Genomic DNA, 72089 nt, shown 5'->3' with positions numbered 1-72089 from the left:
TCATATACCTGTTGGGCATTTGTTTCTCTGTGACCTTTAAAGATGGAGGAAAGTGACCATGAGCCAAGAAAAGCAGGTGGCCTCTAGAAGTTAGAAACATATTAAAGAACCAGGTTCACTCCTCAAATTACCAAAAAAGAAACTCAGCCTTACTAATAATTTGATGTTAGCTTAGTGAGACTCATGTAGAATTTCTGACCTAGAGAACTGTAAGGTAACAAATTTGTTTTAAGCCACCAAGTTTGTGTTAATTTGTTAAAGAAGTAATAGAAAACTTACTCAGGAATGCATTATGATAATAATTATAAATATCTGACAAGAAGAGTTGAGTCTGACTCATAGAGAAGGATGCAGTGCACAGTTCATTGTGATTCTTCATGGGGGCCATCTGCTGGGAGGTAGTTCCCATTCAGTAGTGTCACTCAGTTGGAGGGAGTTAATAGTTCTGTTGCCTATGTTTTCATCTAAGAGTTTTATAGTGTCCGGTCTTACATTCAGGTCTTTAATCCATTTTGAGTTTATTTTTGTGTATGGTGTTAGGGAGAGTTCTAATTTCATTCTTTTACATGTAGCTGTCCAGTTTTCCCAGCACTACTTATTGAAGAGACTGTCTTTTCTCCATTGTATATTCTTGCCTCCTTTGTCATAGATTAGGTGACCATAGGTGTGTGGGTTTATCTCTGGACTTTCTATCCTGTTCCATTGATCTATATTTCTGTTTTTGTGCCAGTACCATACTGTCTTGATTACTGTAGCTTTGTAGTATAGTCTGAAGTCAGGGAGCCTGATTCCTCCAGCTCCATTTTTCATTCTCAGGATTGCTTTGGCTATTCAGGGTCTTTTGTGTTTCCATACAAACTGTAAAATTTTTTGTTCTAATTCCATGAAAAATGCTGTTTTTAATTTGATAGGGATTGCATTAAATATGTAGATTACTTTGGGTAGGATAGCAATTTTGACAATATTGATTCTCCCAATCCACGAACATGGTATATCTCTCCATCTGTATGTGTCATCTTTGATTTCTTTCATCAGTATCTTATAGTTTTCTGAGTATAGGTTTTTTGCCTCCTTAGGTGAGTTTATGTCTAGGTATTTTATTCTTTTTGATGCGATGGTAAATGAGATTGTTTCCTTGATTTCTCTTTCTGATCTATTGTTAGTGTATAGGAATGCAAGTGATTTCTGTGCACTAATTTTGTATCCTGCAATTTTAACAAATTCATTGATGAGCTCTAGTAGTTTTCTGGTAGCATCTTTAGGATTTTCTATATACAGTATCACTCTCTGACATAAATCACAGTAAGATCTTTTTTGATCCACCTCCTAGAGTAATAAATATAAAAATAAAAGTAAACAAATAGTACCTAATTAAACTTAAAAACTTTTGCACAGCAAAGGAAACCATAAACAAAATGAAAAGACAACCCACAGAATGGGAGAAAATATTTGCAAATGAAGCAATGGACAAGGGATTAATGTCCAAAATATACAAATAGCTCATGAAGCTCAATATCAAAAAAAAAAACAAACACCCCAATCAAAAAATGGGTGAAAGATCTAAACAGACATTTCTCCAAAGAAGACATACAGATGGCCAAAAAACACATGAAAAGATGCTTAACATCACTAATTATTAGAGAAATGCAAATCAAAACTATGATGAGACATCACCTCACACCGGTCAGAATGGCCATCATCAAAAAATCTACAAACAATAAATGCTGGAGAGGGTGTGGAGGAAAGGGAACCCTCCTACACTGTTGGTGGGAATGTAAATTGATACAGCCACCATGGAGAACAGTATGGAATTCCTTAAAAAACTAAAAATTGAGCTCCAATACAATCCAGCAATCCCACTCCTGGGTATATATCCAGAGAAAACTGTAATTCGAGAAGATATATGCACACCGATGTTCACTGTAGCACTATTTACAATAGTCAGGACATGGAAGCAATGTAAATGCCCATCGACAGATGAATGGATAAAGAAGATGTGGTACATATATACAATGGAATATTACTCAGCCATAAAAAAGAATGAAATAATGCTATTTGCAGCAACATGGATGGACCTAAAGATTGTCTTACACAGAAAGACAAACATCATACAATATCACTTGTATGTGGGATCTTAAAAAAGGGTACAAATGAACTTATCTACAAAACAGAAATAGAGTTACAGATGTAGAAAACAAACTTATGGTTACCAGGAGGTAAGGGATGGGGGTAAATTGGGAGATTGGGATTGACATATACACACTACCATATATAAAATAGATAATAAGAACCTCCTGTATAGCACAGGGAACTGTACTCAATACTCTGTAATTGCCTATATGGGAAAAGAATCTAAAAAGAGTGGATATATGTATAACTGATTCACTTTGTTGTACACCTGAAACTAATACAATATTGTAAATCAACTATACTCCAATAAAAGTTGTTTAAAAATATAAAGCTCATAGAAGCAAAGAGTAAAATGGTGGTTTCCAGAGGCTGAAGGATTGAGGAAATGAACAAATGTTGGTCAAAGAGTGCAAGCTTTTAGTTATAGGATGAATAAGCTCTGGGGATCTAATGTACAGCATGGTTAATAATAATTTAATTAATAATACTGTATTATACACTTGAAATTTACCAAAACAGTAAATTTTTAGAGTTCTCATCACCAAAAAGCAAAGGTAACTATGTAAGGTGATGGATGTGCTAATTAACCTGAGTGTGGTAATCATTTCACAATGTATATATATTAAATCATCACTTTATACATCTTTAAAAACTTAAAGGTATATAATTTTTATTTTTCACTCATACTTCAATAAAGCTGGGGAAGGGAATTATAAAAAAAATTTAATTAATATTATAAATCACAAAATGTAGCATCTCTCTGACCTTGCTTCTTTGGTCACATCTCTTTCTCTAACCACAGCCAGATATGGTTCTCTGCTCTTAAGAATTTATGTGATCAGATTGGACCCATCTGAATAATCTGGGATAACTTCCCATCTCAATGTCTCTGCCTTTATTCATATCTGTGAAATCCCTATTCCCATGTGAGCTAATATATCCATAGCTCTGAGCGTTCAGATATAAGCATCTTTCAGGGCCATTTTATAACAATGAGGATATACATCTCCACGCAATGCCTGCTCTGAGGATGCTTCTCCCTACATCCATCTCATAGAGTGCTCTGATCTCAAACCCAAAACCTAGTCCAAATAAGCCTTGGTTTAAGTCATATTCTTCCATTACCGAGCCAAAACTTATTGTCATTACCCAGGTCAATTTTTACAGACTCCTACATCACAGATTGACAGATTTAATTTCCAATGTGCCTTTTACTCTTTTCTGGAAAATGGTAGCAAAAGGCATAAAACTTTTTTAGAAGCTGTATTAAACTTTGGGAAAGCTGACAAGGTAGAGAAGAAAGACAATACATTAAAATAGTTGAAAATAATACCACAGAACTGGTAATTAATAAATATTATTACTTATACTGTGAAGAGCTTACTGTGCCTTTGCAAAAAAAAAAAAAATCTTAATAGACTCTTCTGATGCTCCAGTGACCCTGGGTCTATAGTTTTGCATTTGCACATCTGGAGCCAATACTCACCCCTATACTCCCAAGGCGACGAGCAGCTCACTTCCTCCTACAGTAGAGGTGACATTTGTTTCTACAGTATCTTCAAGAGCATGCATCTCACAGTGTTGTACTGTATCACATCCTGATATAATAGAAGCAACATTGTATTATCTTTCTTAATTAAAAAAACCTCACTCTCAAGAGATGAACAAAGAAAACTGATAACACAGGTAAGAAAACTGTAAAATGTCTTAAGAGTTCCTTGCTGTTCTAGAGCATCAGCTCATATACCATGCAGGTGTTAATAAGCCATTTGCTGGAAAAACATTTGACTTCCAAAAATAGGATCTGGTTTACTGAGTTCATTTTCTTTTCTATTGGTGTTTTGAATGTCCTTCTCAAAGGCAAGAGCTGAACTGACTTTCCTCCTGATGTTCCCTTCTAGTCTTATAATTCTATGCATCTGGATTTTCCTCCCTGTATAGTGGACAAATGATTGTTGCCTCTGCACAAATCCTTTTTTTTAATTTATTTAATTTTTTTTATTTTTTATACAATGTTTTAAAGTTACTTTCTATTTACAGTTATTACAAAATATTGGCTATATTCTCCATGTTGTACAACACATCCTTGAGCCTATCTTACACCCAATAGCTTGTGCATCCCACTTTCCCACCCCTTTATTGCCCCTCCCCACCTCTCTGGTAACCACTAGTTTATTACCTATATCTGTGAATCAGCTTCTCTTTTTTTATATTCACTAGTTTGTTGTAATTTTTAGATTTCACATATAAGTGATATCATACAGTATTTGTCTTTCTCTGTCTGACTTATTTCACTTAGCATGATGCCCGCCAAGTCCATTTATGTTGCTGCAAATGGCAACATTTTTTTCTTTTTTATGTCTGAGTAGTATTCCATTGTATATACATACCACATCTTCTTTATCCACTCATCTGCTAATGGACACTTAGGTTGCTTCCATATCTTGGCAGTTATAAATAATGCTGCTATGAACATTGAGGTGCATGTATCTTTTCAAATTAGTGTTTTTGCTTTTTTCGAATATATACCCAGGAATGGAATTGCTGGGTCATTAAGTCCTTTTATAGTAACCTCTGACCTTTACTAGATTCCAGTTGACTATCTCAGGTTGTCCTTTTATATGTCAGCATTCATTAATAACTGGGACTCCTGGTCTCACACTGCCAAACTAGAGGACGGCTCTAGCAAACCCTCACTCCAAGCCTATAAGGTAGGCTTATACTGAAATCAAAGACTAACGCAAGATTCTCTTCTAGTTATCTGGTTAAACTCTCACTTTACCAGAAGAAGGCTGAGGATGTTTGTGGAGGTACTATTGCTTTGCTGCTAGGACTCCTGGAACAGTAGAGAGTCTCAGCAGGGTTCTGGAAATGAAGGATGCAATCTCTTTCTCTCTCTTTCTCTCTCTTTCTCTCTCTCTCTCTCTCTTTCTCTCTCTCTCTCTCTCTCTCTCTTTCTAGCACCACTGCTCTTCTCCCTGGCATTACAAAAACACCCAGGACTGTGCCCCTGCTGGTTAAAGAAAGAGGTATTACTCTTAAACATATATTTTCTGTGTAGTACAGGCCAGAAATTAAATACAGTTTAGATGTTTTTGCTACTTACACTCTTAACATGCCACTACTTACTCTAAATTCATGCAGAAAAAAATCCAAATTTAAGAACCTTTTTCTATTTTGCAAAATAAATAAATGAATATATTCCACACTTTTATGTCTATCTCCCTCACAATGCTGTAAACCCCTTTCAGATCAGGAGCAATGACTTAGTCATCTTCCAATACCAGTGCTCATCACAATGCCTGGCACATAGTAGGGACTCAGGAAAGAATGGTTGAATAAATAAGCAACAAATATTAGTAAACAGCCATTACTTACTTTTTATTAATTCACCAGTAACTATAACCTATTTATAAATAAATGAGTTTGTTCAAAAATATTAAACAGGGGCTTCCCTGGTGGCCCAGTGGTTGAGAGTCCGCCTGCCGATGCAGGGGACACGGGTTCGTGCCCCGGTCCGGGAAGATCCCACATGCCGCCGAGCGGCTGGGCCCATGAGCCATGGCCACTGAGCCTGCACGTCCAGAGCCTGTGCTCCGCAACGGGAGAGGCCACAACAGTGAGAGGCCCGCATACTGAAAAAAAAAAAAATTAAACAAACGCTATGTGTCTGAACTGTGTTAGTTCTGGGGGTAAAAACATGACATAGGCACACCCCTTGCCCCAGAAGAGCTGCAATCTGCCAGGAGTGGAAGAGGTAAATACAAAGAATTGTATTAAGGCAGGCATGCTCCAAAAAAATACATGGTAGCAGAGTTGAAAAAACTCTTAGTTCTGCACAACAGAGAGATGGTCAAAGAAGGATTCTGAGAGGAGGCTACATTTGTGCTGATACTTACAGGCCAAAGAAATAGAGAAAGGGAACTTAATGGAAAAGAAGAAAGCATGAACACGAGCAAAGGTAGGAAAGAACAGGGCTTGCTTAGAGCTTGACAAGTTGTCTGAAGAGTCCAGACGCTGGAGGGTAGGGGTGAGGTGCTGGCCCGGCACGAGTGGCAGGAAATGAGGCTGGAAAATGGAGCTGGAGACAGAGAGAGTAAGCTTTTGAAGGCAAAAACTCTTGAATGTTAAGACTGTCAACTGTGTAGTGCTCATCAAAAGTGTGTAGTCAGGGAAGAGCCACCAGCTCTGTGTGGTAGAGAGGTGATCAGTACAGCAGTGAGGCATTGGACTGAGGGCAAGACAGTGGGAGGTGATCACAGTAAAGACCTGAACTTGGGCAATGGGTGTGAGGAAGAGTTCCTGCCTCCAAAGACCCTCATGTTGCACACAGGATTCCCAGGTTCACAGATCTGTGTGAATGTGTGAAGGCGGGTATTCAATGGACCCATTCGTCCAATCCCTAATGCATCCCACAGAACCAAACTTAAAATGAATTTCTCTATGCAAAAAGGCAAACATATGACTTTTGCCAGTTAAAATCCTGGCATCTCCTTGCACACAGATTTAACAAAAAAGACATATTCTTTCCTTGTTTGCTCTGCCCTTAATCCTAGCATCTGTGTGACATCATAGACTGAATGTTTCTGCTTTATGAGAACAGAGTTTAGCACCGCAGGACACTGTATGACATTCTTCAACCATTTGTCACCACCCTGCCATGGATGGTGTCATGTGGAGGTGAGGAAATAGTACAATTTTTCCTCCCATCCTATTTTCTGCCTTGCAGGCAGAAAAGCCAGCTGGAGGTTTTATATTTGACTGAGGAAAGTAAACTAGTGCTTTTGGATAAAAAACAGCATTTATCCTTCATATTATACAATACATTGTAACTTACTGCAAATATGGAACTTACAAGCATGGAGTTACACCCAATTTATTTGGTTCCTTCAATTTTCCACTGCATGATCCAATTTATAAAAAGTAAAACAAATTGTCAAAACTTTATGGAAGCAAGATGCACTAAAGAGTCATATGCTAACACATATATATGGAATCTGCGGAAAAAAAAAAAGGTCATGAAGAACCTAGGGGTAAGACGGGAATAAAGACACAGACCTACTAGAGAATGGACTTGAGGATATGGGGAGGGGGAAGGGTAAGCTGTGACAAAGTGAGAGAGTGGCATGGACATATATACACTACCAAATGTGAAATAGATAGCTAGTGGGAAGCAGCCGCATAGCACAGGGAGATCAGCTTTGTGCTTTGTGACCACATTAAAGGGGTGGGATACGGAGGGTGGGAGGGAGGGAGACGCAAGAGGGAAGAGTTATGGGAACATATGTATATGTATAACTGATTCACTTTGTTATAAAGCAGAAACTAACACACCATTGTAAAGCACTTATACTCCAATAAAGATGTTTTAAAAAATGGCAAAATACAATGATATTGGCATGGAAGTAAGAATATGAGTGATCTTTATCTCTTTTTTTTCTTGTCTTTGATATTAAATGATATTAAATGATATTTTAAAGCCACTATCTGCCTGTGGTAAATGCATTAACATTTTCCCAATAGAACCTGTGAATGAGCTGCACCAATTAAATTCTTCCTGTTTAACTTTCAGAGGCAAGGTATCTTCTGGGAAAGTCCAGTTGCCCAAGTTGGACATGCCTCTAGGATGACCCCTCACAATTCCAGGAGGACCAGGGCCTCTTACCTTTTCGATGGTCCCTGAAGAACCTTTTAGGAACAGCTCCTGACAGTCTTCTACTTCCACAGACTCCCTGGACAGAGTTATATCATTTTCGCATGGACCCTCTGGCCACACTACCACAGCCAACCCAGCTCAGCCACGGGCAACCTCCAGTTGGAGGCACCTCTTAAATTAGGTTATTTTAAACACACGAATTATGTTGCTGATTTTTGTTTTGGTTGGGGTTTTGTTTGATTTTTGTTGTTGTTGTTTTGTTTTTTAAAGCTGTTACTTTTGGGTTGTGGGCAAACTGCATGTGTGCTCACATTGCCATTGGCAGTGTAAATTGTAAATTGCCTTAGACAGGGCTGCTTGGCAATGCTGCCTAAAACGCTTATAAACATCCATGCCCTGTGGGCCTAAATCAACTCTTGGAAATTTAAAGTAAGGAAACAAAAGCAAAATCATGTAAATGTTTACTGTTTACTGTTTAAAAAATTAAAACAATTAAAAGGAAAAAAATTACAGGAAAAAAAGAGATGCTCTTAGGAGTATTATTTATAACAATAAAAAAAAACAGAACTAACCTAAATGTTCAATAGAAGAATTATAAATTATGATGTATTTTAAAAGGAAAAAATAAAACAAAAGGAAAAAATTTTAAAGATGCCCTTAGCAATATTATTTATAAAAATAATAAATGGAACTAACTTAAATGTTCAATAGAGGAATTATAAGTTATGATTTAGTTAGTGATATTTAAACTTGGTTTAGCAGCGGAAACCTGTCCTCACTGAAACATTATACATAGGCTAAATATGCAAGTTGATGTAAAATATTTTATTTTTAAAGAGCAACTCCTCTAAGTGAAGCAGGGGATAGTGGCTAGACCTGAGGCCTTCCTGTTTGTGTTCCCATCCACCCTCCATGGGGCCCCAAACCACCACTGAGACCACCGTAGAGCACCATGAAGCACCACTGTATACCATTTCTGTTGTCACGAAAAATAAGTGTATAGCCACACAAAATATTTCTGAGACAATGCTATAGAGTGATAATAAATGAAGAGGGTGGAACACAGGCACACTATACATACATATATACATACAACTGTATAAAATGTACATAATTAAGAAGTATGGAAAGATGGTGGATAGATGAACATAATTGGTCTTATCTTACGAGGTTGTTTTAGAAACATATGCCTTGACTTAATGGAAATGTATTTTAGCAACATCACTGCTTAGCCCCAATGCTTTAGACAATTAACCTGATCTTCCTCAGCATTCTCATCTGTAAAATGGCAATAATTATAGTACCGGTGTCATGGGGTTACTGTGAGCCTTGAATGGATTTATTTTTGTACAGAGTTTAAAGCAATGCCTCAACAGATATTAGCCATCATTAGTAATATTATCAGTCCCTTACACTCAGTTGTAACATTTTTGAGGTAAAGTGTGATAGCAAAAGAGAAAAGTTCAGATTTAGCCAGATGCCCATCTCCTTCCTCTTTTGCTAAACCCAGTAAATGCCTGCCCATGCTGACTATGGAGGGCCACCCCTGAGCTAAGACTCTGCTGCTGTAGAGGAACCCCAGGAAACAATGTTTATGAGGCTTCTAGACTCTCACCCAACCCCTTTTTAATATTGTTCTTGATAAAAATAGTATTTCCCTCTCAGACCTCTAATGCGATTAACATAATCAGCACAACAACTTGAAACTCCATTCTTCTTGGGTGTATACTGAATTCAGGAATTTTTACTTTAGAATATTTTCACTTAATCTGATATTCTATACACATACAGATCAAAGAAGTTACTTGAAATAAGGCTACAGTATTTAAGTACATTGACTAAATATTTAATGGGAAGAAAAAGACCTATGTTTATATGACGTCACCTGTCATACAAATACAGGGTCAGTACGATGCTTTATGTCTTATTGTTTTTCTTCCTTCTGTTATTCATCTGTTTGCTAACATTCCCCTTCCATCTTCTCATCCAAGCCTCTAATTTCTGAGGCTGATTTCGTTGCTTTAGGCTTACATCAGAAGCAGCAGCATCTTAAATATAGTATCAGTATATATTTTTTACCAACTTGAATCTGTTAATCAGCAAACCATAGCTGGCTTACTTGATGTCTAAATATGTTGATTAAAGCCTTATGACTTTTCTAAAGTTGACTCACTTTTATTATGATATTTAAAGGAATGCTTCCGGGCTCATGTTCTTAAGAAAGCAATCCCCCTACCCCCCATCCCTTTTTTTCCTTTGGAATGTTTTTTTAACCTTCATTTGGAAAGTACCAAACATTGGCAGTGACATTGAGTGCCTAAATCTAAAAGGAATCTGGAACTACTGGATTGTTGTTGTATCTCCCTCATTGACAGACTGTGTTCATTCAAAGCATGAGACTTCTTTTTTTTTTTTTTTTTTTTTTTTTTAGCATGAGACTTCTTGGAGTTTCCCTTTGATGATTCCTTTAAGTGCCTCTGCTTGTCTAAGATGCAGAACCAACTTATTATGTTGAAACTCTTCTCCGTTTTTTTGTGGATTAGCAAAGTGAGACCCGAAGAAGTTAAGAAACTTGCCCATGCTCACAAGCCATTACACTTTATCCTCCCTCCTTCTGATTAGAATCAGTACTCCTAGGCGGCCACTGTCCTTAACCTCAAATCTAATAATGTGCAGGATGAAGTGCTCAGATTGGTCCCAGGTGATTCAGTGTGGCAGGGAAGGGCCAGAAACCCTGAAGACTTTTCAAAAGCCTTTATCTTTTTGAGAAAAGATTTTTTTTTAAATTGCTTTTAAATGAGAAAGCAGTAACCTGATTTCTCTAGAATTTTATGGCTAGAAAAATCCTAGTTATGCTCCCCTTCTTGTGAATATTTTTGTGAATATTTTGTTTTTTAATTCCGCTAATTGTAAGAATGGCCTGGGAGGAGAAGAGGTGTGTGTATGGTGGATAGATGTATGGAGATCTGAGGGAGAAAGCTAAGCTGAGCAAGGCAGTAGACTGCCTTTAATGAAATCTCTGAGCCTTGAAGGCAGGGGTGAGGTTTTTTGTTTGTTTGTTTGTTTTGAATTTTATTTTATTTATTATTTTATACAGCAGGTTCTTATTAGTTTTTGACCTAACAGAGAATGAGGATTGAAGAAAGAATACCAGCTGGTCTCCTAACACCACCATGAATCTCAACAAGACTGAGATGGTGCTAAAGAGAAAGACTATGTGGTAAAAATGACACAGATGCCTTTGTAAGTAAGCCTCTGATAAGAAAGCTTTTAATAAGTAAGTCTCTTATATCTGCTGATAAATCCTGAGCACTGCTTGAAGACCCCTGACTTAGTCCATACCTTTTACATAGAAAGAGAACAACAGTCACAGATGAGACTCTATGCCATTCATAAAAAAATAAATAAATAAATAAAATCACACAGGAAAGGATGACATTTTTATAGAAGTACAAGTGAAGCATTAAAGCAGCCTTGACTCCAGGAAAATTTCATGCAAACTTGCTTCCACCTGAGGCCGCTTCCCCTTATTACTTGCTAGTAAAAGTAGACCGCAGAGAGTAGGTACATCAAATATTTACTGTTAACGAGTACTTCCTCAGCTTTCTCTCCCTTGGCAGGGGCAGAGACACTGTGCAGTGGGATCTGCACAGTGCTCAAAGGATTAAAAGATACCCAGAGCAGGTGACAGAGATGTGCCCAGAGGGAATGGTAGCCTGGAGATGCACCTGGGGGAGAAGGGAGAAAAGGAGTTAAGAACAAAAGAGAAGGAATTACAGGACACCAAGTATGAGCTGACTTGACTTATTCATGAGCACAAATTAGACACTCTCTGTCTCGTACTAAAGAGTAAAGGAGAGGAAGCCTTTGGCAGGGACTGGAATCCAACACCAGCCAATGGAAATAAAGCATGGGGTTCTATGTTAAAGCCCCATGGTGTGCAGTCTCCCTGCGGTCTGTCCACTCCCAGGAGAGCAGATTAGCTTTTCTTCTCCAACAGCACCATCTGGAGGTTAACAATCACTGCTGTCTTATACCTTCATTTTTCAAACTTCCCCCCCCCCCCCCCCCCCCCCCCGCTGCGGTATGCGGACCTCTCACTGCTGTGGCCTCTCCCATTGCGGAGCACAGGCTCCGGACGCGCAGGCTCAGCGGCCATGGCTCACGGGCCCAGCCCTCCGCGGCATGTGGGATCTTCCCGGACCGGGGCACGAACCCGTGTCCCCTGCATCGGCAGGTGGACTCCCAACCACTGTGCCACCAGGGAAGCCCATGTAAAAGTTTTTTTAAGGAACACTGCACACTCTATATGTTACCAAAGCTGACAAATAATTATAAGTCTACACTCAATCTTCTACAGAAGCACAAAACTACTGCAGAAAATTAAAGATTATCTTGTGAATCTCTGTGTTATTTTACTTGTTTTTCATTGAGATATAACTGACATACCACATCGTGTACTTTTAAGGTGTACAATGGGTTGATTTGATACCTTTGTATATTGCATTAGCTAACTCCTCTCTCATGCCACATAATTATCATTTCTTTTTTTATGGTGAGAGCATTTAAGGTCTAGTCTGTCAGCAACTTTGAAATATATAACACAGTATCGTTGGCTATAATCACTATGCTGTGCATTACATCTTCAGAATTACATCTTCTAGTTGTAAGTTTGTACCATTTGACCAACTATGTTTATTTTAAATATGCATGAAAAAATATTCATTTGTTCATTAAATAAATATTTATTGATTTCTATCATGTGCCAAGGAATATTTCAACTCTCAAAACACTGGTTAACAAAATAAAACCCCTGTTCTTAAGAAGGTTAACATTCTTGTAGGAGAAGGTGACATTAGAAATAAACAATATTATGTTATATTAAGTCCTATGAAGAAATAGTCAAGCAGAGTAAAGAGAGAGTAATGGTGCTACTTCAGAGAGCATGGTCAGGCCCTTTGACAGGGTGACCTTTGAACGAATGAAGGAGTGATCCATGTGAAGATCCAGGGAAGGGCTTTCCAGGTGAAGAGAATATCAGATGTAAAAGCTTGAAAAAGCCTGTTGGAGGAACCACAGGAGTGTGCGGGCAGTGAAGTGCAGTGGGGAAGGTAGTAGAGAGTGAGGACAGAGAGGCAGCCAGCACACAGGTCCCACAGAGCCCCACCAGCCCCCATAAGGACTTTGGATTTTATTCTGAGTAAGAGGAAGTCACTGAAGTGTGTAGCTCAATGGAAAGAAGCACTTTGATGTACTTTTTTTTAAAGATTCACTCTGGCTGCTTTGTGGAGAAGACAGTAGGAGGTGAGAATAGAGCTGGGAAACAAGTTAGGAGCTATCATTTAAGAGCAGAGTCCATAGGACTTGCTGACAGATTGACATGGTTTGAGAGAAAGAGAGTAATGTGAGATGACTGTGAGTCTAGAGATGAGTCTGGAGTGAGAAAGTGGCACCACCACTCCAGATGTGTGAGTGCCATTTACTGGGATGAGCCTCCTGGGAGAGCGAGAGGTTGCAGGGAAGAACACAGGGTCTCGTCTGGATGCATTATTGTGAGTGTCCATCAGAAATGCTATGGAGCTGTCCTACAGGTAGTTGGATGCATGGAATTGGAATCTCAGGGGCAAGGTTGGGTATCATCAGTATAATTAAATTTTGTTTAAAGTGATGGTGCTAGAAAAAATTCACCCAGAGAGAGAGTGAAGTAGAGAGAAGGGCACATGAGAAAAAAGCAGCTGGAAAGGAGGGAGGAATACAGGAGGTATGCCTCATAAAAGTGAAAAGATGCATTCACGTGTGTGTGTGTGTATATGCATGTGTGTGTAGGTGTGTGCATGTGTATATGCATGTGAATGTATATACATACATATGTGTGTATAGGTGTGTATATATGTGTATGTATATATGTATGTGTGCGTATGTATATCCATGTGTAGTAGTAAATAATTAAATTCATAATTAGGCACATAGTGTTTCTCTGATTCTCTGCCAAGACTAAAGGAGATTAAAGGAAGGTGAAGAAGGAGAATAGACCATTTTTGGCCTTTATGATTTATGACTTTGTTGCAGAGCCTTCATGTGTAAGCCTAGCTATATGAAATTATTACAGAACAATGGCATGTGATTAAGTTCTACCAAGTCATTTGCAACATACTATCTGACCTGATGATATATTGACACATCTACAATAAACAATAATCAGTTATAGGGACTAATTAAAGAATTAACTGTTGTTGAACATTAGCAGTTCAGAGATATATCTGAAATATTTATTTTATTAAAAATATTAAAATAGAATATGTCTTCATAACCTTTTCACTCTTACTAATTTTTAAAAAGGATACATCTTCATTAAATATGACAGGGATTTTTTGCTTGGGTAGGAATGAAGTGTATCCTCATAATAAAGAAAGTAATTAGAGCTCTTCACTTCCTCTCTTACTTAATACTGGTTGGAAAGCCAGATTTGGCTTTGTTTTTTCTAAATAGAATCCTTTATGTAAAAGAATAATTGGGGCTCAAATTTCAAACTCTTGTGATAAATAAGTAAACTGGGCCAAAAGTGTGCTTCTGGGTAGCTACAAAGCACCACAAAAGCTTCCATTGTTTAAGGAAGGAGCGCTTCAAGCTTGTGTTTGTCCAAGCTCCCGTTTCTAAAGGGAAAAACACAGAAAGTATATTGACTACACAGCAAATAAAAACAGCAAATAGATGTGGGTTTAGGAATTGTTGTTTCCCTGCTTGATCTCAGGACGTCTGGGTCGAGTGGTGGCTGGAAAGCCCACATAGCAGAGTCCCTGTACCAAGAGAAAAAGACACGGTGAGGTAAATGATATTTGGGAGACCCCTTGGGATCAGGGCTGCAGGAGTTTCCTGGGTCCCAAAGATTATTATATAACAACCCTGAAAATTGTCTTTAAAAGTCTTTATACAAGCACAATCTTTACTTAGCCACAGAATTGTGATTAGTCTGATTCATATTTACCACAGTCAATGCCCCCCATCTGTATCCCTGATTTTATCCTTTTGTTTCTCATCTCAGCTGGCTAAGAAAACAGTGCATCTACTTATAAAAAAATGTTAAGTTTTCCCAACCTAAATCCATCGACAGATGAATAGATAAAGAAGATGTGGTACATACATACAATGGAACACTACTAAGCCATAAAAAAGAATAAAATAATGTCATTTGCAGCAACATGGATGGACATAGAGGTTATCATACTAAGTGAAGTAAGTCAGAAAGAGAAAGACAAATACCATACGGTATCACTTATATGTGGAATCTAAAATATGACACAAATGAACTTATCTTCAAAACAGAAACAGACTCACACACATAAAAAACACACTTGTGGTTGCCAAGGGGGAGGAGGGGTGGGCGAGGGATAGATTGAGAGTTTGGGATTAGTAGGTGCAAACTATTATATATAGAATGGATAAACAATAAAGTCCTACTGTATAACACAGGGAACTATATTAAATATCCTGTAATAAACCATAATGGAAAAGAATATGAAAAAGAATATATACATATATGTATAACTGAATCACTTTGCTGTACAGTAGAAATCAATACATTGTAAATCAACTATACTTTAATAAAATAAAATTAAATTAAAAAGTTGTTTCCCTAGAGGAAAATTACCATAAAAATAAAACAGGATAAAATTAATAAACAGGCTATATTGAATTCTTTTAGGTATGCTGTCTCATTTTTTATTTTCTTTTTTATCCATTCAATAAATAGATTTAAATGACACCATTGTCAGGCTTTGGAAGATTTACTGAGACTTTCCGAAAAAAAAAAGAAAAACTTGAGAATAAGAAAAATAAGTTTAAAATTTACATATCAGCTAAACAGCTCTAAAGTTGGGCTTTATAATCTATGTATTATGAATAAGAGCTGACATTTGAAAACTCTCTTTAAAGGGCAGAGTAGCCTTCAGATTTGAAACTCTTACTTGGGTGAATGTCCAAAAAAAGGATGTGCCAACTAGGGAAAAGGTTGATTTGTCACAACAGAACAGAAAAATGAAAACCACGGAAGTATTAATAAAGTTTTTCCAAGCATGATCCAATGTTGAGAAAATATTAGCCAACAGACCATGTCCTTCTGCCAAAATTATCCATATTTTAGAGATAATGCTGTGGAGGTACAGCAAACAGAATTCTATCATCATAGTCTCATTGTTAAAAGCACCCTTTTAGTGAGTTGGATATACTCTTCCAGCTCTAATGCTTCTATTTATCTTCTTTGTTCTGAGTTCCATGCTCACCAAGCAAACTTTTGATTCAGTTTTCTGTGTATGGTAGCCTTCCTAGTGGAACTCAGTAAATGTTCCTTGAATGAATGCTCATGTTGACTTGGGTATTCCAGCTAAGGTAAGACTCGTATTACTCTTTCTAAATTAATAACTTGACTTTTGTTTTGTATTTCAGTCTTGTAAGCTCACTTATGTTGGGTCTGTGCCTCTTTTTGTATTGATCCCTTTATCACTATTTAATTCATTGTTGTGACAAATTAGGTTTCTGACCTTGCAGAAGGTCTCTAGACTTGGAGAGCTCTATCAAGGTATATCAGCTTGTGAGACTCCTTAGGAAAGTGGCGTGATGGCCAACATCTGACCACACATCCCCATTTTGTACTGCTTTGACATAGCAAGAAAGCTGAATTCTAACTAATCTGCCAAGATAGATTATTACTCTTTTTGAAGAGAAGAAGCAAGAACAAAAGTAGAAGCCTTAGCAAGATAATTCCCTAAGGGTGGACTAGAAGGAATGACGGAAAGGGGAAGGTCACAATAAATGTAAAAGATGAGGTTAGGAAAGGGTATGGGAAAGAAACTTGCAGTTCATGGTCAGAAACATTCAGAAACACACAATGAGAAAAAGAGAAAGATCTGAAAAGAAATTTTTCAAAACTGAGTGCTTAGAACAGGAGGAAGAGCAGTTTGCCAGGAGCAAAAAATAGGTGGGAAATTTCTGTTGACAGAACCCAGGGAACAGTTGGACCAGGACCTCAAGTGACTATAATAAGCAGTTCAGCCTTGAATTCAAGGAGTTAACCTAAACATAGAGAAAATTATAATATTAATTCAGCACCTAAACAGGAATTAATGCAAATTTCCTGGCCTTGAATTTGATGTTGGTAAGAGTAAATCTAGAAATACCTGTAATAGAGCACAATCCTGTGCCAAATACTGCATTCAATCTATTGTGATATGTTGTTTTGGTTGAGTATATGAAGAAAATCTATTCTTACAGGGACATGAACTTGGAAAAGGATAGAGTTTTCAGGTAATAGTGGGTATTCTTCTTTGATATTCCACCAAAATTTATAAGTAATAGTTCTTCAAGGTTATTTGTAATATGCAATATAGTTTCATTAGAACTATATCAAGAAACGTTTTGTACTCAGTTTCATTTAAAAAAACCCTATATCAAATAATGTGAGACTATGTGACTACAATTTACCTTTTTTATATGTGAGTTACATATATATATATGTATATATATATATGGTTTTATTACAGCATAACCCAGTCTGTTTATTAGAACTGATTACAGTTCTTGCAGAGGAAAAGAGTGCTTAGAAGAACAAGGGATGGGACACTGAATCATGGTATGGTCTACGGAGGGGTGGTTGGGTGTTTCTCAATCCTTTGATCTCAAGATATTTTACACTCTTAAAAGTCACTGAAGACCCCAAAGAGCTTTTGTTTATGTGGGTTACATCTTATTGATATTTACTGTACTAGAAATTAAAGCAGAAGTATTTATTAATTCATTTAAGGATAATAGATTCATATTATAAAGTAACAGCAGATTTTATAAAAATAACAATATTTTATAAAACAAAAAATGTAATTAAAAAGTTGCACTTACATTCTTTAAACCCCTTTAATATCTGCTTAAATAGAAGACACCTGGATTCTTATATCTGTTTCTGCATTCAGTCTGTTGTGATCAGCTGTTTTATTTGAACTACTTGAAGTAAATCCAGTCTCACACTGACGTGTAGCTAGAAAATGGAGGGGCATATTAACAGCCTTTTCAGTAACTGTGGATAGTATTCTCCTTCAGTACTACACCAAAGCTTAACAAGTGGTAGTTTCTTAAAATTTGTGCATAAATAAACCATATGAATGAACTTTCCATACTCTGTTCCATTAAAATCTATTGGTCTATCTCGTATTTCGAATAGATATTTTACTTGTGCATGATTTTGTACCATATACTGTCTCATTAGAAAATATTGATTCACTAAGTGACACATATGTTCAAAATGTTGACATGACTCATTATACAATATCAAAAAATCACATTTGTTAAACTTACTCCTGGTCTCATCAGAAATATCTTTAAGTATTGAGAAGTGGGCATGCTCACAGAGGCAGATAGAAATTTTCCAAAATCCTAATTTTCTCTTGAAAGTTCTAATTATATCTTTGCCAACAAACACTTTTCGTTGTCTTTGTTGAAGTGACAAACTCACTTTGTTCATTTGCAAGAAAATATTTGCCAGTTAGCCAAGTCTGAACATCTGTAGTTTGTCAGTTGCTCTTTCAAGTCAACATGATGCTTCATGAAAAAAGTGGTTAATTTAGTTTGCAACTCAAGCCATCATGTAAGTGCTTTCCCTAAAGAAAACCATCATGTTTAATGTGCATCAGGACTTATTGCAGACTTTCCACATATTTGATTTTACATCAAATATTAAAATAATATGTCCTCAGGGTACATGCCCAGTAGTGGAATTCCTGGGTCATAAGGTAGTTCTTTTTTTTTTTGCTTTCTTTAATATCTTTATTGGAGTATAATTATTTACAAGAATGTATTAGTTTCTGCTTTATAACAAAGTGAATCAGCTATACATATACATATATCCCCATATCTCCTCCCTCTTGCGTCTCCCTCCCACCCTCCCTATCCCACCCTTCTAGGTGGTCACAAAGCACCAAGCTGTTCTCCCTGTGCTATGCGGCTTCTTCCCACTATCTATATTACTTTTGGTAGTGTATATAAATCCATGCCACTCTCTCGCTTCGTCCCAGCTTACCCTTCCCCCATCCATGTCCTCAAGTCCATTCTCTACATCTGCATCTTTATTCCTGTCCTGCCCCTAGGTTCTTCAGAACCTTTTTTTCTAGATTGCATATATATATGTGTTAGCATACAGTATTTGTTTTTCTCTTTCTGACTTACTTCACTCTGTATGATAGACTCTAGGTCCATCCACCTCACTACAAATGACTGAATTTCATTTCTTTTTATGGCTGAGTAATATTCCATTGTATATATGTGCCACACCTTCTTTAACCATTCATCTGTCAATGGACACTTAGGGTGCTTCTGGGTCCTGGTTATTATAAATAGAGCTGCAATGAACACTGTGGTACATGACTCTTTTTGAATTATGGTTTTCTCAGGGTATATGTCCAGTAGTGGAATTGCTGGGTTGTATGGTAGTTCTATTTGTAGTTTTTTGTTTGTTTGTTTTGTTTTTTGTTTTTTTTCTTTGCGGTATGCGGGCCTCTCACTGTTGTAGCCTCTCCTGTTGCGGAGCACAGGCTCCGGATGCACAGGCTCAGCGGCCATGGCTCATGGGCCCAGCCGCTCCACGGCATGTGGGATCTTCCCGGACCGGGGCACAAACCCGTGTCCCCTGCATCGGCAGGCAGATTCTCAACCACTGCACCACCAGGGAAGCCACTCTTTTAGTTTTTGAAGGAACCTCCATAATGTTCTCTTTAGTGGCTGTATCAATGTACATTCCTACCAACAATGCAAGAGGGTTCCCTCTTCTCCACACCCTCTCCAGCATTTATTGTTTGTAGATTTTTTGATGATGGTCATTCCGACTAGTGTGAGGTATATCTCGTAGTTTTGATTCGCATTTCTCTAATGATTAGTGATGTTGAGCATTCTTTCATGTGTTTGTTGGCAATCTGTATATCTTCTTTGGATAAATGTCTATTTAGGTCTTCTGCTCATGTTTGGATTGCGTTGCTTGTTTTGTTGTTATTGAGCTGCATGAGCTGCTTGTAAATTTTGGAGATTAATCCTTTGTCAGTTGCTTCATGGGAAAATATTTTCTCCCATTCGGAGGGTTGTCTTTTCGTCTTGCTTATGGTTTCCTTTTCTGTGCAAAAGCTTTTAAGTTTGATTAGGTCCCCTTTGTTTTTTTTTTATTTCCATTTCTCTAGGCGGTGGGGCACAAAGGACCTTGCTGTGATTTATGTCATAGAGTCTTCTGCCTATGTTTTCCTCTAAGAGTTTGATAGTGTCTGGCCTTACATTTAGGTCTTTAATCCATTTTGAGTTTATTTTGTGTATGGTGTTCGAGAGTGTTCTAATTTCATTCTTTTACATATAGGTGTCCAGTTTTCCCAGCACCACTTATTGAAGAAGCTGATTTTCTCCATTGTATATTCTTGCCTCCTTTATCAAAAATTAGGTGACCATATGTGCGTGGGTTTATCTCTGGGCTTTCTATCCTCTTCCATTGATCTGTATTTCTGTTTTTGTGCCAGTACCATACTGTCTTGATTACTGTAGCTTTGTAGTATAGTTTGAAGTCAGGGAGCCTGATTCCTCCAGCTCCGTTTTTCTTTCTCAAGATTGTTTTGGCTATTCGGGGTCTTTTGGGTTTCCATGCAAATTGCGAAATTTTTTGTTCTAGTTCTGTGAAAAATGCCAGTGGTAGTTTGATAGGGATTGCATTGAATCTGTAGATAGCTCAGGTAGTATAGTCATTTTCACAATGTTCATTCTTCCAATCCAAGAACATGTTATATCTCTCCATCTGTTTGTATCATCTTTAATTTCTTTCATCATTGTCATATTTTTCTGCATCAGGTCTTTTGTCGCCTTAGGTAGGTTTATTCCTAGGTATTTTATTCTTTTTGTTGCAATGGTAAATGGCAGTATTTCCTTAACTTCTCTTTCAAATTTTTCATCATTAGTGTATAGGAAAGCAAGGGATTTCTGTGCAATAATTTTGTATTCTGCAACTTTACCAAAATCATGGATTAGCTCTAGTAGTTTTCTGGTAGCATCTTTAGGATTCTCTATGTACAGTATCATGTCATCTGCAAACAGTGACAGCTTTACTTCTTCTTTTCCAATTTGGATTCCTTTTATTTCTTTTTCTTCCCTGATTGCTGTGGTTAAAACTTCCCAAACTATGTTGAATAATAGTGGTGAGAATGGGCAACCTTGTCTTGTTCCTGATCTTAGTGGAAATTGTTTTAGTTTTTCACCATTGAGAACGATGTTGGCTGTGGGTATGTCATATATGGCCTTTATTATGTTGAGGAAAGTTCCCTCTATGCCTGTTTTCTGGAGGGTTTTTATCATAAATGGGTGTTGTATTTTGTTGAGAGCTTTTTCTGCATCTATTGAGATGATCGTATGGTTTTTCTCCTTCAATTTGTTAATATGGTGTATAACATTGATTGATTTGCATATATTGAAGAATCCTTGCATTCCTGTTATAAACCCCACTTGACCATGGTGTATGATCCTTTTAATGTGCTGTTGGATTCAATTTGTTAGTATTTTGTTGAGGATTTTTGCATCTATGTTCATCAGTGATATTGGTCTGTAGTTTTCTTTCTTTGTGACATCTTTGTCTGGTTTTGGTATCAGGGTGATGGTGGTCTCATAGAATGAGTTTGGAAGCGTTCCTCCCTCTGCTATATTTTGGAAGAGTTTGAGAAGGATAGGTGTTAGCTCTTCTCTAAATGTGATAGAAATTGCCTGTGAAGCCATCTGGTCCTGGGCTTTCATTTGTTGGAAGACTTTTAATCACAGTCTCAGTTTCAGTGCTTGTGATTGGTCTGTTTATATTTTCTATTTCTTCCTGGTTCAGTCTTGGAAGGTTGTGCTTTTCTAAGAATTTGTCCATTTCTTCCAGGTTGTCCATTTTAATGGCATATAGTTGCTTGTAGTAATCTCTCATGATCCCTTGTATTTCTGCAGTGTCAGTTGTTACTTCTCCTTTTTCACTTCTAATTTTGTTGATTTGAGTTTTCTCCCTTTTTTTTCTTGATGAGTCTGGCTAATGGTTTATCAATTTTGTTTATCTTCTCAAAGAACCAACTTTTAGTTTTATTGATCTTGGCTATTGTTTCCTTCATTTCTTTTTAATTTATTTCTGTTCTTATCCTTATGATTTCTTTCCTTCTGCTAACTTTGGGGTTCTTTTGTTCTTCTTTCTCTAATTGCTTTAGGTGTAAAGTTCGGTTGTTTATTTGAGATGTTTCTTGTTTCTTAGGCTAGGATTGTATTGCTATAAACTTCCCTCTTAGAACTGTTTTTGCTGCATCTCATAGCTTTTGGATCATCATGTTTTCATTGTCATTTGTTTCTAGGCATTTTTAAATTTCCTCTTTAATTTCTTCAGTGATCTCTTGGTTATTAAGTAGTGTACTGTTTAGCCTCCATGTATTTGTATTTTTACAGATTTTTTCCTGTAGTTAATATCTAGTCTCATAGCATTGTGGTTGGAAAAGAAACTTGATATTATTTCAATTTTTTAAAATTTACCAAGGCTTGATTTGTGACCCAAGATATGATCTATCCTGGAGAATGTTCCATGAGCACTTGAGAAGAAAGCATATTCTGTTATTTTTGGATGTAATGTCCTATAAATATCAATTAAGTCCAGCTTGTTTAATGTGTCATTTAAAGCTTGTGTTTCCTTATTTATATTCATTTTGGATGATCTGTTCATTTGTGAAAGTGTTGTGGTAAAGTCCCCTACTATGATTGTGTTACTGTCGATTTCCCCTTTTATGGCTTTTAGCATTTGCCTTATGTATTGAGGGGCTCCTCTGTTGGGCACATAAATATTACAACTGTTATATCTTCTTTTTGGATGATCCCTCATCATTATGTAGTGTCCTTCTTTGCCTCTTATAATAGTCTTTATTTTAAAGTTTATTTTTTCTGATATGAGAATTGCTACTCCAGCTTTCTTTTGATTTCCATTTGCATGGGATATCTTTTTTCCATCCCCTCACTTTCGGTCTGTATGTGTCCCTAGGTCTGAAGTGCGTCTCTTGTAGACAGCCTATATATGGGTCTTGTTTTGGCATCCACTCAGCCAGTCTATGTCTTTTGGTTGGAGCATTTAATCCACTTACATTTAAGGTAATTATCGATATGTATGTCCCTATTACCATTTTTTTAATTGTTTTCGGTTTGTTATTGTAGTTCTTTTCCTTGTCTTGTGTTTCCTGCCTAGAGAATTTCCTTTAGCATTTGTTGTAAAGTTGGTTTTGTGGTGCTGAATTCTCTTAGCTTTTCCTTGTCTGTAAAGGTTTTAATTTCTCCTTCGAATCTGAATGAGATCCTTGTTGGGTAGAGTAATCTTCGTTGTAGGTTTTTCCCTTTCATCACTTTAAATATGTCCTGCCACTCCCTTCTGGCTTGCAGAGTTTCTGCCTAAAGTTCAGCTGTTAACCTTATGGGGATTCCCTTGTATGTTATTTGTTGTTTTTCCCTTGCTGCTTTTAATATGTTTTCTTTGTGTTTAATTTTTGATAGTTTGATTAATATGTGTCTTGGCGTGTTTCTTCTTGGATTTATCCTATATGGGACTCTCTGTGCTTCTTGGGCATGATTAACTATTTCCTTTCCCACATTAGGGGAGTTTTCAACTATAATCTCTTCAAATATTTTCTCATTGCCTTTCTTTTTCTCTTCTTCTTCTGAGACCTCTATAATTTGAATGTTCATGCATTTAATGTTGTCCCAGAGGTCTCTGACACTGTCCTCAATTCTTTTCATTCTTTTTTCGTTATTCTGCTCTGCAGTAGTTATTTGCAGTATTTTATCTTCCAGGTCACTTATCCATTGTTCTACCTCAGTTATTCTAGGTCCTTGTTAAACGTTTCTTGTATTTTCTCATTCTATTTTCAAGGTTTTGGATCATCTTTACTATCATTACTCTGAATTCTTTTTCATGTAGACTGCCTATTTCCTATTAATTTGTTTGGTCTGGTGGGTTTTTACCTTGCTCCTTCATCTGCTGTGTGTTTCTCTGTCTTCTCATTTTGCTTAACTTACTGTGCTTGGGGTCTCCTTTTCACAGGCTGCAGGTTCATAGTTCCTGTTGTTTTTGGTGTCTGTGCCCAGTGGCTACAGTTGGTTCAGTGGGTTGTGTAGGTTTCCTGGTTGAGGGGACTGGTTCCTGTATTCTGGTGGTTGAGCCTGGATCTTGTCTTTCTGGTGGGCAGGACCATATCTGGTGGTGTGTTTTGGGGTGTCTGTGACCTTATTATTATCTTAGGCAGCTCTCTGCTAATGAGTGGTGTTGTGCTCCTTTCTTGCTAGTTGTTTGGCATAATGTGTCCAGCACTGTAGCTTGCTGGTTGTTGAGTGGAGCTGGGTTTAAGCATTGAGATGGAGATCTCTGGGAGAGCTTTTGCCGTTTGATATTACAATGAACCAGGAGGTCTCTGGTGTACCAATGTCCTGAAATTTGCTCTCCCACTTCTTATACACTGGCCTGACACCTGGCCAGAGCACCAAGACCCTGTCAGCCACATGGCACAGAAGAAAAGGGAGAAAAATAAATAATTAAATAAATAAAATAAAGTTAGTAAAATAAAAAATAATTATTAAAAAAATTTTAAAGTAATAAAAAGCAGAAAAAAAGAAATAAGAGAGCAACCAAACCAAAAAACAAATCCACCAATATTATCACAAGCAGTAAAAACAATACTAAAAATAAAACAAACAAAACAAAACAGGCAGCCAGAACCCTAGGACAAATGGTAAAAGCAAAGCTATACAGACAAAATCACACAAAGAAACATACATATACACACTCACAAAAAGGAAGAAAATATACATATCTTTGCTCCCAAAATCCACCACCTCAATTTTGGATGATTCTTTGTCTGTTCAGGTATTCCACAGATACAGGGGTCATCAAGTTGATTGTGGAGATTTAATCCACTGCTCCTGAGGCTGCTGGGAAAGATTTCCCTTTCTCTTCTTTGTTCACACAGCTCCTGGGGTTCAGCTTTAGATTTGGCCCCGTTTCTGCATGTAGGTCACCTGAGGACATTTGTTCCCCTCACAGAAAGGACAGGGTTAAAGTAGCAGCTGATTAGGGAGCTCTGGCTCACTCAGGCTGGGGCGGGGGTGGGGGGTGGTACGGATGTGGGGCAAGCCTGCAGCGTCAGAGGCCAGCATGACTTTGCAACAGCTTGAGGCGTGCCGTGTGTTCTCCTGGGGAAGTTGTCCATGGATCATGGGACCCTGGCAGTGGCGGACTGCACAGGCCCCCGGGAGGGGAGGTTTGGATAGTGACCTGGGCTTGCACACAGGCTTCTTGGTGGCTGCAGCAGCAGCCTTAGCGTTTCATGACTGTCTCTGGTGTCTGCACTGGTAGCCCTGGCTCACGCCCATCTCTGGATTTCATTTAGGCTGTGCTCTGAATCCCCTCTCCTGGCACACCCTGAAACAATGGTCTCTTGCCTCTTAGGCAGGTCCAGACCTTTTCCTGGCCTTCCTCCCGGCTAGCTGTGGTGCACTAGCCCCCTTCAGGCTGTGTTCACACAGTCAACCCCAATCTTCTCCCTGGGGTCTGAACTCTGAAGAAGCTGGAGCCTCAGGTCCCAGTCCCCAACCCTCCCGGCGTGCAGGTGAGCAGACAAGCCTCTCGGGCTGGTTAGTCCTGGTCAGCACCGATGCTCTGTACGGGAATCTCTCCACTTGGCCCACTGCACCCTTGTTGCTGTGCTCTACTCCATGGCTCTGAAGCTTCCCCCCTGCCACCCGCATCTCCACCAGTGAAGAAGCTTCCTCATATGTGGAAGATTTTCCTCATTCACAGCTCCCTCCCAGTGATGCAGGTCCTGTCCCTATTCTTTTGTCTCTGTGTTTTTCTTTTTTTCTTTTGCTCTACCCAGGTACATGGGGAGTTTCTTGCCTTTTTGGAAGTCTGAGGTCTTCTGCCAGCATTCAGTAAGTGTTCTGTAGGAGTTGTTCCACATGTAGATGTATTTCTGATGTATTTGTGGGGAGGAAGGTGATCTCCACGTCTTACTCTTCTACCATCTTGAAGGTCTCCCTCTGGTAGTTCTAGTTTTAGTTTTTTATGTAATCTCCATAGTGGCTGTATCAATTTACATTCCCACAAACAGGGCAAGAATGTTCCCTTTTCTCCACACTGTCTCCAGCATTTATTGTTTGTAGATTTTTTAATGATGGCCATTCTGACGGGTGTGAGGTGATACGTCATTGTAGTTTTGATTTGCATTTCTCTAAGAATTGTGATGTTGAGCATCTTTTCATGTGCTTTTTGACCATCTGTATGTCTTCTTTGGAGAAATGTCTGTTTAGATCTTTCACCCATTTTTTGATTGGTTTGTTTGCTTTTTCTGATATTGAGCTGCATGAGCTGTTTGTATATTTTGGAGATTAATCCTTTGTCAGTTGCTTCGTTTGCAAATATTTTCTACCATTCAAAAAGGCACATGCATCCCAATGTTCATTGCAGCACAATTTACAACAGCCAGGACATGGAAGCAACCTAAATGTCCATCAACAGAAGAATGGATAAAGAAGATGTGGTGTGTGTATATATATATATATATATATACATAATGCGCACGCACACACACACACACATACACACGCACACAATGGAATATTACTCAGCCATAAAAAGGAATGAAATTGGGTCATTTGTAGAGACATGGATGGACATAGAGACCCTCATACAGAGTGAAGTAAGTCAGAAAGAGAAAAACAGATATCGTATATTAACTCATATATGTGGAATCTAGAAAAATTGTATAGATGATCTTATTTGCAATGCAGAAATAGAGACACAGATGTAGAGAACAAACGTATTGACACCAAGAGGGGAAAGGGGGAGGGTGGGATGAATTGGAAGATTGGGATTAAGATATATACACTATTGATACTATGTATAAAATAGATAACAAATGAGAACCTACTATATAGCTCATGGAACTATAAACAGTGCTCTGTGGTGACCTAAATGGGAAGGAAATCAAAAAAAGAGGTGATATATGTATACATATAGCTGATTCACTTTGTTGTGCAGTGGAAACTAAGATAACATTGTAAAGCAACTATATTCCAATAAAAATTGATTAATTTTTAAAAAGGCCATAAAAAAAGAATATGTCCTCAGGAGTTGAGATTAATAATTAATCTCAAACTAATTTTTAATAATATGAACACAACTAATCATTTTTACTTAAGGACATGGACATTCTTAAGAGAAAATGGTTTTTTAAACTATGATTTCATGGTGATGAAGAAAAAATGACTACAAATACCATTTACAGTCACAGCCCTGATGCTAAGAAACCAACAATTTTAAACATCATCGCTTTTGCACCAGCATTCCAAATGTCCAATAGTGGAAAAGGCAAATAGCATCCTGGGACTATTAGAAAATAGTTTTGACTTCACTGACCCTTTGAAAGTGTCTCAGGACCCTCAGGGGTCTTCTGACCAGACTTTGAGAACCACTGGTCTCTGGTATGGGCTGTGGAAGAAAATTCCCTGATTGTCCAGATGATGGCAGTAGAACGTTTTAAGAGGAGAGATATGAGGACCTTGGCTTTTACAAGAAGGGCGATACTTGCCTGGAGGTGATCTTGGGGAGAGGGTGTTCCCATTTAGTTACAACACAACAGTGCAACCTATACCCGCCTCCCATTTATCTTGGATTAGTTTCACAACTGATACACTAACATTTCCTTAGGTAACAAGTTGCTTGGATTTTTAGGTCAATAACTTATGGGCAGTTGTTATTTTATTGAGAAAGAATAGATTTCAAGATGTGCTGATTTTACACAAAATCAGAGCACTTCTTATTCATTCTTGTGCTCATTCATTAATTCTTTCAACCAAAGCTTCTTGAGCCGCCTGTAAAGACAAAGCATTGTGAACAATAGGCATGATCAATCCACATTGGTTGCTAGACAAGTTCAAAGGAGGCTAAAAGAGGTGAGGACAAGTTCTAACAAAGACACCTCTGCCTCCTTGGAACCTGGGAGAGCCCAGCAGGAGACAAACCACAGTGGTCAGAATCCAGTGTGTGCACGTGAACCCTACATGGAAGACCCACTGATTGGGTCAGCAAGTAGTTCTGTCCCGCTGAAAGTGCCAGGTTCCCCAATTCCAGGTTGGGTACCTCACTCTGACAATCCCTGTGCTTCCTCATCACTGTAGGAAAGTATCAATTTATCACTTCATCAAAGCATTAGTAGAAAACTTTTAAATCTTGTGCCCTTCTTTTTTTTTTTTTTTTAACATCTTTATTGGGGTATAATTGCTTTACAATGGTGTGTTAGTTTCTGCTTTATAACAAAGTGAATCAGCTATACATATACATATGTTCCCATATGTCTTCCCTCTTGCGTCTCCCTCCCTCCCACTCTCCCCATCCCACCCTTCCAGGCTGTCACAAAGCACCGAGCTAATATCCCTGTGCCTTGCGGCTGCTTCCCCCCAGCTATCTACCTTACTACGTTTGTTAGTGTGTATATGTCCATGACTCTCTCTCGCCCTGTCAAAACTCACCCCTCCCCCTCCCCATACCCTCAAGTCCGTTCTCCAGTAGGTCTGCGTCTTTATTCCTATCTTACCCCTAGGTTCTTCATGACATTTTTTTCCCTTAAATTCCATATATATGTGTTAGCATACGGTATTTGTCTTTTTCTTTCTGACTTACTTCACTCTGTATGACAGACTCTAGGTCTATCCATCTCATTACAAATAGCTCAATTTCATTTCTTTTTAAGGCTGAGTAATATTCCATTGTGTATACGTGCCACATCTTCTTTATCCATTCATCCGATGATGGGCGCTTAGGTTGTTTCCATGTCCTGGCTATTGTAAATAGAGCTGCAATGAACATTTTGGTACATGACTCTTTTTGAATTTTGGTTTTCTCAGGGTATATGCCCAGTAGTGGGATTGCTGGGTCATATGGTAATTCTATTTGTAGTTTTTTAAGGAACCTCCATACTGTTCTCCACAGTGGCTGAACCAATTCACATTCCCACCAGCAGTGCAAGAGTGTCCCCTTTTCTCCACACCCTCTCCAGCATTTATTGTTTCTAGATTTTTTGATGATGGCCATTCTGACTGGTGTGAGATGATATCTCATTGTAGTTTTGATTTGCATTTCTCTAATGATTAATGATGTTGAGCATTCTTTCATGTGTTTGTTGGCATTCTGTATATCTTCTTTGGAGAAATGTCTATTTAGGTCTTCTGCCCATTTTTGGATGGGGTTGTTTGTTTTTTTGTTATTGAGCTGCATGAGCTGCTTGTAAATTTTGGAGATTAATCCTTTGTCAGTTGCTTCATTTCCAAATGTTTTCTCCCATTCTGAGGGTTGTCTTTTGGTCTTGGTTATGGTTTCCTTTGCTGTGCAAAAGCTTTGAAGTTTCATTAGGTCCCATTTGTTTATTTTTGTTTTTATTTCCATTACTCTAGGAGGTGGGTCAGAAAGGATCTTGCTGTGATTTATGTCATAGAGTGTTCTTCCTATGTTTTCTTCTAAGAGTTTGATAGTTTCTGGCCTTACATTTAGGTCTTTAATCCATTTTGAGCTTATTTTTGTGTATGGTGTTGGGAGTGATCTAATCTCATACTTTTACACGTACCTGTCCAGTTTTCCCAGCACCATTTATTGAAGAGGCTGTCCTTTCTCCACTGTACATTCCTGCCTCCTTTATCAAAGATAAGGTGTCCATATGTGCGTGGGTTTATCTCTGGGTTTTCTATCCTGTTCCACTGATCTATCTTTCTGTTTTTGTGCCAGTACCATACTGTCTTGATTACTGTTGCTTTGTAATATAGTCTGAAGTCAGGGAGCCTTATTCCTCCAGCTCCTTTTTTCGTTCTCAAGATTGCTTTGGCTATTCGGGGTCTTTTGTGTTTCCATACAAATTGCGAAATTTTTTGTTCTAGTTCTGTGAAAAATGCCAGTGGTAGTTTGATAGGGATTGCATTGAATCTGTAGATTGCTTTGGGTAGTAGAGTCATTTTCACAATGTTGATTCTTCCCATCCAAGAACATAGTATATCTCTCCATCTATTTGTATCATCTTTAATTTCTTTCATCAGTGTCTTATAATTTTCTGCATACAGGTCTTTCGTATACTTAGGTAGGTTTATTCCTAGATATTTAATTCTTTTTGTTGCAATGGTAAATGGGAGTGTTTTCTTGATTTCACTTTCAGATTTTTCATCATTAGTATATAGGAATGCCAGAGATTTCTGTGCATTAATTTTGTATCCTGCTACTTTACCAAATTCATTGATTAGCTCTAGTAGTTTTCTGGTAGCATCTTTAGGATTCTCTATGTATAGTATCATGTCATCTGCAAACAGTGACAGCTTTACTTCTTCTTTTCCGATTTGGATTCCTTTTATTTCCTTTTCTTCTCTGATTGCTGTGGCTAAAACTTCCAAAACTATGTTGAATAAGAGTGGTGAGAGTGGGCAACCTTGTCTTGTTCCTGATCTTAGTGGAAATGCTTTCAGTTTTTCACCATTGAGGATGATGTTTGCTGTGGGCTTGTCATATATGGCTTTTATTATGTTTAGGAAAGTTCCCTCTATGCCTACTTTCTGGAGGGTTTTTATCATAAATGGGTGTTGAATTTTGTCGAAAGCTTTCTCTGCATCTATTGAGATGATCATATGGTTTTTCTCCTTCAATTTGTTAATATGGTTTATCACATTGATAGATTTGCGTATATTGAAGAATCCTTGCATTCCTGGAATAAACCCCACTTGATCATGGTGTATGATCCTTTTAATGTGCTGTTGGATTCTGTTTGCTAGTATTTTGTTGAGGATTTTTGCATCTATGTTCATCAGTGATATTGGCCTGTAGTTTTCTTTCTTTGTGACATCCTTGTCTGGTTTTGGTATCAAGGTGATGGTGGCTTCGTAGAAGGAATTTGGGAGTGTTCCTCCCTCTGCTATATTTTGGAAGAGTTTGAGAAGGATAGGTGTTAGCTCTTCTCTAAACGTTTGATAGAATTCACCTGTGAAGCCATCTGGTCCTGGGCTTTTGTTTGTTGGAAGGTTTTTAATCACAGTTTCAATTTCAGTGCTTGTGATTGGTCTGTTCATATTTTCTATTTCTTCCTGATTCAGTCTTGGCAGGTTGTGCATTTCTAAGAATTTGTCCATTTCTTCCAGATTGTCCATTTTATTGGCATAGAGTTGCTTGTAGTAATCTCTCATGTTTTTTTTATTTCTGCAGTGTCAGTTGTTACTTCTCCTTTGTCATTTCTAATTCTATTGATTTGAGTCTTCTCCCTTTTTTTCTTGATGAGTCTGGCTAGTGGTTTATCTATTTTGTTTATCTTCTCAAAGAACCAGCTTTTAGTTTTATTGATCTTTGCTATTGTTTCCTTCATTTCTTTTTCATTTATTTCTGATCTGATTTTTATGATTTCTTTCCTTCTGCTAGCTTTGGGGTTTTTTTGTTCTTCTTTCTCTAATTGCTTGAGGTGCAAGGTTAGGTTGTTTATTCGAGATGTTTCCTGCTTCTTAAGGTGGGCTTGTATTGCTATAAACTTCCCCCTTAGAACTGCTTTTGCTGCATCCCATAGGTTTTGGGTCGTTGTGTCTCGATTGTCATTTGTTTCTAGGTATTTTTTGATTTCCCCTTTGATTTCTTCAGTGATCACTTCATTATTAAGTAGTGTATTGTTTAGCCTCCATGTGTTTGTATTTTTTAAAGATCTTTTCCTGTAATTGATATCTAGTCTCATGGCGTTGTGGTCGGAAAAGATACTTGATACAATTTCAGTTTTCTTAAATTTACCAAGGCTTGATTTGTGACCCAAGATATGATCTATCCTGGAGAATGTTCCATGAGCACTTGAGAAAAATGTGTATTCTGTTGTTTTTGGATGGAGTGTCCTATAAATATCAATTAAGTCCATCTTGTTTAATGTATCATTTAAAGCTTGTGTTTCCTTATTTATTTTCATTTTGGATGATCTGTCCATGGGTGAAAGTGGGGTGTTAAAGTCCCCTACTATGAATGTGTTACTGTTGAGCTCCCCTTTTATGGTTGTTAGTATTTGCCTTATGTATTGAGGTGCTCCTATGTTGGGTGCATAAATATTTACAATTGTTATATCTTCTTCTTGGATCGATCCCTTGATCATTATGTAGTGTCCTTCTTTATCCCTTTTAATAGTCCTTATTTTAAAGTCTATTTTGTCTGATATGAGAATTGCTACTCCAGCTTTCTTTTGGTTTCCATTTGCATGGAATATCTTTTTCCATCCCCTTACTTTCAGTCTGTATGTGTCTCTAGTTCTGAAGTGGGTCTCTTGTAGACAGCATATATAAGGGTCTTGTTTTTGTATCCATTCAGCCAATCTGTGTCTTTTGGTGGGAGCATTTAGTCCATTTACATTTAAGGTAATTATCGATATGTATGTTCCTATTTCCATTATATATATTGTTTTGGGTTCGCTACTATAGGTCATTTCCTTCTCTTGTGTTTCGTGTCTAGAGAAGTTCCTTTAGCATTTGTTGTAAAGCTGGTTTGGTGGTGCTGAACTCTCTCAGCTTTTGCTTGTCTGTAAAGGTTTTAATTTCTCCATCAGATGTGAATGAGATCCTTGCTGGGTAGAGTAGTCTTGGTTGCAGGCTATTCTCCTTCATCACTTTCAGTATGTCCTGCCACTCCCTTCTGGCTTGTAGGGTTTCCGCTGAGAGATCAGCTGTTAACCTTATGGGGATTCCCTTGTGTGTTATTTGTTGTTTTTCCCTTGCTGCTTTTAATATGCTTTCTTTGTATTTAATTTTTGACAGTTTGATTAATATGTGTCTTGGCGTGTTTCTCCTTGTATTTATCCTGTATGGGACCCTCTGTGCTTCCTGGACTTGATTAACTATTTCCTTTCCCATATTAGGGAAGTTTTCAACTATAATCTCTTCAAATATTTTCTCAGTCCCTTTCTTTCTTTCTTCTTCTTCTGGAACCCCTATAATTCGAATGTTGGTGCGTTTCATGTTGTCCCAGAGGTCTCTGAGACTGTCCTCAGTTCTTTTCATTCTTTTTTCTTTATTCTGCTCTGCAGTAGTTATTTCCACTACTTTATCTTCCAGGTCACTTATCCGTTCTTCTGCCTCAGTTATTCTGCTATTGATCCTATCTAGAGTGATTTTAATTTCATTTATTGCATTGTTCATCGTTGCTTGTTTCATCTTTAGTTCTTGTAGGTCCTTGTTAACTGTTTCTTGCATTTTGTCCATTCTACTTCCAAGATTTCGGATCATCCTTACTATCATTATTCTGAATTCTTTTTCAGGTAGATTGCCTATTTCCTCTTCATTTGTTAGGTCTGGTGGGTTTTTATCTTGCTCCTTCATCTGCTGTGTGCTTTTCTGTCTTCTCATTTTGCTTATCTTACTGTGTTTGGGGTCTCCTTTTTGCAGGCTGCACTTTCGTAGTTCCCGTTGTTTTTGATGTCTGTCTCCAGTGGCTAAGGTTGTTTCAGTGGGTTGTGTAGGCTTCCTGGTGGAGGGGACTAGTGCCTGTGTTGTGCTGGATGAGGCTGGATCTTGTCTCTCTAGTGGGCAGGTTCACGTCTGGTGGTGTGTTTTGGGGTGTCTGTGGCCTTATTATGATTTTAGGCAGCCTCTCTGCTAATGGGTGGGGTTGTGTTCCTGTTTTGCTAGTTGTTTGGCATAGGTTGTCCAGCACTGTGGCTTGCTGGTCGTTGAGTGAAGCTGGGTGCTGGTGTTAAGATGGAGGTCTCTGGGATATTTCCACCGTTTAATATTATGTGGAGCTGGGAGGTCTCTTGTTGACCAGTGTCCTGAAGTTGGCTCTCCTACCTCAGAGGCAGAGCCCTGACTCCTGGCTGGAGCCCCAAGAGCCTTTCACCCACACAGCTCAGAATAAAAGGGAGAAAAAGTAGGGAGAATTAGTAGAAGTATGAGTAAAGAAAGAAGGAAAGGAAGGAAGGAAGAAAGAAGCAAAGAAGGAAAGAAAGGAGGGAGGGAGGGAGGGAGGAAGGAAGGAAGGAGGGAAAGAAGGAAAAAAGACAGAAAGAAAGATGATACAGTAAAAATAAAATAAAGTATAATATAGTTATTGAATTAAAAAATATTTAGAAAAAAAAAAGGGACGGATAGAACCTTAGGACAAATGTTGGAAGCAAAGCTATACAGAGAAAATCTTACACAGAAGCATACACATACACCTTCACAAAAAGAGGTAAAGGGGGAAAAATCATAAATCCTGCTCCCTGAGACCACCTCCTCAATTTGGGGTGATTCGTTGTCTAAAGGAGGGAAGGAAGGAAGGAAAGAAAGAAAGAACGAAGGTAAAGTATAATAAAGTTATCACAATTAAACTTAATTATTAAGAAAAAGAATTTTTAAAAAAAAGTCATGGACGGATAGAGCCCTAGGACAAATGGTGGAAGCAAGAGTATACAGACAGGATCTCACACAGAAGCTTACACGTACACATTCACAAAAAGAGGAGAAGGGAAAAAAATCATAGATCTCGCTCCTAAATTCCACCTCTTCAATTTGGGATCATTCCTTGTCTATTCAGGTATTCCACAGATGCAGGGTATATCAAGTTGATTGTGGAGCTTTAATCCGCTGCTTCTGTGGCTGCTGGGAGAGATTTCCCTTTCTCTTCTTTGTTCTCACAGCTCACAGGAGCTCAGCTTTGGATTTGGCCCTGCCTCTGCGTGTAGGTCGCTGGAGGGCGTCTGTTTTTTCGCTCAGACAGGACGGGGTTAAAGGAGCCGCTGATTCGGGGCCTCCGGCTCACTCAGGCCGGGGGTTGGGGGATGGGGGTAGGAGGGGCACTACGTGCGGGGCGGGCCTGCAGCTGCAGAGGCAGCGTGACGTTGCGGCAGAGGCCGGCGTGATGTTGCACCAGCCTGAGACCCGCCGTGCGTACTCCCGGGGAAGTTGTCCCTGGATCCCGGGAACCTGGCAGTGGCGGGCTGCACAGGCTCCGCGGAAGAGGGGTGTGGAGAGTGACCTGTGCTCGCACACAGGCCCTTGGTGGCGGCAGCAGCAGCCTTAGCGTCTCCCGCCCGTCTCTGGGGTCCGCGGTTTTAGCCGCGGCTCGCGCCCGTCTCTGGGGTTTGCGCTTTCAGCCGCGGCTCGCGCCCTTCTCTGGAGATCCTTTAAGCAGCGCTCTTAAACCCCTCTCCTCGCGCACCAGGAAACAAAGAGGGAAGAAAAAGTCTCTTGCCTCTTCGGCAGGTGCAGGCTTTTCCCCGAACTCCCTCCCGGCTAGTCGTGGTGCACTAACCCCTTCAGGCTATGTTCAAGCCGCCAACCCCAGTCCTCTCCCTGAGCTCCGTCCAAAACCAAAACCCGAGCCTCAGCTCGCAGCCCCGCCCGCCCCGGCGGGTGAGCAGACAAGCCACTCGGGCTGGTGAGTGCCGGTCAGCACCGATCGTCTGTGCAGGAATCTCCCCGCTTTGCCCTCCGCACCCGTCGCTGTGCACTACTCCGCGGTCCCGAAACTCCCCCCTCTGCCTCCCGCAGTCTCCGCCCGCGGAGGGGCTTCCTAGTGTGTGGAAACTTTTCCTCCTTCACAGCTCTCTCCCACTGGTGCAGGTGCCGTCCTTATTCTTTTGTCTCTGTTTTTTCTTTTGCCCTACCCAGTTACGTGGGGAGTTTCTTGCCTTTTGGGAGGTCTGAGGTCTTCTGCCAGCCTTCAGTAGGAGTTCTGTAGGAGTTGTTCCACGTGTGGATGTATTTCTGGTGTATCCGTGGGGAGGAAGGCGATCTCCGCGTCTTACTCTTCCGCCATCTTCCAGTGTTACTCTCTTGTGCCCTTCTTGAAACGCTGACCTTGCATTTGACTTGAGGTACTTGATTCTCTTTAGTTGGATGATGGTTATTTCCTAGAAAAACTGAACTATCTCCTGAGTTTTATTCTTTTCAGGCCCTACTGCAGCCACTCTTTTATTTCAGAGTAGACAATCTTTTGTTTTTGCCACCCATAATCTTTTTTCCATTCTTCAGGTACTAACCCCAGTTTTCCTTTACTGCAGTCACCCACCCCCAATGCAAACATATACACACACACACATACACACACACACACACACACACACAAACATGAACACTCTTAGTCTGTACAATTTGGGAAAGGGCTAACTCCACATGCTTTCCCGAGCCAGATAGAAATACACTGGCCAAGATGACTTGATTCAGGATGGGCATGTGACTCAATGTGGGCAAATGAGAATTCAAAGTAGATAGAAAAAATTTTAAGTCTTTGGAGAAAGAAGCTCTCCTTTTGTCACTGGTGTGGCTTGCAGGAGATGTTTAATATATAGGTGGAGGCTTCCTTCCTTCCAATATGAAAGGCGAGTCTGACTATTGATGGCACCCACAGAGGTGGAGGTGTCCAAAAGGAAAGGAGATTGAGGCCTGATCTTAATCCCTGGTTTCAGCATGATGAAAGCAAGCTGTACCCCTGGACCTTTCAATTATGTGAATCAATAAATTCCATTATTTGCTTTAGTCATTTTGTATTGAAGCTTCAATTGCTCTCAGAGGAGTCCTCATTGACACATCTCCCTACCCAAGCACCAGGTACAGAACTACATAGAAAACCAGAGAGCACAATTTCCAAATATACCACACTTGCAAATCTTTATGTCTTTCTTAATTTCTCCAGTATTAATTGCTCTATCTTCTCCATGTTCCCTTAGCACTCTACAGATACCTAAAATTAAAATACTTAACATTTTGTATGATGCAGTTCATTTTTATAGTTGTCTTAGATTTTGAGCTGTTTAAGAGAAGGAATCACATCTTAATCATCTTTATATCTCTAGTACTTAGCACGACATTTACCACATAGAAGATGCCTGAAAAATTGTGATCAAATTAAATTTCCGGAGTAGGACAAAAGTTTGGAAATGGTCTTTCATCTCTGGAGGATTCCAGCCTGGCATCATAGTCACTTGCTTGACCTGCATAATAGAGGTTCCCAGATGTTGGTGCCTTGGATGGTTTTAAGCCCATTTTTTCTCTGATCTGTTCCCAGACCTTTCCACTGGTCTGCTCTGTATAACAGGAGGATGACCTTTCATGGTTCCATGCTATCTGACTTCTGGATAGGTTCTACCAGTGAGTATCAGTAGGAGTTTAGAGGATGGAATAAAGGGAGAAGCCACAATATTTCTCCTCCTCTCTCTACTTCAAGCAAGGACTCAGGTAGTGGCTGTGTCTCTCCAAAAAATAACCAGATCCTCCTAGTCAGGACATTAGTTTAAACTTCAGCTTTCAGCTTGATGGCCATGGCTCCTGGGCTCCAGGAACATTTCCTCCTCCTGAAGAAACTGAAAGCTTCCTGCTCTTGCTAATCTCTTGGTTACCTGTCCACTTTGGTTTTTCAACATCTTCCATTACTTGTATAATCAATTCCAAACATTTAATACCCTCTGTTTGAAATACTGGGTGGTTCTGTTTTCCTAATGGAACCTGACTGATACTGTCATGTTTTTTAAATGCCAGCACCACTGAATTATGTGTTTGTGTATGGGGCCCTCCCACACCCTCCAGTATAAGCCGATAACAGATCAAGTATTACCTCCATAAGGACAGTTATTCTCAGAAGTCCCTGTTAACATACAAGTCCTTTTTTCTAGATCATACCTTCCATAAGGAACTTGGGGTTGACTTATGATTCATCTGATCTCATTGAGTCACAAACCCAGAGTTTCTGCAACTCTCACTCCATGGAAACAGCTAAGACAAACTGGCCCTTTCTCCACCCAAAGGCGCTTGTAATGAAAACACACTCATTTGAAACAAGAAACTTTAATGTACCCACTTTCTTCCACTGGGTGACCTATGGAGGTGGGAGTGGTTAAGCAAGGACAGGTCAGGCAAGAAGACTCCTCTCAGCCCATGACAGGAGTTGGGGGGAACTCTGCTTGTTATAATTCCTCTCTAGGAAGGTAAAGGTGAGTTCCTAGCCACATCAGAGAAATCTCCAATTACTTCAATAAGGAATGCTTTCCATTTACCGACAATGAGTATTCGTCATACATCAATCATGGTGCAAAGTGTAAGGGTGCAGGTAAGAATGAGGCACGTAAGCAAAATTGTGAAGTAGTTCAAGTTCATCTCGGTTATCCAAACACTCAGACCACTGACTCTTATATCATGTTGACATTCTGCTGTCAGTCTTTATTCCCACCAAAACCTGTCATGTAAAAGTCAGTTATACTAAAGTGTAAAAATTATCCTCTGAGGGGAGTTTACATTTCAGTGGGTATTAAAAACCTCAATATAAGGGATTTAATCTTCTTCAGTAAATCTAAAATAAGAACAACTTGTGATACCTATCCAAGTGCCTGGATGGCTTTCTAGCCTCTGAAATGAGACCACTATTCCTTGGTCTACATTTTCTGCAGCTCCACTCAGAGGTATTAAAAACCTTTTACAAAATATTGCATTTCACTGCCACCTATGATAAAATGTGTATAGGCAAACCCACATTTTCAATAACCTTGTGTTAGAAATAAGGAACCTCCCTGTGAACAGTCCAGCGAGTATTTCAAAATGTAACCTTGCTTTTCGCTTTCCCCTCCTTGCCCCACCTCCTCTCAGGGGACAAGGCAGCCCAGTGCAGGACATCACAATCCAAGCTGAGAGAAAAGGGCATCCATGCCTGTGGGGGTGAGAGGTCGGAAGTGGTGATGGGATACTGGTTACACACAGAAGAAGTGGCCAAAAAAGTAAATGTATTGAGGATAATGAGAGCCAGGTTTCTCACTGTTGGAGAAGGGGATTAGAAATATGGAAATGGAGAACTAGAATGAACCCTGTAGTATTGGATTGAAATTAGAGATATGAGTGTGAAATTGTGATTTTTTTAAATATAGATGCAGAAATATAGATGTTGTACATGTGAGTACATATTTTGTGTGTGTGTTTGTGTGTGCATTCCTGACCTCTGTTCACTGAGAGGATCTAGGAGTAGCAGTGCTCCAATAGCCATGCACCCATCTAGCACCCAGATGTTAGTTTTTTCAATACTATTTTCCACTAAAAGAAACCAGGGCTCCTTGGAGAAATGTTAGATTCCAGGGCAGGGGAAGGTGCAGAATAAGCTGAGACAGGAACATCACACTGCTGTCAGAAAGTAAGAACATGGGGACAAAATGTCAAAAGGGCACAGAAGCCAGCTTGGAGATGCTCCTCCTGGCCAATTAAGAAAAATATGCATGTGAGAATAGATGGTAATAGTGATAACAGTCTTACAGCCCACTGAATAAAACAGGGATCCCTTAAATCCATAGTGGAAACATGAATAAATTGGAGGTTTAATCAGAAACAGGATATTTACATAGTCTCAAAGCACATCCCCACACAAATATTTGTTAATTACAAAGGAAAAAAAGAGTAACTTTGCAGTGGAGAAGCCTAGCAGACACCATCTTAATCAAGTGCTGAAGTGAATATACTCCATTAAAGGACAAAGCAATTTGCCTGATAGGACCCAGCATTGTTTTTGTGATCTTCCTGCCAACAATGCAGAATCTGGATCTAATCACAAGGAAATCTCGAACAAACCCAAATTGAGGGACATTCTGTAAAATAACTAACCTATCATCTTCAAAAGTGTCAAAATCATAAACAGCAAAGAAAGACTGAGGACCAGTGCCCGACCAAAGGAAACACAGCTAAGTGAACGAGTTACCCTCGAATGACATAGTCAGTGATAATAAAGCAAGGTTAACCTCATGGTTGTTTTAGCTGTACTATGGCTCTGTAGGATAATGTCCTAACTTGTGAAAATATACACTGAAGTTTGTGGGATGATGCATTAACAGGTTGGCAACTTACTCTCAAATAATTCAGCGGAAAAAATTGTGTTTGCAATTTCTCTGTGAGTTTGAAATTGTTTTCTAAATAAAAAGTGTAAAAATGTAATCTCATTCTGTATCTTGCATATACAAGTTCAAAGTTTGTCTTGTAATCTTTATTGTGGTTGAATCCAATTTAAGTTAAAATACAAAATGCTTAACAAATACAAATCCAATACAGGTGGGAAACAATATTATCCATGCTAGTATTTACAACTCTTTAATCTTTTCAAAAGATAACAACTTAGACTTTAGATAACACTTAGACCTTTTTGCCTCTAAGAGATAAATTATCAGACAATCTTCAAGGAAATCAGTGCTGTGTAGATGTTTTTTGTCTACTAAAGTCCAATTTGTAGCATAGAACTGATGGAATACTGTAGCAGAAAGCTTAAATTATGAAGTGGTAATGCTCATACACAGTAATTAGAATCCCCATCCTACATGCTATTTACTTTCTCTGAGAAAACGGACTTCTTTCTCTGACTAGGATACTTCACAACATGTCTTTCCAAACTAAAGAAATTCATTCAACACTGGTATTTTTAAAACCAGTGAGAACTTCTGGTTACACAGGTAGATTTAACAAGTATTCCTTTAAGAAAAAACAATTTTCAAGGGATAACTTGCACTTTACTTGTTACATGAACTTACAGTGCATTTGATTGCAAGCAGCAAGATAATTACCAAAGATACAAAATAAAGTTTATTAAATATTCAATTAATTAAATATTTGCTACTTGTCAATCTCCTGCAAGGCCTCAAGCTAGATACTGTGAAGGGGAAACAAAAAACAAAGGAGCTTTCATCTTCAGGAACTCATCTTAATGCAATCATATCTATCATTATTACACAATTTACTGATAATCAGTGATCCTATCAAGAACTATCACAGGGAATTCCATGGTGGTCCAGTGGTTCAGACTCGGTGCTTTCACTGCTATGGGCTGGGTTCGATCCCTGGTCGGGGAACTAAGATCGCACAAGCCATGTGGTGCAGTCAAAAAAAAAAAAAAGAAGAAGACTATCACAGAATACTTCCAATTATTAAAATCTACATTCAGGGGAAGAGAGGTGTCTTAATAAATCATCAAAATTAAGGGAACTCAGTTAAACTTTTCCCAGAAGATGACAGAAGTGTAGCACGTGTTCAAGCCTTAAACGTGATTATTAAGGTAATGCTTAGTGTCACTGTATTTGTACCAGAAAGAGCAGAAGGACCTCCCCCATCCTCCTTCACCAAAATCAAACAAAAATATACAAGAGATAATAGGTTAAAGTGAATATCAAGAGCCAACTTACAAAATTAAGAGATGGAGGGACATGTGTGTAAGGGGAGAAGGGTGTTGCCATGGAAATGGGTTGAAGGGTTTGTGACTGATTATATCTATGAAACTCAAGTAATGTTTCCCCATCAATTGACAAAACAATGACCTTCACAGGACTGCTCCCTGCTCTGTTGCCAAAACACGGGACAAAATTAGCCAACCTGTGCCCCATGCCCATGGGCAGCTCTGCCTGCACTGGTACCTTGTAACCTGTTTCAAACCATGCTAATGCTATAAATTGACAACCACTTTGTCTGATCAATTATTAGCCAGTTTATCATTAACACCACCAAGTGAATGAGATGTATGGCATAAGTCATTAAAGTTTAAATAGCCATTTATATCCTGGGGAATTCCTCACCAAAATTGTATTGACTCTTTTTGAGCTATGGAATAGATGCTTTAATTCGCTATATCCCACCCCCACCCCAATAACTCTCCTCTTGATCATTTTATTAGAGGTATCCTGCAGTGAGAATCAGCAACACGATCCAAATGAAAATTCACTTTAAAAGGAAATAGTATCTACTTTTATGAATTGGAATGATAACAAGATATTAAGCGGAATCCCTTGTTTAGGAAAAGGTACCACAATCCTATCATTCTGGGAATGCATTTAAGTTTTTCACCAAACACCACTGAGAGATGTGACTGATCAGTCTTTACGGCAAGGGAAGATTTTTAATACATTCTGAGGTTTGCAACGCCCACCACGTTGTCACACAGGTTGAAGTAGATGTATTCCGTGTGTTTTAAAACACACCAGAGTTTACTGCTTATATACCCAAGTATATACTACTTATAAACTGCAAATCTGAGACAGATGACTTAAGTTAGTTTGATTAAAAAGATCTGATTTTCTTTGTGCTGAAACTGACAGCAAAATGGCACCCCATAAATTAGAATTCTAGGAAAGAACTGTTAGTAGGGGTTTTTGTGTTTGTTTTGTTTTGTTTTGTTTTCTCTCCACAGACACGTTTGGGGTGGTCTGTTGGTGACAACTTTTAATGGAAAGAAGCTCTCACTTTTCGGCCCTTCAGAGGCTGTGGTGGACGGTGATTGCTCAACAAAAAAGCCGCTGCTTTGCCCTCCCCTGTACACAAGAGGGTGCGGAATGTGGCCAGCTGTTGAAAAAAAGAGAAGAGTTTGTTTTAGCATAGAAAGTCACGCCAATGTTAATGAATTGCCCTGCACAGAAAGTTAAGAAACTTATAAGCTTTCTTCTACTGGGAACTAAATGTACTTCAATGAAAATTTTCTAAGGTATGGGTCATACATCATAAAGCAACCCTTCTGCTAGATTCTTATCACAATACAAATACCTATGGGTTCAAAAATTAAGTATATAAGCTTTCTTCATTTGAAGATCAAAGTAATAAGAGGAAACAACATTTAAAATGTGGTTTAAAGAGTACATATCTAGAAATCAGAGAATGTCACCTGCAAAGGCATAATGGGACAGTGGAAAGTGTTTTCCAAGCTGGGTCCCAGTCCTGATTCTGCCACTAGTGAGCTGTGTGACCTTGGGAAAATCATTTATTGTCTCTAGTTTCCTTATCTATAAAGTGAAGCATTGGATTAGATTACCTCAATAGGTGTCATCCAGCTCTTGGAATTACACTGAATACTCACGAGCACTCCAATATAACATGGCCCAAATTTTCAAGGGAACCATGTGGTACTCATCCTACAGAATTTTCATCTTTTATGCACTGTTTTCCTTAAACAGTGATTTTTCTCTCACCATATGTGTGCCTTGTCAGCAACTAACTCTGGGAAAAGACTAGGAGTCTTCAACCACTTATAATATTTCAATACAATTTAAGCAATATAGGTATATTTCTCAACACAAGGGCTTACTTTTTCTTATCTCACACACACACACACACACACACACACACACACACAATGCTTAATTATCTTACAAACTTCATATAGTACACAAAGTGTCAAGAAGAAAATAGAAATTACGAGAAATCACATCACAAAATATAACCACTGTTAACATTATGGAGTATATCCTTCTAGATGTTTCCTTATGTACAAGCACTATATGCACATGCACCAGTACACACGCTTGACATGTTTTATTGCAAAATAAGCTCAACTATACTTACTCTTTTGAAACCTTATTTTATCACTTAATATATATCCTTCACACGTCAATAGATATATCTATGTCACTATTTTTAATTGCTGAAAAGTTTTCTATTATAAGCTTGTTTTATAAATTATTTAGCAATTCCTTTGTGATTTAATATTACTTTTAAAGACTAAGCACAGGTCTATAGTAGTAAAATGAAGATTGGGTAAATTACCTGAATAATTTTACTGTCTCAAAAACGTTCACTAAAAACATATTGCCACACAAGTAAGTTTTTGGTGTCTGTTTTGCTGTTTTGAGTGAGTACAAAGTATTAAATTGTTGAGAATGAGAGCCTTCATTCTCTAAGTTTCGTTAGTCACCTAATCAAAGAGTCAAGGAAATTCAGACTAGGACACATATATTAGGTTTCCATCATCATCATTTACCTGAAGCCTAAAATATTTCTCTTAACAGTACTAGCCAGGATGGGAGACAGAGGTGATGCAGGTCCTTCATAATAAATAGGCAATGGTTTATAACCGCACTCTATGGAGATATGTTCAGGTATCATATACAAGCAGCTGTGTATTTCCACAAGTCATATTTTGAGGTGTCTTTTCAAAGAGTATAGATATGAGAAGAATAAGACAAATATTTACAACTTGTTATTACTCATGTTTCATTATACCAGATGATTATGGCTAAAGCCAGACGGGACATATATAATTCTCTGGTAAAGTCAAGTAGCAGAGGCTAATGAAATCTAACCTCCACAGCCACAGAGAAGATGTCCAGCCTTCTGCAGATCATGATGATCCAGGTCTATCTGGAGTGGCCACTCCAGGTGACTGTGCTGGAATCCCAAGTCCTGAATCAGGGCACTGATTTGCCAGCCTCACCGAACACAACTAGCCTCCCAGGGAAACTGTCTATTCCTCTGAAGATCTTGGCTTTATTTATCCCCCTATCCCCCTTTGACTCCTCTGCAAATTGATCATGGCTCCCTACCTCTGCAACACCTTAGCCTCATCCATCTAGAACTAGAACTTACTCTAGATCTTTCTCTAACCAGCCTGCTCATTTTGGTAAGAGTCTCTGAACCTGTCCTGATGTCTCATCAAACCCCTTCCCTTTCTGGTGCTGGATCGTCCTCCTGGTCCCTTAGCCCAGCTAGGTAGACCCTGATCTGCTAGGCTCTGTTTAGATTGGCTCCTATCAGTGTCATACCCTCACCAGGCCTCTGGCTTCCTTTAGGCAGAAAATCTGTCCCTCTGTCACTAAGGCTGACTCAGTATCTAAACAGCTCCTGGCAAGAATCTCCCCAGCTCAGGGTGAAGGCTGTTTTGCTGTTTTCTTTGGCTCTACTACTGAAAGTTTAAATTTCTTCTGTAGTGACCCCAGTAAGCAGAAATACCCTTTCTAATGTTTTGTAAACAGCTTTGATTAGTCACTCTAGTGCTCAAATGTCTTTACTAGCTCTCCACTGCCTGCCAAAGTTGACTAACAATACAAATTAGCTCTCTCTTATAGAACATGGTGGGCCACGTACTATGCTAAGTGTTTTCCATTACATATCACATTTAATCCTCCAAACAAGCCTATCAATAATATACCATTATACCCATTTTAAACATGAGGAACTCGAGGGAGAGTTAGGAAATTTCAATAAATAAGTCATCTGGCAAATAAGCCATGCACTAACCACAGCACTACACTGTATCTGTAAGTGTTTTTCTTTTTTTCTTTCTTTTTTTTTCCATTTTCCCCTAATCTCTTCTTATTTGCTTCTTATTATGGAAACTGGCAGATATACAGAAGGATAGATAGAGTAACATAATAAACCATCACCCAGCTTCAACAGTCATCAACACATGGCCAATTCTGTTTCATCCACACTCTCACCCATTCTCTCTCTCCATCTCCAAATCCTGCCCAAACTGTGTTATTTTCAAGCACATTCCAAATATCATATCATTTCAGGTGCAAACATTTCAAAATATATCTCTAAAATATATAACATTTCAAACCCCATTAAGGCTCCAAAACAAAATTGTTAGCATGGCTCCCAAGCTTCTTGACCACCCAATTCCAACAAATGCTTCTAGATTATTTCCTATTATTCCACACACAAGTCCCACTCTAGGTTGGTTTTGTGAAGGGGGGGTCCAAGAGCATCTGAATGAAAAGATTTTGAGGTGATTCTTAAAACTTGAGATTCCTGGACCGCCCCCTCAGACTTCTGAATCAGAGTTTCTAACAAGGCCCAAGGATCCACATTTTGGTAAGCTTCATCAGGTGATTCTTGCATACTCTCAATTTTGACAACCACAGGTACAAAGTTGCCCACATATTTTTTGCACTTCTCTTTTTTGCCTTTATTTATGCTATTCTTTCTTGAAATACCCCTTTCCTTTATACTCCCAACCTGTCCCCACTTTTTGAAGCAACCCAAATGTAAGCTCTTTCATGAAGTCTCTTCCTGATTTCTCCACTGAAAACTAGTCTCTCCCCTTCTGAAATTGCCTTACACCTTATATTCTCTTACAGTACCAAGCAAAGCCACTGTGTTACAGTTTTTTATGCATTTATTTTATCCCCTCTGTTAGATTATAAACTACAGGAGGACAAGGGCCATTTTAACACTTGTTTATACCTCGTGCATCATGCCTTGCAAAAATTGGCAATTATTAAACAATTCTAAAATTGACTTATACTGTCTTCTAAAATTTAAAACTTTAATTTCAAAGATAATTAGATAGTTTTCTATAGTAAGTCAAAATTAATATTCAAGTGAATGAATTCTTTCCTCAATTCACACATAGTCTGAAGATGCAGAAGTTAGGGAAATTTTCCTAGATTGTTAATTATCATTAATTACAAAATAAAAAATTTTACTATTAAAAAAGGACATTAGAGTTTTGATCCCAGATATACTGGACTAAGACTCTGCAGACAATCTTCCTGTAGAAAAAGACAACTGTGAAACCCAGACACTATACAAAAAAACAACTAGCTGCAGGTACTGAAGAGTGAATAGGAGTAGAGGGATTCAGATGGGGAGTTCATGCTCACTTGGAGATATGGGAGCCCTCAAGCGAGTTCCTGTCTCTCCAGTTTTTCACTTGGACAGGGTGGAGGCTGCAAGGTACATAGAGCTGCTATGGGGCATACCTGTCTTGCAAGGAAAGAGCAACAGAGGGGACCCCCAAACTCATACCCAAGAACTACACATGTACTGAGACTGAAGCTACTGCACAAGAAGGAAAATCTGCAACTCAAGCCCAGCCAAGAAAATTACCTGCCAACACAAAGGAAACAGTACTCATCAGAGAAAAATAACAGATCCAGAATCTCCACAACTTAATGTTCATAATATCTAGAATGCAATAGAAAATTACTCAATATACAAAGACTCAAGAAAGTGGAATACATTCTTAAATAAAGAAAAATCAACAAAGTGAGACTCAAGATTACCCAAATTTGGAAATTACAAGGATTCTAAAGTGGCTACTTCAACTACCTGTGTGTTATATGAAGTTAAACAAAGCATACTTTTTAGTGCATGAGAAATTTCAACAGAGTAATGGGAAGTCTCAGCAGAGAAATAGAAATAATAAAAAAGAATCAAGTATAAATTTTAGATCTAAAAAATATAATTTCTAAAACAAAAATTCACTGGATAAAATTAACAGACAAACTGACATGACAGAGAAAGAGCAAATGAACTTGAATATAGATCAATAGAAATTATCCACAGTGAAGAACAGAGATTTTTTAAAAGATTTCAAACTAATGGAGCCTTGGAAGGAACCTGTTAGATGTTATTAAAAGGTCAAATGTTTGCATAATTAGAATATCATATATGAAAGCAACCTAAGTGTCATCAACAGATGAATGGATAAAAAATATGTGGGGTGTGTGTGTGTGTGTGTGTGTGTGTGTGTGTGTGTGTGTGATGGAATATTACTTGGCCAGAAAAAAAGAATGAAATTTTGCCATTTGCAACAACATGAATAGACCTGGAGGGTATTAGCTTAGTAAAATAAGTCAGAGAAAGACAAATACCATATGTTTTCACTTATGTGTGTAATCTACAAAATAAAACAAATGAACAATTATAACAAAACAGAAACAGACTCAAGATAAAAGAACAAAATAGTGGTTACTGGAAGGGAGATGGCTTGGGGAAGGGCAATATAGGGGAAGGGGATTAGAGGTACAAACTACCAGTTATAAAATAAAGAAGTTATAAGGATGTAATGTACAGCACAAGAGAATATAGCCAATATTCTGTGATAACTTTATGTAGAGTATAAACAATAAAAATAATAAATCACTATGTTGTATACCTGAAACTGATATAATATTGTAAGTCAACTGTACTTCAAGTAAAAAAAAGAATATCAGAAGGAAAGAAAATGGGACACAACACACATAAAAATTAACTCATAAATAACAGAACACTTAACTGTAAAAGCTAAAACTATTACTTAAAGTAGGAAAAAGTATTTTGTGGTATATAGTTAGGCAAAGATTTCTTATCAAGAAACCAAAAGCACAAATGATAAAAGATAAATTGATAAAATGACCTTCATCTAGATTAAGAACTTTTTAACTTTTGCTCTTCAAAAGATATAGTGAAGGGCTTCCCTGGTGGCGCAGTGGTTGAGAGCCCTCCTGCCGATGCGGGGGACATGGGTTCGTGCCCCCGTCCGGGAAGATCCCACATGCCACGGAGCGGCTGGGCCCGTGAGCCATGGCCGCTAAGCCTGCGCGTCCTGAGCCTGTGCTCCGCAACGGGAGAGGCCACAACAGTGAGAGGCCCGCGTACCGCAAAAATAAAAACAAAAAAACATATAGTAAAAAAAAAAAGGCAAACCACAGACTGAGAGAAAATACTCTGTCACAGTGTTTTGAATGCTCCCTCTTGGAAAAGGCCTTTAACTCCAAACCTGAAGGAGGAGCAGGAGTGTTTATGTACTATATGATTTCATTTAAATAAAATTTTAAAATGATAACATTCTAGTGACAGCATCTCAGTGGTTGCCTGGGGCCATGGACGAGGAAGAAGATGGAGTACAGAGGGGCACAAGGAAACTTTTTCAGCCAAGGGATCCATTCTATGTCTTGATTGTAGTGGTTGTTACAATAACCAAAATCATCAGCTGCACACTAAAATTCATGAATTTTATTGTATGCAAATATCGTAATAAACAAAAAAAAAATTCTTTAAAAAGGAGTACAGAATTAAAGCCAAGTATTCTGCACATCAAATTTCAGCAGGTCAGTAAGCCACTATAGATAATCTGGCATAAACCAAAGAGACTTGGCAAGAGAAGTCAGCCTTCCAAAGAATGACAGATCTGTTATCAGAAGTAGCAAAAAACAGTGTATCTGTTTACTGGCCTGGCAGTTAAATCAAGCATTCCCGTAAATGACTCTTTTTCTTTGGGGAGAAAAATGGACTTGGATCAAGAAAAAGAAAATGAAAACCATCTGATTTGCCCCTTAGGTCAAACAATGACTTGGCAAGAAATAGCAGCAGGAAAAAAACCTAGAAAAAAATTGGCACCAACTTACTAAAATGAGGATTTAATCTTCACAGATAGTGACATTATATGGTAGAATTGAAAAATAAATAAAAATACTATTTTCCAGTGGTTTGTAAAATAAAGAGCTGCTAAAATTGAGATTAAAAATTATCCTTTGAAAAGTAATCCTTAAATCAATGGTATACACAAAAGACATTTTCATTTTACTTTATATAAAAGAGTTAAGCAACTAAATAATCTTATCAACCCTTTCATGCTTTGGATTTTTAAAATATGCTTTCTATTTTAGAACAGTTTTGGATTTACAGAATTCTTGCAAAGATAGAATAATTAGTTCTCAGATACCCCACACTCAGTTTCCCGTTTTATTTCTTTTTCATTCACTTTTAAGGACGCACACAAAAGTTTCCCATTATTAACATCTTGCATTAGTGTGGTATATTTTTCACAATTCGTGAACCAATATTATTATGTTATCATTAACTGAAGTCCATCCTTTATTCAGATTTCCTTTGTTTTTACCTAAAATCTTTTTCTGTTCCAGGATCCTATCAGGAAATGGCATCATATTTAGTTGTCTTGTCTCCTTGAGCATTTCGTGATTATGACAATTTCTCAGACTTACCTTGTTTTTGATGACCTTGACAGTTTTGAGGACTACTGATCAGGTATATTGAGAATGTCTCTCAACTGGGCATTTTCTGATGTTCTTCTCATGGTTCAAATGGGATTTGACTCTTAAAATATCTTTTGCTTCATTCTTTAAATCTTAAAATCACCATAATAATTTGGATTATTACGATATTATAATCATCATGATAATTTGGATTATTAAGATATTATAATCATCATAATAATTGGGATTATTACTCAGATAATCATTTCAATCTGGTTAAAAATAAAATGTCTGAAAGTGTTCCTGCTTCAGTAGATTTAAGTGAATGCCTCAAAGTGAATTACCACTCACACTAAAGCTCTAAAATACAGCTATTATTTTATAAACTCTAACTGCATAAAAACCACATTAATAATTAACATTAATGAATTGAGCTTCAAATAAGATACAGTAGTGAATTCACAGCTAGGCAGTCAGTCATTCCTAAACTTGCAGGGAGTTATTTTTGATTCGGTTAACTTTATGTATTTTAAGTAACTAAATATATATTTTGATATATATTGTTTTCCAAATCACAGGTGGATTGAAAAAAATTATTTTCCAACTGGCTTTAAGGAATAAAGAAATTCTTGAAATATGGGGGAAAACACTATTCCCTTAATATTACTAACTTGATGTTATAATGTATTAACTCTTACTATTAACCTATTCAAATTTAATAAAAGAATGTAAAAGTAAACAGTTTAGCACATGAAGGGGAGGAAAATGAACCCCATTAATAAAGCCACTGAATCTGTGACAGGTCATTTTTCTCATGATGCAACTCACCTTATTTATGATGGAAAAAATTCACAGGAATTTCCGTGTCAGTCAAGCTCCGGATTTCTACCCAGACTTTTATAAAATGTTTTAATACGTATGCCCCAGATTGTTATTTGGCTTTCATTCTAAAGACAAGGTCGACAGAAGTTGGATGTGTTCAACACCCCAAGGGGAAGAGTTACCTGATATGACCTTCGTAAAGGTGAAACAGCTCTAGTCTTTGATTGGACGAAAGATATAAACCACTAGGGAGGTGGGCCAGCCCAGGACAGGAGTACTTTATTAGATGAAAAAATTACTAGGCTATGTTCTTACTAAGATTTCGCAGCATATAATTTGAAACGGAAAACAAAACAAAACCCGTTAGGTACAGCATCCCAGAGCACAAAGTATCAACCCGGCAGATTTGTCAGTCACAGGGTGGGTTCACAGCTCTGGCCAGAGTCTCTGGGCATCAAAGACATTCCGAGACTGACTGACCGACTGACTATGGGGGCTCTATAAGCATTTATCAGAAGAACCAGTGAGGAAATGTCCTCACAAGAAGAGTACAGGCAGCCACCCACAGCCTCTTAGCAAATGCTTAAAGCCCCTCAGGCAGCTTCACAACAGTTTTGTCAATAAAAGCCAAAAGATCAGATGGACTTCTTAAATTTAACAAGTACACACATTTCTTAGGGTGCTATGCCCAAGGCTGTTCTCACAATTCCCTTTCTAAATGTGAGATCTGTAGGGGAGGCAGGTCCAGGGACTGAGGTCAAAAAGGAGACTATCACCTTTTGAGATAAGCTTCTCTCCTGATTTTCCCATTTGTATCCCAGACTGTTAATATCTCAGACCACACAAAAGAAAATAAAAACAAACAAGTATAGCCCTTAAAGTGGCACTTCACTTCCACCCGTGCCTGTTTGCACATTGCATTTCTAGGAAATGGGAAAGAAATCATCTAATCATAGAAGGTCAAATAAGAAAGGGACATAAATCTCATCTGGTCCAACCACCCATCTGACTAATGAAGAGAAAGGTAAAGCCTTAATTTCAGGCTTCACAACAGCAGAAATGAGGGCAGGGTTTGAAAAACACACACACACACACACACACACACACACACACACACAAGATTAAGCCCAGTTTCCTCTAGTGAATCAGGATCAATGTGGAAAAAACGATATACCTGTTGAGAGCTGATGTTTATAGGTTGTTTTAAAATGATCCATGTGACGCTCTCTAGAAGAGGTGGGACTGTAAGCGAACCAGGATATGTCCAATAATCCCAGCGTGGAGGAAGCAGAGATAATGGGTCAAAATTTGTGAATCGAGTTTGTTTACCCTGAGGAAGAAAAGAGAATTCCCACAAATTACAATGGGAAAGCTTTACACAGACCTCAAAAAAACATACATCCATTGAAATATTATTTCACTGGAATTCTGTAATTCATGGAATTATTTAGTATCTGCTTTTCATATCTTAAAAAAAAGAATCTGCCTTAATCTAAAAATTTAAGATGAAGTAGCGCATCACCTAGATTTATTTAAGAAGCTCAAGATTGATTTTTTAATGTAAGTGGTCTTTAAAATGTGTTGCCACTAAAGGCTTACTCTGCAAAACTCCAACAAAAGAAACTAATTATGCAAAAATAGATGCATTAGTGATTGTTTTAGATAACTTAAGACCCCTTCATAATTTTCAAGAGATAAGTGGTAATAAACTACTTCTGTTCTATTGGTCAAGTATGTTCCAAACCTGCTTCCAAGCCGGCAGCATATGCTATGTCAAAGTCTAAATTTTTAAAGGAAGATAAGAGAATTCAGGAGAAACCAAGGAATATATTAGTCATTAGTAAATAGCAATTAATTTTACCTTTTCTTTAATGGAATCCAAAATATCGGTAATCTTTTGAAGTTGGGGATTATGCTCACCAATCTGAAAACACAACATTTCAGAAGAAATGGTTACTGTAGCACATCAGGTCTGCATCACTCCATTTCAGTCACTATTTTTAAATTCTTTTTAAAAAAAAAAAAAAAAACCTAAGCCAGCCCAGAACAAACAAACAGTGATTGTTCTATAGTGAGGCTCTCTTTCACCTGCCAGCCTTATCACGCCAGAAAAATCGAAACAACAAGATAATATTACAGGGCTCCTTGGCTGAACTATAACTTCGATTCCAAAACTAGCAGTAACAGCTTCTTATTTGTCAGCTTTATGAATGTTCAGGGTACAGATTCTCTCGAGAGAAACTTTGCTTAGGAAACTGTTACATAACACCTGCACTATTAAACCAGATGTGACTTTCAGACCCTAGATCCAAACCAACAATTGGTGACAATCAAAACATTAGAGGAAAACATCTCCCACTTTCAGCTTAAAATGACTTGAGGTCCTGAATCAAGGGAATATATCACCATGAGGAGAATCCTTCAGAAAAATATATGTACTTCTTTTCATTTATTTGGGGTGTCCTGAATCTCTCTGAGGGTTTTAAGTCCTTGGGATTCAAGTATAATGCCTTGCCCCACTTGGATCTCACTGCCACCACCAGAGTTGGGGACCAAAAAAAGGAGCTGCTGCTATGCATGCCAGTCTCTGCTCTGCCCCATGCTTCCCCCTGTCCCAGTGCAACGACTTACAACATCAACATCACGCAGAGTCAGGGGCATATCGAAAGTGCACACCCTAAGGAATGTGGTCGCAGTGGGAGTTGAGCAGCACAGCCCACCCACAGGTATTATGACAGTGATACCTCCTGTGGATATCAGACAAAGGAAAATACAACAGAATCTTTTAAAATGGTCTGTGTGTTTGGGACAAAATACTATTGTGGTCAAACTAGTGCTTCAAGAATCAAGAACTTGGGCTTCCCTGGTGGGGCAGTGGTTGAGAGTCCACCTGCCGATGCAGGGGACACGGGTTTGTGCCCCAGTCCGGGAAGATCCCACATGCCGCGGAGTGGCTGGGCCCATGAGCCATGGCCGCTGAGCTTGTGCATCCGGAGCCTGTGCTCCGCAAGGGGAGAGGCCACAACAGTGAGAGGCCTTCGTACCGCCAAAACAAAATAGAATCAGGAACTTGAATTTTACCCTACCCTGTATCTCCAAATATTGAGCAGTCAGGAAGAGCCTATTATAAAGATTTTCTTCTCAAGATCTCAGTTGTTACTTCTGCTACTATTGTTGCTGCATCTGCGTTTGCTATTCACAAAAAAATGATCAATGGACAATGAGACGTTTCATAAGACAATGTTCCTAGGGTAGTTCTGGGCCCTTAGATGAACCATAAAGTAATATACAAAACTTTAAAATTCACTTCAAAGGGAAAACATTAAACCTAGAACTACTTTACTATTAAAAAATGGTAGACCGTCTACCCCATGATTGAAACTCTTTATCCAACATGGCTGACTAGTTATTCAAAATGAAATTAGTGATTCTCACCTGTAGAAATACGCCCAAGACAGCTAGTCCATCTGGCTCATGAGCTGCCTCAACAAAGCTGGGGTATTTGTCTGAATTCCAGTGAACAACGTGGAGCTGAGAGGGAGGAACACAACATAATTCAAATGTTTTTTTAAACACCCTTAAAAACATAAATACAAATAAAACATTTATATAGATCTTCTGGTGTTGTGCACTTACATGTATAATGTCCGAATCCTCCTCTTTACTTTTGTCTAAAAACTAAAGTACACAGGTGAAGGACCATGTCACTTTGGTCTGTGGTGGACTGTGCTGAAGTCCACATCACTAGAAGGCTCTGCAGCATCCTGTCAAGCCTCTCTAGCCCTAACAATCTCCAACCATTGCTCCCAAGTGACTCAGGGCTCCCCCATGTCCACAGATGGGACTGCAACTGTGCAACCTTCAATTAGACCCCGGCTGGTGGCTGAGTCCAACGCACGAGTGCAGGGTCATAGGCAAGTGGAGAAGTCAACCTCCACACAGTAGGTATTTGGGGACAATCCTGCTGCTGAGAACAGCGCCAGTTGTTCCTGAAACTGCCAGTCAAATGTTCATCACTGCAGTTTAAGACATTTTATGGCTTGAAAATGCAAATTCTCCTTAGGGGTAATTATTTTTAGCGGTATTTACACATTTTCTAACTTCTAAGAATATGTTCAGATCCTCTGTTGAGAGCAAGTTTTAAGAGGGAAAAAGAGGCTTCAGGGTCTTGTAAACAGGGGCATCTGAGGAAGAAAATGAGAGGCAGCTGGTGCTACTGATGAGGGGGGAAAAAAGAAGGAAGAGACAAGGAGTTGGAGAACCTGGAACTCTAGAAAACAGGCTTCACCCACTTCACAACTTCCAAAGGTGTCCTAAATGTCCTACAATAGTAAACAATGCAGTATCCCAAACTCACAAACAAGCGTGAAGGGTTGTAGAATGACAAACTCCCACTCTTAGAGGGTCTTCATTCCTGGTTAAGGGAAGGACAAACTGAGATAGAATCCAGAGGGCAATGCAGGCATCCAAATGACTTGGCCAAGATCATGACTCGGCCATGTCGTCCAAGGACCCTCCATGAAGGATGGACTTCAGATAAGATCTCTTTCAAATGAGTCCTTTTGGCACCTTGGGGAGGAAACACTTACTTATGAAGGGTTTCATGCACAAATCACCTTTCTGGCTGTTACAGAGAGAATTTAGTATATTCAAATGAATATTTTTACCCCTTCCTTTAAATATAACTTCACATCTCACAGGCAACTAATATGGGAGGCTTTCTAGATAAATAAGAGTTACCATAAACTGGGAACTATAAAACTATAAAGTAGTGCACCATTCACGAACAATCAAGGAAGACTGTGGCATATCTAGATGGAAAATACAGAAGCGGATTCTTCTGGTGCCATGTTCTATGTTGATGTCAGATAGCTGGGAGAGGCACAAAGCCTGAAAACATTGGATGACGAAACAAAATTCATGTGGTTCACATGAGACAGAGGATGTTCCACTGTAAGGGAGAGGTAGGAAAGTATGCTGAAGTTGTTTTAAGTGGCTCCTTGCCAACGTAATTCACTTTGTAAGAGATGACACCAAAGAGATAGAAAGATGTGAAATGCCCTCTTTATGTTCACAACTCCAACGGATTAGAAAATGAATGTGTAACTAAAGAGACATGAATCTATCTGTATATCCTTCCACTGGTTAAAAACAATTGTTTGAAATATTATAGGAGACTAAAGCAAGAAAAATGTTTTGTTTTTTTTAAAAAAACAAGTCCTTCTCTCTGCCACACACTTTGCTTAACTGGCAGCAGTATCTTCAGAGCCACTGATATCAGCTTTATTAGCATTTGTATTTGAACTAAAACTCAAACAAACAACAAACTCACATTTTCTAACAGTGACAGCCACAGTGATTTGAACTGAATGACAGGAAGTTATAGTAGCCACTGTAAAAATGGAAATAAGGGCTTCCCTGGTGGCGCAGTGGTTGGGAATCCGCCTGCCGATGCAGGGGACACGGGTTCGTGGAAGATCCCACATGCCGCGGAGCAGCTGGGCCCGGGAGCCATGGCCACTGACTGAGCCTGCGCGTCCGGAGCCTCTACTCCGCAACAGGAGAGGCCACGGCTGTGAGAGGCCCGCGTACCGCAAAAATAAAAAAAAAAAGGGAAATAAGATTCTTCCCTACTGGAAAGCAATTTCTAAAGAATAGTATTTTTCAACTTTAGTATTTTTAAATTGCATACTATTGCTTCATAAAATGTGCTCATTGATGTTGAAATTGTAATTTTACTATCAACTACATATTTAATACACTCATTATGTATTTGGCATAAATTGTAATCAGATAAATTTCCAAATATGCAGTGAACTATTAGCCTACTTTTTGTAGATAGGTGACTCTCGGGGTAAAGTCTTTCATGAATTAGATTACTTTAATATCTGTAATCATTAGATTAGGCTCCAAATTAAATTTTTATAGGTTACAGCTTTAAATGTGGGTGGGTGTTTTGTTGTTGTTGTTGTTGTTTTGTGGTACGCGGGCCTCTCACTGTTGTGGCCTTTCACGTTGCGGAGCACAGGCTCCAGATGCACAGGCTCAGCGGCCATGGCTCATGGGCCCAGCCGCTCCACAGCATGTGGGATCTTCCCGGACCGGGGCACGAACCCGTGTCCCCCGCATCGGCAGGCGGACTCTCAACCACTGCACCACCAGGGAAGCCCCATATTTTTATTTTTTAAGAGGACACAACTTGATGATAGTCCTGAAGTTAGGTACAAAAGTAGCTGGAAAAACTAAACAACCCCTAGGAATCACTTATGATAGCCAAGCACAAAGGAATCCTTTTGAACCTGAAACCCAACGCAAATGACTCCCAAATACCTCCATCTCCCACCCTGACCTCTTCTTTAAACTCCAGGTTTGTATCCAGTAGCCTATTTGAACACGAGACTAGAATATCTATAGTTGTCTCTCCAACTTAACATGTCCAAACAGACAGTTCATTCCTGTCTGCAGCCTGCTCCTCCCTGGACTTTCCCATCTCAGCAAATAGCACAACCATTCTCTTGGTTGCTCAAGCCAAAATCTTAAGAGTGCTTCTAGATTCCTCTTTTTCCTTCCTTCAATCTTGACATCCTTCTCCTTGGCAAATCCCATGGATTTTACCCCCCAAACATATGGATTCGTCTAGCTCTCTTCATCTCCACCACCCCATAGTACAAATCACCATCATTGCTCACGTGAACACGTTCATAGCCTTCTAGTTTGTCTCCCTGCTTCTTCAATGTTTGCCCAAACTCTTAGCCACGGAGCAGCTAGCTATACTTTATAAAATATAAAGCAGAACATGCCATTGCCCTGCTCGAAACCTTCCATTGTCTTTGTCCTGCTACATGAAGATAAACTCCAAACTGCTCACCAAGCCCCCCAAAGCCCAACTTGGTATGGCCCCTGCAGGCCTCTCTGGAACATGGCTAATAATATCTCCTCTCTCATTAACTCCAATCCTGGAAGCCAATGTCTTTGTCTTCTAGAACATGCCAACCTCATTTCTTCCTGAGAGCACCTGGACCCACTGTTCCCACTTACCAGAAAGATCTCCCTAGATTTCCTCAGAGTGGCTTCTTCTGGTCATTCAGTCTCAATCCACTGATCATCTCAAAGAGGCCTTTCTTAAGCACCCAGTTACTCTACCAGATCATGTGGCATTGTTCCTATCAAAGAACTTACCACATCCAATTTATTTATTTGTTTATTGTCAACCTTGAACACCCATCAACCCTGAGGTCTGACCCAGACTTCCTCTTCTTCCAGTTACATTCCTATCTCAAGCCAGAAACACTGACTCCTTCCCTCCCTCACCCTCAACCCCAAGTAATCACCAATCACCCCACTAAAGTGGCACTTCCAGCCAGCCAGCTCTCCAGCTGCACTATGTCCTATTACCTGGAACATTCCCGAAAGCCTCCTGACTGGTTCCCTTTATCCACTCCTGCTTCAACCCAATTTATTCTCAAACTATAGTTTGAATGATATTTTTAAATGTATATGATCACTTCCTGATTCAAAGTCAATCAGTGGCTTCTTGTTGCACTAAGAATAAAGTTTGCAATACTCACGTGACTTACCTTAGTAAGATGAGATGCCTCTAGCCTCCCAACTTTACCCCTGACAACTCTCCCCTTTTTACTTCGTGCTCTAATCACACTGGCCATTCTGTTCTTCAAATATGTGAGAAGATGTTATACTCTTCCCCAGCCCCAGTACTCACACATGAGTCTATGCAGGCGCTCTCCCCTTTGCCTGGCTCACTCCTGCTCCTGCTTCAGGTTTGGGTAAAGCCTTTTCCATGAGGAAGTGTTTCCTGACCCATCCCTCCTCCTTCCCAGCACTCCCTTCAGGATGAGCACGAGTAAGATGGGCCAAGATGGGGGACATGCTAGGATCTCAATGAACTCTTAAAAGAATGAATGAATGCATGCATGCATGAACAAATGAAATAAATAGCCTTAAACATACATTAAAGAACAGTGTGAAATTCCAGTCAAAGCTTCATCTTCTTCAAGAAGGAAAACCTACAAAGATGGCCCTTGCTCTGCAAGTAAGGACTCTGAGCCTCTGACTAATTTCAGGATATATGAGGGCCCTTTCCAGGAAACCACTTGCCAACTCAGAGTCAACCTCTCTGAGAGTATACTTTGAAGTTTATGAAGTTAGAAGGTGTAAACATAAAGCAATGTGACCAATTTTCCTAAGCGGCTTAGGAAAATTACAGTTCAGTGATCCAAAGCCAGCTCTTAATCTGCACAAAGCTTTTGAAAGTTAGAACATGTCAAATTTAGAACACAAAACTTTAGAAAGCAAACATGAAAACTATTCAGTAGGTGATATAAACTGAGACACTGTACAGATTCAGGAGTTCTGCTTTGTACATTCTTGGCATCTTTTGTCCACTTTGGTTGTAGATTTTATTCTTCCACCCCAAGGAAAGTGCAGGTCCCATACCCTAAGCACTTGGCCTCAAGCAAAAGTGTTTTAGTAGGCAAAAAGGACGTTTTGGTTGATAGTCTCAGAGAGCAGATGTATAAGTCAACAGAAAAATAAAACTGGAAAGAAGTCTGTTTGCTGAATCTCTCTGAACAGCAGGGCTATAAAAGAGTGTCTCAACTTCACAGGTCAGTAATCACAAGAAAAATGAAGAAAAACTGTACTTGCCTGGTAACATTTGTTCTGTCTTGCCTAGGCGACTCACAAGCCACATTATATATTTTCACATAAGTAGCTTTGGTTGAATCACACAATAATTCACTTTCATCTCATGGTAAAGCTGGGTGTTAGCAATATTTAACTGTATTTTTTTTTTGGCGGTACGCGGGCCTGTCACTGTTGTGGCCTCTCCCATTGCGGAGCACAGGCTCCGGACGCACAGGCTCAGTGGCCATGGCTCACGGGCCCAGCCGCTCCACACCATATCCCCTGCATCGGCAGGCGGACTCTCAACCACTGCGCCACCAGGGAAGCCCAATATTTAACTGTTTTAAAGCTTGAAGTATATTATGCTTTGTCCTTTAACCAGAGGATTAGAAAAAGTAGAATATTATTAATGAATATGATTATAAGGAAAAGAAGTTCACTCCCCAATGGAAAAAAAACAAGTCAATGAACACTTCATCCTATTCTGCTTTACCAATGACCTGAATAATTAACAGAGACTCCATTTTAATACCTGGGGTTGTAGAGGTAATGTAGAGCTTAGGAAAGTTTGTGACTTTACTTTTTTTCCCTACGAGGAACTTGGCCACTTACTATTAACTCTATTATATGGACTTTACGTGATCTTAGTATATATTTGTGTCTGGACCAAATGTGTACACAGTTGGGCCTAAACCAAATGTTTCTTTCTCTCCCTTCTCACTGGCTTTTCAGGAAATCAACAGAGTTTGTAATTGGTATTGGACAGACCTGGGTTTCAAGACATCTCAACTGCTTCCTAGCTGGATAAGTTAAGTCTCTCTAAGTCTCCAGTTTATTCATTTCTAAAATGGCACAAAAACCTTAATCTCTGACTCAGAAGGGCCAAACGTGTGGCTCTCATGTTGATAAACTCTCATGCTGACAGAATAAAGCGATTTCAGCCACTGAGACACCTAATCTGGCATAAGGAGAGTTGTCTTCTGTGTCCCCAAAATCCCATCACATAGAAAAACTCTGAATGATGAATACAAGTCTGATGGCTCACCTCTGCGGCATATCTCATGCCGTCCACCACGTGTTCAGAGCCGTGATCATCGGTGGACCCCCAGTGAAGGTGAAACTGTCGTAACCTGTAGCTTCCGGTGAGAGGACCCCCACGCAGAACTAAACATCAATACATTTTAAATTGTCAGCAAGAAAAAAAAAATTACACATCCTGTCACAACCCACAGCATCTCCCTGGATCACTCAACATCTCCATGTCCTTCAAGGAATTTTTTATAAATGTCATTCAGATGGCTGACAGGAATACAACTTTTAAATATATGAGGAGTAAAAACAAACATTTTAAAAGGTTAAAGAGTCCACAATACAGGTTTTTATGGAATATCTTGTAAATCAAAACAGACACACTGGTTAAAAGTAGCAGAAACTGGGAGTTTGTAGAGGTAAAGAATTGCTCTGTTTAATGGAGAATGTCAGCCTCTCTAAATAAAAATGTGATGTGCTAAGAGCTCCATCTTGAACACGGTAGAGCAGCCTAGCAATACGGTCAGAGAACAGGCTTCAGCGTTAGGAGTCCTGGGGCTCACGCCTTATTTACTAACTGTGTCATCTTGCACAAATCCTTTAACTTTGAAACCTCAGCTCTCCTGTCTATAACCTCCAGAGAGTAATGTTACCTCCTCCTGATGCTGTTGTAAAAACAGAAGAAAAATTGAACACAAAGTACTTATCACTGCCTGGCAGAAAGTCAGCATGCTGGACACGTTAGCTATTATTACTATTTTATTGCTGTTATGATTACTACAAAAACTGGCAAAGTAAGCATGTCTTTTATACTTGAATTCTATCTTCTTGGGGAAACATGAAATACAGGACAAAATTAACACTTTTAAAATAATCCATCATATCTTTGTCACTTTGGCAGAGTATATTTTAGTACTTTGCCTCAACACATATGATCTCTAAAACCGTGGCAATAGAATCATATATTAAGTATACAGAAAAGATTTTTAGTAGAAAACATAGTCCTAAACTGTCTCCTCCCAATTAATCTTTATTGAGCATGTTTTAAAGGATATGTGAAGATGTGGAAACATCGCATGCTGATTACATCAAAAGCACTGCTAATCTCTCATTGACATTCCAACAGGATTAAGTGTTTTATTGGTATGGTGCAGCCTTTAACAATAGTTTGATTTAAATTACCCTCCTCTTCAGAAGATATATATATATATATATATATATATATATATATATATCTCAAAATTTGTCAAGAATGATGCACCTTATATAAGAAGCAAAAGATGTTAAGAGGTATCGCATGCAGTTTTCTACAAACAACAACAACAAAGACAAGATAATACATTTGACTAAGGCACACTCCTCTTTGAGCTATACTGTAGGAGAAAGAATGATCCAGACTGCCATCTGTATTAACCAGTACAACTGAATTCATTTCTCCCTTACTTGGTTTGACTCGGCTGAAGTTGAACATCAGTAATTAAGAGTTGGTATAGTAGTTGGAATCAGCAGATGTGGGAATAGTCCCAGCTTGGCTACTAAACTATGCCACCTTTCAAAACTCATTTAAGCCTCTATGGGCTTCAGCTCTCTTGTCTATATTTGTGATTGTTTGTTTAATTAGGAGATTGGACTGGATGTTCTTTAACTTCTACAATTCCTGAAACTGCCTAAGGAAAAAAAAATGGGAGCGTATATAATAAAATCTTTTGTAAGGTTGAATGGTTGGGGCTTCCTTTAGATTCATTTGCATCCAGATTTCTTTACAATAAATAAAGATAGCTATGTTCAGAGCTCTCTGAAAAATAAAAGAGAAGGGAGAACCACTTACACCAGACTCTAGGGCTTGCTCTTCTGTTACTCTGTCACAAACAGAAAATTGTACTGTTTCTTCTCCCACGGAACAATGTTCACGAGGGCAGAGACCATCTGCTCGGGTCTCTGTTGTACCCATCCCATCACCTAGCATAGTAACCATCACAGAGGAGATGCACAATAAATATTTGATGAATGAATGAATAAAATATTTGATTTGTATTTAAACAAACAGTTTCAAAGATGATTCACAGATAAATTAATTTAAAAGGCTCATTTCCCTGGCTCCATATAGCATGGATGCAGTGACATTCCAAACAAAAAGAAATCAACAGCTCTAGTGTCTCTTTTTCCCTCGCTATTGCATAATAAGACCTGAGCTGAACCGTGAAGTCATTCCTTCACAGATAAAAAGCAGCTTAGAGAGCTTGAGTGATCAATGTGGAATTGACTTTGGGAGAAGATGCAAACAAGCTGGCTCAGGAGAAAGAAAGTGATACCAAAAGACACACACATTATTAGGGAAACATCCAAGAGTACTGGTTGATCTCTGGAAAGCCTGCTCTGAATCCAGGGTTTAAAGCCAGATTAGCACAGCTCTGCTTAGTTAAGCAACAGAGATTGCCTTACTCTTTACATATCTGGACTTGGAGTGTTTTAACTAAAATATCCAACCTGGGACTATGATCAAATGTCTAATCATGAAGACCATTCTCCTGGAGCAGTGCTCTACCAAAGAAACACAGAGTGGGAAAAAATGAGTCAAAATACCAAGGTTAATCGCCAACGTTGAGATGGTCTATAATAAAACAACTAAACAGCTAAACTATGATATAACATGAATAATGATGACAAAAATTATTTTTTAATGAGGATGATTTAGTGTTTTAAAGAGTCAAATTCTTCATCTTACTTTCCAACCTAGATGAATAAATATATATTGTTTCCATCTTATGTTTGAAAACTAGTAATTATTTCTCCAAAATCACACTTAGCATATATATATATATATATATATATATATATAATACTTCACGTATCCCTCCATTAAGATTTTTTTAAAAAGTCTATTCCAAATAAAACTTTCATATAAGAGATCTACAGAGATCAAGAAAACAGAGTTAATTTTAAAGTCTGAGAAAATTTTAATAACTTAGTAAAAGGATATCTGTCATTTGCTATATGCTGCAAAGACCAACTAGGAACATATGCATTACTCTATTGAACTTAACTTTTTTTTTAATTGTTAGTAATTTGCTTACTCTACTCACTTTCTGAAACTACACTGTAGTCAGCTGCCTAAAATGAAAAGCAAGGCTGGCAAAACAAAATCAGAAAAAAATTCATTTAGAAAGAAAAACCCTTGTCTGTTCATGCATTTACTGTCTATCTCACTAGGATACACACTCCTTTAAGGCAGAACTGATCTCATTCTCTTGTATACCCAATGCCTAGGACAGTTCCCGGAGCAATAAATGTTACTAACATAAAGTAAGAAAGAGACCTCACCTGTAGAAACACTCCCCCACAAACTTCAGTTTGTAAGGATGCTACTGAAGTGACCTGAGCATCACTAAAGCGCATAGTCTTAGGACTTGTGAATCTAATAAAAGTCATGGACTGATCACTGTATGGTAAAGAGTTCTCTGAAGTAAAACTAAATGAACAGCACATCTATATTTTGCTTGGAATCTAGGAAAAGAACAAAGAACACAGATCTGCCAGGATTATAGTGAGAGAGAGAGAGAAAGAGAGAACGAAGATAGGAATGGTCCTAGCTACTGGGGCTTGAATTCTTTTCAGAGCCAGGACAGTCTTCATTAGTCTGCCTTCTGGCTTCCTTTGCTCTGAGCATGCGCACACCAAGTTACTCTCTGATCACTCATTCATTCAACAATTCTTAAGAGCTTATAATGGGTCAGCAACTGTGTTCAATACTAAGTACACAATGAGCAAGGCCATCCCTATCCTCAAGAAACTTATAGAAGGAAACATAATTATAATAAAGTTTTATAATACATCATTGTCACAGATTGACAATTTAGTTTCCTGTATATCTTGGCTCGGGGAGGGGGGGGCGTGGATCACACAACTAAGGTATGCTTACCCCCCATCTTTTTCTGTTTTTTTTCTTTTTTAATATATAATTTAAGATCTTGTACATTTGGTTAACTTCAGGCAGTTACCTAGAACTAGATAACAGGATTATAACTGAGAAATTGACAATTTTTAGAGATGAAAATTAAAGAACAGTCACTGAATCCATCAAGTTACTAGCATTCTTAGTAGGCCTTTCTTAGCAAGAAAGCTGCTTCCTTCCTTTTGACATATTTTTAAAATTTCAGCACAACATATCTTATCCACAGAAGGGACACAGACCATTATTATTATTTTTATCACTAGTTATTAGTAGTTATTGAGTATTTACTATATGCCAGGAACTATTTCATTTATTAAAACTTAAAAATTAGTACCACAGCTTTTAAAAATTAAATGTTCAAACAATGAATAATCCACCAATGTTCAAACTATTTAGGTGTCAAATGGTAAATATTAATTAATTTCTGGTGGTTTGTAATTCTATCGGGACTTCACCTACATATACTAATGCATTCTGTACCCTAATGCCATACCATGGTGTTGTCTATATCCTCCAAGAAACATCATACCAAAAAAATGCTTTTAACTGAAACATACGTTTATTGAGTACCCTCTGTGTGCCAGGCACCAGGCTAGGTAAATGAGTAAGACACAGCTGTTGCTCACAGGGAGCCTTTAGCTGAGTGGAAAGAACCAACTGGCAGTCACAATGCAATGTGGGAAGTTCTGTAAGAGGACAGGCCTGGGATGCCACAGGAGGGGTGACGGGGCCAGTCAGGTGTGATTCCCAGAGAGGGGGGACCTTGTCTGTGTTCCGAAAAACCAGAAGCTAGGGGGAGAACACCCTTGTCTGCTACAGCCAATTGGAGAGTTGTCTCTAATGAATTTCTTCCTGTGTGAATTTCACATCTACCTGTAGCTTTTTAGAGGACTATTAAAATTTTGAGGAGTGGCTCCCCACAGGTTAACCACTGGTTGTGCAGCTGCCCAGCCAAAGAAGCCCTGCCAGGACCATGAGGACGGTTTCACACCTGTGGTCTCTTGACTGGTGGGATTGAGAGTTAACCTTGGTAAGAATGGCTTCTTTATAAAATGGAGACTGTTTTACTCAAGTTAAAATGGCTTGTTACAGAAGTATCCTTGTGTTTTTTATAGTTTGTACCAAAGAAAAAGAAAAACCAGCAACAATTTATTTTAGCCATGGCGGTTTCTACGTTTTAATTAATTTAATCCCCCAAATTACCATGAAACATTCTCTTCATTTATCTTGAGACAGAAGAACGAGAATCATGACCTATATATATGTAGCTTCTGTCTCAGAGGAATACTAAGTACTTTATGGATATTTTCAATTAACTCTGATAATTTCATTGTGATCTAGATAGAAATGAGACCTTTGCTTATGGGAGAGGGCACACACTACCCATCACAGACACAGCGTCAAACCTGGAAACACAGACAAACTAATTCCACTGATTAACCCAAAGTAGAGGGAAAATGAGAGGAAGAGAGAGGGAGAGAGAGAGAGAGAGAGAGAAGACCAGGATCATCACTGAGCAAATTAAAGTAAGAATTTTTTATGACTAAGGTTTTTTATGAGAAAGTTTTAGATGAAGTACAATCTAATCATTTCTTATTCTAAAAGTAGGAATGGATAGCCTCAATTTTTCGTTTGAGAGATCATAAACAGTATCAAACTACCATTATGGGTGGTATAAACTTTGTACTTAGAAACCTCGGACTACTTTTATAATGTACTATCACATCAACCATATCTATTAATACAGATTCATAAAACTGAGGGCCTGAAGGAAAGACAATTTAATATATGTAAAAAGTGAGGTTACTTCTCCACCCACCCAAAAGTTGGAAAAGTACCATGTGTTCATCTTTCCTTATGCATCTTTTAAATTGCTCTGATGAAAGCGAATCACGTTTATGAATTTAACAAATATGAGGAAGAAATGTAATGGGCTTATAATTTTTGCTAACAATGTAGCACTACATAAACACAAGATATTATTACTAAACTAAATCTGAGCTTAATGAATAAGTGAACACTTTCTTCCAATTAAGGATTCTTAAAATTTATTTTTCATTAATAAAGTATAGCATTATCCTAATATTAGACTTAAGATAAAAATAATTTGTCGGAAGCCTTAAAAAGTGTTCCAAAATATGATTCTCTCTGATCTTCTCTTTAATCTTACTTATAAACTTGATATCATCTACTCTTTGGGCAGGAGGTATACTTAAATAAGGATTAAATGTTCATTTTAAAAGGAAATGCTCTTTTCTACTTCGCTCAGTTTTTAAATTAACAAATAAACTAGTTTTTTTTTTTGGTTGGTCTATTATTTATTCACCGTGTGAAAGACATTATTCCATGAACTAATCAAACAAAACTTTTACTCTAAGTTCTAGCAAAGTACTAATAAGGAACACACAGTGCATAGGTAGTTCAAATATGAAAGATAAGAATGTGCCATCCAATCAACCAAGCTCCTCACCCCAACCAAGAAAAAAAAATGAAAAGCCAACCTGATTTGTCCTCTGTGTCATCAAAGTCAACATTGAAGGAATGGCCGCTATTACTGATGATTTTAGCTGAGCTTGTGTCGTACTTGATACTAAGAGGTCGGAGGGAAGAATCATATTTCACTTCTTTGGTTTTAATCTCAATTGGAGATTGTTGATCTCCATCAGCAATAGGGAAAAATTCATTCCAATGAATAGGACCTTTAACATATAGGACCAAAAGAAAAGGACTGAATAAGTTATTTCATTCAGCAAATACTTGTTGAGTGCAATGCACTGTACTTGACATTGAAGAAAATACAAAGATTAATAAAATACGATCTTTACCCTCAGCACTTTAACATCTAATTGTTTTGTTTTGTTTCACAAGACCAACTGCTTTTATTATAGGTATGGAAACTTCCTGGTTTGCCTTAATTCATCTTCAGAATTAAACTCACCCTTGTAGACAAAAGAGCATGTTAAAAGTACTTCACAAATGCCTTCTACTGAACTAAAAGCAACACTACAATTCATCATTGAAAACAATGGGATTCAGTCTCAGCTCCAAGAATGAGCTGTGAGAGCTCCACAGGTCAGGTTTATGGGCTGAAAGAACTAACAGAGCTGAGAAAGCTGTGTAGCTAAAAAGGGTGTAGTTCTTTAAAATGCTCTCCCCACTTCTATCACTCACTGTATCTTCACATATCACCCAGTTCTCAGCTCAATTTCCTGTGAATGTGCAACAGGCAAACTAAGGAAATATGTAAATTTTTCACACATAAAATGACTGCACCATGTCAGGAAATGTAATATTGTTGGTTTTCTGCAGTAGAGTCAGGCAACAATTTATTTCTCTCTTTCTGTGTTTCAGAAGGTCCTTCCAGGGTTGTTTTGCCAATATTACATTTGAATTCCAATACAAGGTACAATTGGCATCCTGGTCCTCATTCACAAAGTCAAAATCGCATCAAGTTCCCAAATTGAACACATGTTTGATAAATTGAGGTGAAGCAATAAACTGACAATTCCCTTGTCTACTCTCACTTCTCTGGGAGACTCATTCAAGTTCTGCCTCTCAAAATCAACAGCCAGGTTGCAGCTTCAAGTAAGCTCCAAGCCAGTCTACAGACTTTACAGGTTAGAGGTTCTTATTTCCTCCTCTACTCTGCCTGTAATTTACACCACCTCCACCAGGTCTGTAGAGCATGGCTGCTGACTAAGCTTTTCCCTACTCCACTAACCAACTAACTTGCTTTCTCTAAAAGTCAAGTACTAACTAAGATGACACAGCATGACAATGAATTAAGCATTTGTTACTAACAACAACAAATATTTTTTAAAGATAAGATTTAGAATGAAATTTCAAGAAATGCAAATATATCATAATTATCAACAGCTTCAATCTCTAAATCTAACGCTCCTTATCACTCTTCTTCTTTGCAAAAGAGAAAGCATAAATTCTTTCCTTTACATATGCTTCAGGTACAAAAAAGTCATAGCATGAATACATAACCACACACATAACTTAGAAATTGTTCTCTTATGAATCATACACTTTGGACTTGAAAGCAACTTGAACATCAAAAGTCCTTCGTTACATCTTATTACAGAAAAGGCATTGCATTTCCTTATTTACTAAGTACTTTCATTTACCTTTCATTTACCTTTCTAACACTCTTTTTGTATACAATCTCGTCCTTTTTTCATGTGAAAAAAATGTTCTATTTCACTGCCCACAAGTATGAGTTAACCTAATGAGAATCGGATTTCAAGTATGCAACACATATGTCATATTAACTTTTTTCCAATCAGGAAAGAGCATCTTTCTCCTCTTAATTCCTTTATGCTCCTATTTCCAGTCCTTTATAACCAGAACTATTTTTAAAAGCAGAGGCAAGCCAAAATAAGATAAAAATAATAGCACTTTGCATTAGTCAATATTATCTATTAACCATGATGGTAGGTTCCTTTCCCTTGCCTTTTACGTGCAACGTTAAACCCATTTAAACACAGTTATAGAGATATACAGAAGTTCTTCCATTGATTCAGGAACTTTCTGAATATCCATAGAGATAGGTAGTTTTCAGTGATTGTCACATTTCCTAAACTAAACTAATAAAATTGTCAAAGGTTTGTGGAAGAAGTTGTAAGCTGTTTGTGAAGGTAACCACTTCCAGTGCCTCACTTCTTGATGTTCCATTTTATCACTGCTACTATTCCCAGCTAAAGTTTCCTTTTGTCTGCTCATTCACTGCTCTTGCCAGTCTAAACTGGCAAGCAACAAAACTTGCCCAGTCAGGATACAACACATTTCCAATAGGATTTTGCCAAAGTTGATCTACTTAAAGGTGTGGTCCTCAGAAAGCTATTGAATCTAAAAGCAGGGAATGGTCCTACAATTCTTAGCCAAAATACAAAATCACTCCTTGTTAATGGCTTTTCTAAGATGAATTTTTTTTTATGTTTTCAATTTTTCATTTGTTTCTTCGGTTTTCTCCAATTTTATTGAGATATAATTGACATACAGCACTATGTAAGTTTAAGGTGTACAGCATAATGATGTGACTTACATACCCCATGATATGATTACCACAATAAGTTTAGTTAACATCAATCATCTCATATAGATACAAAATCAAAGAAATAGAAAAAATATTTTTTCCCTGTGATGAGAACTCTTAGGATTTACTCTCTTGACAACTTTTATATATAACATACAGCCGTGTTTATTATATGTAACATGTTGTGCATTAAATCCCTAGTACTTATTTATTTTATAACTGGAAGTGTGTACCTTTTGACCACTTTCATCCAATTCCCCCTTCCCACCCACTCTGGTAATCATAAACCTGATCTCTTCTTCTCTAGTTTTGTTTGTTTGTTTTTGAAGCATAATTTACCTATGTTAGTACCTAGTGCACAACACAGTGATTCAATATTTTTATACACTTCAAAATGATCACCATGATAAGTCTACTTACCATCTGTCACAATACAAAGACATTACATAACTTTTTACTTTAGGTAAAAAGCTTACATAACTTTATTCCCCACACTGTACATTTCATCCTTGTGATTCATTTATTTTGTAACTGGAAGTTTGTACCTCTTAACCTCCTTCACATATTTCTAAGATGGATTTTTAAAATTTCAGATGCACTTCATTGGAGCCAATATTTTTGAACATATTAAAGAGTAATCAATACTCATTGATTGAAAATACGCTTCTCCTTCCTAATCATAGTGAGGGCACTGTTAACACCCAGTGACTATTAAATAACAATAACAGAAATTATTCCAGCAGAGAGGGATATTAAAAGAAATTTGTTTTGTAGGTTTTTTCCCCAAACATAAATTGAAAATTAGCAAAATGTAAGATTATAATTGCAGTCTCAAAGAGAAATCCACCTAAATTATACCTTTCATTATTAAAACTCTAACTTTCACCTGCTGCCATTTTTTAACTGGCAAGTTAGTCATAGCCTCAAAAAGACTACAATTAGAAATGAAACTTTTCTGTTTCTTTGTGAAAGTAAGCTTTCTATAAAATTAACTATACAGTACTGCTGAATAATATGCATGTTAATCCAAGAAAGTATTATTATTATTACTATCATTATTCTCAGACCTAATTTTGACAGTGATTCACTGTAAGGCTTTCGTGGTGTCACTTTGCAAACATTTCAAGTAATGGTTATTTGAAAATCATCAGTTCAGTTTAATACAAAAACAAGAAAAATGGGTTACTTTTGATAATTTAGGATATACAAGAAGAAAAGTATACATCTTATTATTCCTGTTGGTTCCATCAATAAACACATTTTTACCAACGTGTTACAATGTCAATGATCCTTTGCTAATTCCTCAGTCTCTGAAAGGATGTGTAGAAGGAGAAGGAGAAAGCATGCAGACTGCAGACGTAGCTTAAAATATAACTTCATTTCTAAGAAAGAACCTAAAATCTTGGTAAAACCAGCAGTACCAGTCAACCAACTGCAAGTTGCTGTGGAAATATTTTACAGCTAACAGCTAGCTATTAAGAAAGTTGCGGTACATTGGTTGACAAGAAGGCAACGTAAATCTTCAATGTTGCAATTCAAGTCATTAAAGTTTCTTAAGTATATTTTCAAATATTTTCCATGATTTGTTTCCCCGTAGAGATAATGAGCTTAGAAGACTGAAAGCAAACTTGTCCTCTATTCATTGAAATATGTCCTCAGATTTCTAAACTCGGTGCCTTTGATTGATAAGTAGTTACTACTAGAGAAAGTTTTCGGCTTTTCAAATGAAAGCGAGGGGACATATCTGAAGATTTCGGGGTCTGGGGTATCGTGACAGGGCTAACGCACGTCAACTCACCCCCACTATCAACAGCCTCCGAGATGCTTTCCCTGTCCACGCAGGACTATGCCTTCCCTCCGCTTCCTGCGTGTGGCTCCGGGGAGCGCTGCTCATTCAAAAGACAAACCGAAAAGTTTCTCGCCAAGTGTGGATTGGCAGAGTGCGGTCGGCGGACTCCGGGAAGCGGGCGGTCCCCCTCGGCCGTCCCCGGCGCAGAGCCCCCTCTCTCACCCCTCCCATCCGCGGAAGGCGCTCACCATTGTGCTCGCCGTATCCCCAGCTGAACCTCGCCATGGTACCTAGGGGTGGCAGGCAGAAGAAGTGGCGGGGCAGCGAGCAGAAGGAGGGAGCGGGCCGGGCGAGCGAGCTTGCGTGGGGCTGGCGGGGGCCCAGCTTAGGGCGGGGGCCGCGGGGGGCCGGGAGAGCCCTTGAACCCCGGGGCCAGGGCGCTCTCGGCCTCGTCCGCCAGGGGGCAGTGGCGGGCAGGGAAGGCGCCCGAGAAGGGAGGACGAAGGGGCTGGGAGTGAGGGGGCGCTCGGAGCCGGGCTGAGTCCTGCGGTGCGAGTCCTCTCACTGTTTGAACTCGGGAAAGAGATAGTGCTTGATAGGAAGGCGGGGAGATGGAGAGGGAGGAGAGAAAGAAAGAGAGAAGGGCTTCCAGAGGGGCTTTCCTGCCTTCTGAGAAGCGGTCATCCTAGAGAGGCAAGTGTTGCCCAGCGGGCCCTCCAGGGAATGAATGAGCCACCCAGGCCTGGAGCCGCCCGGCTGGGAGGTGAGGAACCGGCTGGAGAAGTGAGGAGGGCGGGGATGGTCGTGGTGGCGGTGACTGCAAGGACAATACAGCGCAATAATGACAATGATAAGAGCCACAAAAAGAATTCTGCTGCTATTTATTAAGGACTTACCACAGGCCAGGGTCTTAGCCCAGACGTTTACCCGCATTTTCCCTTTAGATCCTCACAACAGTCTTTTGAGGAAGACACTATAAGTTCCCAATAGTTAGGAAACAAGGGAATGAGGCTTGAAAACTAAGTAACCGGCCCCAGATCAACGCAGCTACTTGGAGCCTAGAGGTCCCTCTTAAAGAGGAGCCGATCCCCACCCGCCCATTCTTGCTGCCCCCTTCCCCTAACGCTCACCCTCTGCGGGCCTGTGGCTTGGGGAGTGAGGGACCTAAGCCTGGTTATTGATACTCGGCCCTGAAATTCTGTTGCCCTTTTGACCCTGCAGGGATGCTTGGTAGGCGTGCTGCCCTAGACGGACGACGGAACTGACTGCAGAGCCTTGAATTTCTGTCCTCGTGTGGGTGTTCTGGGTTCCCAATGAAAAATAAACTGTGTGACCTGCCAGGATTATAATTACTGTTCCAGCCGTGTAAGGGTTTGAGTTAGGTCTATGTGAACTTTCATATTGAATTGTGCAGTGTTACTTAGAGACAAACTAATGCAAAGAGCTTCTTAATTGGCATGAGCCTTCTATAAAAGACTTAAGAGTGGCTGTTAAAATATCTTTCATTTTCTCTTGCCATCCACATCGCA

At 38.7% G+C, this 72089-nt stretch overlaps 1 protein-coding gene across 1 annotated transcript; it reads right to left on the bottom strand.

The window, feature by feature from the left end:
• Window positions 1-39783: 39783 nt before the first annotated feature.
• Window positions 39784-70917, bottom strand: CA13 (carbonic anhydrase 13). Its single transcript, XM_032610597.1, has 7 exons — window positions 70809-70917; window positions 66232-66429; window positions 59795-59913; window positions 53542-53637; window positions 51968-52030; window positions 51281-51436; window positions 39784-42154 (listed from the first exon to the last, which is right to left on the bottom strand). Exons 1-7 carry the CDS (start codon window positions 70843-70845, stop codon window positions 42035-42037), a joined length of 789 nt encoding a protein of 262 aa, XP_032466488.1. The 5' UTR covers window positions 70846-70917; the 3' UTR covers window positions 39784-42034.
• Between the last annotated feature and the right edge of the window lie 1172 nt (window positions 70918-72089).

The sequence above is a fragment of the Phocoena sinus genome, chromosome 17, assembly GCF_008692025.1.
Source record: "Phocoena sinus isolate mPhoSin1 chromosome 17, mPhoSin1.pri, whole genome shotgun sequence".
Lineage (NCBI taxonomy): Eukaryota > Metazoa > Chordata > Mammalia > Artiodactyla > Phocoenidae > Phocoena > Phocoena sinus.
Note: the sequence above shows the minus strand (reverse complement) of the source record. Positions and strands in the feature narration are given on the sequence as shown.

Excerpts from the sequence above, each read along its gene's own strand:
- CA13 (XM_032610597.1), bottom strand. The coding sequence starts at position 70,845 with ATGGCGAGGTTCAGCTGGGGATACGGCGAGCACAATG. Across the intron at positions 52,031-53,541 it reads TCTTGGGCGTATTTCTACAG|ATTGGTGAGCATAATCCCCA; the intron begins GTGAGAATCACT and ends TTGTGTTTTCAG. Across the intron at positions 42,155-51,280 it reads TAAACATCAGCTCTCAACAG|CTGGCCACATTCCGCACCCT; the intron begins GTATATCGTTTT and ends TTTTTTCAACAG.